A 72,089-nucleotide genomic window follows, 5' to 3' on the forward strand; every position below is an offset into this window, starting at 1 on the left:
TGGAAGATGAGCTCCCAAACCAATAATGAAAGCCATGAGATACTATCGTATTTACTACTACCTTATCAACACGAGCCTGAATCTGACCCAGAAAACACAAATGGCTAAGCTAATCTATCAACTTTACCAGCGCAATGTGAGCAGAACGTAACAGATGGTAAGGTAAGGATACTAAAACATAAACATGTTTGCATTTGTGAACGTAGAAACAACAAACAAGCACTAATCTGCACTTCTCAAATCTTGCGTTTGGATCAGGAAATTCATTAAAACACAGGCGCGTCTCTGCACCAAACTCGTCTTTGAATCGTCAGTGAGGAAATGTATTAAATATGAAAACATTGGCTACTTACAGGATGTCAGTGTAGTTGCAAAGTTACAATTGCTCCACTTTTAGACGAAGCCTTTGTGTACATCCAGCGGTTGTACTCCGCGATGTTTAGAAAGTAATCCTCCTTAAAATGTGCAGCACACAATCGAACATTTGGGCTGTACTGTTCTGAAACTGTGTTGTAAATAAAATCTAACCACTGGTTTCTTAATATTTACTCTGTTGGAATGCCAACCAAAGTAGTTTTGCAACGAAACACAGCGTATGCTCGACATGGCGTAAACAACAATACTACAACGTGATTTAAAGTTACACCCTCTCTCTTTGCGTATATATGAGGGCGGTGTTATGAAAATGTTCAAACCAGTATGACATCTAACTGCATGGGCGTGTTAAACGAGCCGTTTTAGGTGGGCGTGGATGAGGCTTCACGTTTAAAAAGAATATCTCTTTGGATTTGAAACTAAAATTTTTGCAACTTTACAAATCTTTTATGTGCAAAGTTACAATTGCTCCACTTTTAGACGAAGCCTTTGTGTACATCCAGCGGTTGTACTCCGCGATGTTTAGAAAGTAATCCTCCTTAAAATGTGCAGCACACAATCGAACATTTGGGCTGTACTGTTCTGAAACTGTGTTGTAAATAAAATCTAACCACTGGTTTCTTAATATTTACTCTGTTGGAATGCCAACCAAAGTAGTTTTGCAACGAAACACAGCGTATGCTCGACATGGCGTAAACAACAATACTACAACGTGATTTAAAGTTACACCCTCTCTCTTTGCGTATATATGAGGGCGGTGTTATGAAAATGTTCAAACCAGTATGACATCTAACTGCATGGGCGTGTTAAACGAGCCGTTTTAGGTGGGCGTGGATGAGGCTTCACGTTTAAAAAGAATATCTCTTTGGATTTGAAACTAAAATTTTTGCAACTTTACAAATCTTTTATGTGCACAGACATCATTTAACACTCTAAAATCAAAGGAAAACATGCAATCTGACAATTTGAACCCTTTAAGAGAGCTGGAGAGGTCTCTTAACCTAGTTAAGAGTAACAAGAGGGCAGCAGAGAGGCGGAGGATCATGCACTTTACAACAAAGAATGTGTTAGAATTACTTTAATTTAAATGTTTTTCTATAGCACTTTTTACAAATTTCTTGTTGCATTGTTGCAGAGCAGAAAATGTACAATAAATACATGTTAGTAGTATAAAGACAGTAAATAGGAATTATATAACATGAAATATAAAGAGTATAGAGTTTTTTATACAATGAATATTATTTTACACAATATAATATACAGTATAAGATGTATATTAGTGAACTTATTCAAGTGATTGCACAGTACCAAGATTTTTTATGGGACTATCAAGACAGCATACTTAAATGGTATATAAATTTGCAAAATTTACATTGTAAAAAGTTAAAGTTGGATAAAATTATTCATATTACCTAAAAATGTCATGTTTTTTCAACTTAAATTTTCTCAGTTTAAGTGAAATAATTAAAGTTAAAAATGTTTAAATATAGGTGTTACTAATTGAAGTAAGTTATTTTAAGTAGAGCCGCTTTTGGTTTTACAGATTATGACAGGTAAATAAAATACCATAAAATGTAAATAAAATCTACAATAGCATTATCAACTTCAAAAATTGCTAAGTATCTACAAGGTTGCAGTGACATCATTACATGTAAAGTGATATTAATAGAGTATAAAGCCCTGACCCAAAACATGATGTTAGCAATGTGCAAGCCAAATGTGAAAGTGACAAAGATGGCAAAAATTACAATGGTGTTTAAGTGGAGAAATCCAACTTAACTTGATCATCTTGTTCAGGCTTGATCATCAAAGTATTTTTATCTAAGCGTTTGCAAACTTTAGTATTTTCTTATCAACAGCTTGTCAGTGAAATCAAAATGATGTGATTAATCATCTTTATTTTTTAAATAGCATTACATTTGTCTATTTCATTAACATGTTAAAAACTTAATCAAGATGGTGCAAAATCGTGTAAAATAAATGTATGTATTTATTTGTAATATTATTAAACATTTCTTGAAGCAAATTTAAATGAATATATTTAAATACAAATATAATTGTAATGTCTTCATGGTTCATAAATGTATGGTGTCACATGCTGCTGTGACTGTATAACATTGCCGGCTTTCTATTGGCTGATTCAGAGGTTAAGGGCGGCCATTTTAGGTTGAAATCATTGTAGTCCTCAGTTTGCAGCACTTAAGACAGCACTTAAGAATGAGTCTTACACTTTACTGAAAGTTGCTTTCAGCTTCTTTATTCTCCTATTCTCAGACTGGTAGGGCTGTCAACTTTAGTCGTTTAGTCAACTAATTGGTCGATGCCGTCTCGGTCGACTGACATTTTCATTGGTCGACCAGTTGCATAATTTATTTATTTTCCCCAATAAATAAATTTTCATGAATTTACTCCTTGATATGTATTCCTTTATAAGCAATTAAATATGACTGTATTCTAAATATAATTAGCCCATGTTTTATCCCCAACTTTAAATGCTTTAATTAAGGCTATTTTGTAACAGTGCCACAGTTTAGCGCACCACGTAGAACACTCTGGAACTGCACCTGTGGCTGGCTGCACTGCTACTTCGCTCAGAAAGGAATATAGGTAGTTCTGCTGTATTCATTCAGTTCAAACACTACCTGTTTTGGCTTTAGTCAGCAAAATGTGAAAGAAATCTAAATCTTTTGTCTGGCTGCATTTTACAAAAAAAGTTCACGGAGTTTGAGTTCGCCTGCTCACAAGGTTTGCGTAAAGTAAATGGTAAAGTCTATTTTTTTGTAAATTCTTTCATTCGAATAGTAAATAAAATACAGCAATAAAATAATTAAAATGAAAGTCTCTCCTGATTGTGTTCCAAATTAATAACATTTACGTATTTTAGGCTATAAGTAAATTGCAGATTAAGTTTTGTTTTTGTAAATCCTCAGACATTATTTTTTACCACTTAATTAAGTTTTGCTTTATAGAAAGCATTTCTTTCAAGTGAATTTCGTTTTGTATAAATTGTTTCTTTATTTTAATAAATGTTTCTTCAACCAACTGCATGTATTTAATAAATAAAAAGCAAATATGGCATACAATATAATAACCGCGGATGGAGGCGCCGGAACGGTGCGTTCACTTGCATTGCATTGTTAACTAGAACGCACCTCATTATAAATTAATAAAACTCAGCGTATGCCTATATGCCTCATACATTAGCATTAAATATCTTTGCTGTATTCGTTCTAGAAGATGACAAGAGCTTTCTCACACAAAGTGAGTTAGACCCGCCTTGGCCGGTGCGTCTTTTTACGCATTCTTAAGGTGCCTATTGTATCCATTAGTTTTATCGGGTTGCAGTCTATTTGGCAACATTCCGCATACAACGGGCTTAGATTTGGAAATATATTACATCTACATTTCAGTGGTAACAGATACGGTGACCATCTTCTTTCTTTATTGTAGCACTACCTCAAACTAAAGCGGAGTCTCTTCGCAGCTGTCATTTTCTTAAATCACCTCGTACCCAAACCATTTCGAAACTAAGGAGCCATTTGTCCTCCGATTCGACGTTTCCTGGACTTATTTATTTGTACAGTTGACGCGTTTGAAAATAGCCTAAATAATGTAACAAAACGAAAATAAACCTATAGGCCATCCTACTATACAGCCTATTATTATTAGGATTGTTTTAGACTATTTTTGTGTGTGTTTGTGTGTGTGTTTGTTTTAAAACGCCTAGATCGGCTGGACAAAAGTTAACCTATAGCTTCAAATTAAATAAGAATATACAGCCTGTATAAACGAGAGCTTTTAGGAGTTTTCATTATTTGGCAGTTTTAGCAGTTATATTTTTTGTAGCGTGCGGGTGTGGTCAGGTGCGCGATTGTGACTGTCACTATAGACCTAGTACTGAGCTCCTCACTTTGCAGTTAAAAAAAATCACTTAATTTTCAAAGAATTGTGTTACTATTATAGTTTTATGTATTATTATTGATGTTTTTACGTTGTTGTTTTATAAATTCTCTATGACAATTGTTTAATAAATGTTCAATCAAAATGCAAAACATTGTGTCTTTTTTTATTTTTAGTCGACTAATCGATGCACAGGACAGGACTTTGGTCGACTAAGCATTTCTTTGGTTGACTACAGCCCTACAGACTGGTCCTACTACTTACTAAGAATTTTTTGACACTTAAGTCATAGCTTAAAGGTATAGCGGAAGATTTTCGCAAATTTTTGAAAAGAACCGCCCCTCCACTTTTTAAAAAAATGCACATGCGCAATACTCTGCCTCCTCCAGAGAGGTAACGCCTATTAATCGTGTGCACGAGAGAGCGTGAACGAGCCGCCTCGTGCACGCTTTGTTTACAAGTTGCAGTCGGCATCGCACAACGCAGAAAAAAGCATTTGCACTTTTTCCCACTATGTCAGACTCACCACAGGTAAGTGAAAATCTAATAACGACAAGCATCTCTATAGCTAACTTTATTATGCTACAGGCCAATAAACAAGCTATTTTCTAGCATCTAAGTTGTTGTTTTTTATTGCCGGTGCGTTTAGAGTTTTCAAGAAGAGAGTCTTGTGGGATCTGATATTGACTACGAGCCCGTGCCCGGTTCATCCCAACCAAAATGTAGTAGGGGGGGTGCGCCTAGAGCCCGAGGGAGACAAGGTCGGGGCAGGGGCGCAAGAGCAAGCACCAGCCGAGAGCGGGGAGTATGCGGCCGTGGGAGAGGGAGAGGAAGCGGTCGGGCTAGAGGTCGTGGCCGTCTGCTCGTTGACCTGTCACGGGCGGACTTCCTAAGGGTTGAAGAGCTTCATAAACAGAGGATGGCAATTGAGGAGGTATGTGTACATACATAACCGCTAAATCGTCATTTTTGTTTCACTATACATGTATTTCTTACTTACAAACTCTTTTAGGACAAGCACTACTATTGTGACACGTTATCTTTCCTATTGTAATGCTCCCTAATACATTGCAAGGCAGACAGTGTGCAACAGTGAAAACATTGAAAAGTGTACTGCCTTATTCCTTTTATTAGAAAAAGTTTGCACAAATGAATTCAGTTTGCCTGTTACACTATGGAGTTAAAAGTTGTATGTGTCAAAGGGCTACTAAGAGAATATTGTCTAAGTGTGATTTTGTTTTTACAGGATCGGATAAAGAGACTGACATTAGATGAGTGCCAACAACTTCTACAAAGATGCCTCACTCGTGAACCTAGTCTCATGTTTGACCTCATGAGTCTCACCCCTGATCCCCCTCCACCAGGACCTCCTCATCCACAGGCACCCAGCTGGTGTGTCTGTAGAAACTGCAGAAATATGCCAACATTGCTGGAACAGAAATGCTGTCAACAACAACCACAAAACTGCACATCACTATTGCCACACATGGAGCTATACATCTTGCAGGAAGGTGTGCTAAGACTGGCCAGGCGAATCTGGAATGACCTAAGGGCAGAGGTGGACATCCAGCAAATGGGAGAAAGTCACAGACAGTTTCGTTATGGTGCATATAGGAACTTTGTTGTCTGGCAATATGGTGTTCTGGGACCAGGACATAGAATTGTTATAGCTTCATGCTGTGTGTGGAAAATTAGAGATCGTTTCCCGGATCCTAATGGCAATTATGTAGGCTTTATTCCGGCCAGAGTGTAAATCTTTTTTGTACTTACAATAAATCTTCCAAACATATATTGTGTTTTCATTGACTTAAAATTATTTTCCCCTGCTTCTATAAAATATTTAATTTTTATTTGTTACTGGCTGTAGAAAGTTGACAAACGACAATAGTTTATGTAGGCTTGTATGTGATAACAGTTTATAATTTACATTTACATATATAAATAAAATGTACCCATTAAACCATAATTACTAATTCCGTTTTTGAAAGTTTTGTATTTTATTTTCTGTAATATACAAATTATATACTGTTCTTTTATACATGGCATACATTTACCAGAACATTTTTTATATGGCACATTCCGTACAGGGGAAATTAAAAAAGCATAGATGTCACCCTTTATATATCCATCTAAACTTCCAAAATCACTTTCTCTTCAAGCACCAAATCTACTGACAGGTCATGTGTGAGATGGTTGACCTGTAAAAAGACAAAAAAACATAGGTTTACATATTATCAGGATATTTTTAGGTATAAAAAGATAAACATTTTTTACATTTATTATATCCTATGTAACAGCAGTGTACACTGTAGAGCTGTGGTTCTCAAACTTTTTCATTATGCGCTCCCCACTTGTGTACAGTGCATTCCTTTGAGAACCACTGCGTAGATGATTTAATTCAACAAAATGAGGCATTTGACTTGAATATAACTCACCTAGTCCTCGGCGGGCTTTCTTTTCCTTCAATTCTTGTACTGTGGGTGCAGGCCCTCCAGACAAAAGCCCCAGCCTTCGTGGATCATCAAGTGCAAGAGGCTGCTTTCCTGTCATCCCTCTAGGAGCCAATAGTCTTGAACGGAGAATGGCGCTCTGTAGATCTGGGATGTACTTGTAGGTTTTTGGATTCTTGATGGTGTACAGCCGCCACATCTTAGATCTTTTGTTAAAAATTCTGCCATACCTTTGAGAAGTAAACAAAAATATTTCAATATTGCCATTGTGTGCATAGAATAAATTATGAAGTGTAGGTAAACAGCTATAACAAACTTACTGATGTGAGCCATCTGCATTTGTTCGAGCTCCTCGGCTTAGGTGGTAGTTATAATCCAGCCCTGCCAACAGGGTCCGAGCATAGTACACTGGTGGTTTGAAGCAGAAGCGCTTTGAGGCATACATTAGAATATGATTGTGGAAGGACTCCAGGTCGGCGGTCGATCTATAAAACAAAAATAAAGCATGTGAAATAAGCATTTACCAACATTTGATAAAGCAGCATTGTGGTGGTTTGGAATGTAATTCCACTTCTAAAATGTCTACACTCTTAGAACGGATGTGTTAAAAGCAACACATTATTGTTGATTCTGGGACAACACACTAAATGCGTTGTCCCAGAATCCACCCATCTCTGTGTTATTATGGAAACAACACATTTTAACACAACTTGTGTTATATTTTAACACAAAATCAACACAAAATGACACATAACATGTTAAAATGACAAATAATTTATTAAAAGCTCAACGCACAAAGATGTGTAAATCCTTTCTAAGAGTGTACCTGAAAGAGAGATACTTTGGTATGTTTTTCAACCAGCGTGCATCATAAACGATCGTTTGGAGTCTTCTGTGTGCTGCAGAGCCCTTTGGAATCCATTCTTTATTTCTGTCTTCCTCCAAAGGCCCATGTCGACAGGCCCCAAAGTACCACTCATGTACGCCAGTCACATGATGCAGAACTCCCGTCCAGAGATTCTGTAATCAAATTGTTATGCATAGTAAATAATGTGTACTACTAACACCCTTTAGACATTAGTATACTCTAATTGATTACAAGTATATACAGTAAGTAAATACTTACGTTGAAAGCTTCAAACGTTTCTGCTTCTTTACAGCTGTACCAAAAGTGGTTGCAAATATCTCTGTTCCAATTCAGAAGCAGGGCACAGTCCTTCTCATGTCCGGCCTAAAAAAATGTGTTAGAAAAAAAAATGATTGGTTTCTTACCAGAGGACAAACACGTATCAATAACAGTATACATACAGCCAGAATCTTTTTACTGAGGTTCTTTGCACCATGCCAGATATCCAGGGTGTGTTTCACACCACAGTCTTTGTATTGGCCACTGTCTGTAAAACATCAAAGTAGTATTATTATTCATAGAACATCAAACTTGTCTTTATGTAACTAATATTGCAAGAAGCCACTTACTAAAAAGTGCTGATATTTGTATATTGGCATCAGTGCAAAATTCCGTCACATTCCCCAACTTTGGACACAGTGTGTCCATGGTCTCCATGAATGTTGCCTTCTCCATAGCCACAGAGTTCCCTCCGACCTGTCGTTTGTCCATGTTGACAATCGACACAATTTTTTTTGTGTCATTCTCCATTGTGGTGTACGTGCAGAATTCAGCACAGAACCCCGGACTGTCCATCCTAGCATCCCCTTATAATGACAAATATAAACGGATTAAATGTTTTGAAAATGAATAACGGAATGTCGACAGAAAATTATAATAATATTTCAGTTGTAGTGGTGTAATAAACTAACCAAGGAGCACAACAGAGTCCTTTGAACTCAACTGGCTGATGACATTGCTACTCTCCCTCTTCCACATATCTTCAATATTCAGCAGACAAAATTTGTTTTGGATTTTGTAGAATGTATTCCGGTCTATCATCCCCAAGTTCATAAACTTGAAGAGCAGAGCTATTTTCCGGAAGTTGTTTCCAGACAAGAGGATGTTTACACCCAACATAAAATCCCCAGCGAGCATTCCATACTTGAAATACCGCTGTGAACTCCACTTCCAAACAGTGTGACCATTTGGACATATCTGTAAAAGTGCAAATGTTGAGAAACACTGAAGAAAATGCCACTATTGAAATGATTGTTTGTGAGCTGCAAATTTAAAAATGTAATACTCACCCATTCTGCAATGACAGCTGAGCACCTTGATTTTACAGAAACCTCAAATGGCTTAACTGCATTACAGGGTGCCTTTGTGATGGAATCCTTCACTGTGCATTTTTCAATTGGAAGAATAAGGAAGTCCAGCAGCTGCTTTAAAATGTCCAGATAAACTATAGATGTGGGCCGACCGATGACGTCTTCCTCTGTGAGTACCATAGGTGCGTCTGGTGGTGTGGCAACTTCCTGCCTTTCATCTTCATTAATTTCCGGGTCATCGTGCACAGTCTCATCAAGGCCAATCACTGGATAATTCTCTAATGACATTCCATTTGGGAGGGCAACAGCAGATCTGAAATTGTAAAGAAAAAGATATTTCACACATCACCCGGAAAACAAAAGCTTCCGCCAGCCACTTATGTGGTAACATTAGTCTGTCAGCTTTCCAGGTATTGTAATGGCTCAGCATGGGATGCCCTAGAACAGGTTTCCCCAAATCTTACCCTGGAGGGCCTAGGCACTGCAGTGTTTAGCTCCAACCCTGATCAAACACACCTGGCAAACTAGAAAATCACAGGTGGGTAAGATTGATTAGTGTTGGAGCTAAACTCTGTAGTGCTCCGACCCTTCAGGGTAAGATTTGGGGAACACTGCCCTAAAACAATACAGAGGTATTACAATTCAATACGATGTTGGACACAGAGACATTTAATTTTCATGTGTTGGAGACACTGCCTGGAATGTCAGAAAAACCTTTCCAAAACCAATACCTACAAAGTGTTTTTACATACAGGTAAAAAAGCCCTAGCAGTTGCGTAGTTTTTGCATCTGTACTGCGTTCGGGGACTAACTGCAGGAAGAAGGTATTTTGGAAAAGCAACAGTAAATTTTCCCCCACTGAAAATCATAAAACATATAAAACAAAACTTGCAAGCATCAAAATATTTTCAATAACAAAAGGATACAATTATTATTATATACATACCTAATGCATATTTGAGGATCCAGGTCTTCTGCTTCATCCATGTCAACGAAGGTTTCATGGGTTTCACCTGAGAGTTCCATCTCCTCAGTGTCATCATCTTCTGAGGATGACTCTGATTGTGTCTCTGTATCTGGAGTCCAAGTTTCATCATCCCAGTCAATCCTTTTGAATAAAGTAATATTAGTGGCACTTTTAGTACCATCTCAAATAAAGCCCCTAAAACAGTAATACTTACATTGAATTTTGTAGATTGTTGAAGGCATCTTCATTAATATTTACACTAGTTGAGGCCCTAGAAAAAAAATAATCAGTAAATGACCAAATATAATTAAAAAAGTACAGTTCAAAATAACAGGTATCTGCACAGAATTCTAAAATTATAATTACCGTGCTTCCTCTTGTGGAACAGTGCTTTCTTCCCCACTGGCACTACTGCTGGCCATTTTCTCGACTCCCTTCACAGAGAAATCCGCTTCTCTATAAATTACACACATAAAAAAACATTTCAAAAGACGTAAACAACACTGGTCCAGAAACACTTACTGTTTCAGTTTGGGACTGTTTTTTATTCATTTCACATATATCGTTATCTTCAATATGTTTGTTTAACTTTTTGATTCAGTTCTATATGTTCTGTTGGATGTATTTCATCCCAATATTTATCTAGTGTTAAAAAACTGAATCAGGAAGTTCTTCTGGACCAGTGCGGTTTACGGTTTTTTGAAATGGTCTATATAAGATATAATTTGATGCTTATCTTTGTTGGTACAGCCACAAATAAAAGACATAGTTTTTACTGTAAAGTAATTAGCTTCATGATAAATATGACAATAACTTACCGATCAGACACTGACTCCATAATTGTGGACACATCTGGAGGCTGGGGTCTGACCCATTGAGTGTGTGTCAGCGGAGTGGATGTAATTTTATCATAGCTGTAACAAACATTGAATTATACACATGTGAGTTGTTTGTTCTAACAAAGTACAAGCATAAACATATTTTATATTATAGCGCACAGATATGTTGATTGTTTTGAAGGGCATCCAAATTTGGCTAGTCACGGTTGCACAATTAGGCTATGTTGCAAATTATAAACGAACTCAAAAACTTTCATGCAAGACAAAATGTCAAATGCCCTTCCGAGTTTTATCTACTTATTATACAGATCGATGCCCTTCCGAGTTTTATTTACTTACTATACAGATCGATTGAGTGAGGAGACCATGATATGCAATGGAGAAGTAGCGTGTTGCATTTGTGTAATAAATACTATACTATGGTGAACAATATGAAGTATCAAAAATGAACACACAAGGTTTTAGTACATTTTAGCGTGACAACTTTTAAATAATTGGTCATTAGGCTAGACCGATTGTCCGCGCGGTGCGTGACTTGTGCAAAGGCTAGCATCGATAATCATAGCTTACATCAACTTTTACTAGTACTAGCAGTGGTTTTAAAAGGATTTCTCCAATAGCATGCCAAACTTTACCTGTCCAGTAGAACCTTCGCGACTGAGGCATCAGTGGGAAGTCCAATCTGTGTACACGCCAGCGTGTAAAACTTTCTCCCAAAAACACTCTGGTCTTGTTTCTTTCTTCTGATGTCTTTCTCTTCTTGTCATACAATTCCATGACAGTTTTCTTTCTCTTGCCACCATCAGACATTTTCAAAAACAGTGAGAACCGCGACTCCGCGAGCTTCAATTGCTGAGCACACATACACTTGAAAGTGCGCATGCGCACAAATCGGAAGCTGGGGATGAGGGACGAGCACGTACGACGGCGTTACGTAAGCATATTATCAGAATGATTGACAGCTAGGAGGACCAATGTTATAGGTGATCCACCCGGAAATCTAAAATCTTCCGCTATACCTTTAAGGCTATTCTTAAGAGCATTTCCGAGATGTTTTATGCATACGGGCCCTGGTCACAAATTGTGTATCCAAGATTCATGTCAATTACATTTAATTTCAATAAAGAGACTACAATATTTCCATATCTGTACTACAACACTATTACAATCAAGCTAAATTGACACACATTTGTGCATTATCATTGAACCTGTAGCATGTAAAGTAACAAATTCACATGTATGTAAAAGTCTATTACAAACGAAATTGTTTTAAAGTTTAAAAAAAATCTTGTACCTGTTTTTCATTAAAAACAGAGATCCATAGGTTGCCATGGCGTTTCATTCTTTGGGATCTTAAAGCACCTGATCTGAGTTCCTGATTCAGTTTTTAAAAGAAAAAAAAATAGAGTTATTTTATAGCTAAATATTCCAATTTCTGTCGGAGCCGATGGTGTAGTGGGCAGCGCTCCGACATATGTGCAAACGCACTTCCGGTGACCCGAGTTCGAATCCCGGCTCGAGGTCCTTTGCCGATCCCATACCCCTCTCTCCACCCTCTACTTTCCTGTCGTCTCTCAAACTACTGTGTATCAATAAAGGCAAAAATGGCCCCAAAAAAAAAAAAAAAAAAAATTATTCCTATTTCTTATATATGAACAATTGTAAATAAAGTCTTGATGTTAATTATTGACTTTTTATAACTTTTTTTTCATAACAATTACCAATTGTTCTTCACCCTCCACCACTGTGTCAATGAGAAGTCCCTCTTCCAAAGCTTTGACTGTCCTGTTAAATAGACAAATGCATAAATAACTGTTGTTCAAGATGGTTTTGCTTGTTTTATGTTTATGATACTTGCTTACCTTTCATAAGAATGTTTTTTTTTTCTGATCACATCCACAGCTGAAGGGTGTGTTGTCTGAAACTGCTGCAGGGTCTATGCCACCACAGTCTGTGTGTAACCATTTGTCGCACACATCACACTGAACCCACTTCATGCGTTTGATGTGTGGTTGCAGGGTTCTAAAAACATAAACATTTTTGTAAAGTCTCATCATGCATGTATACGTACATTTGCATGTAATGGCATTTAACTTACGTTGTTACTGTATTTTGAAAAAGTCCTGTGCCATGCAAGTGTTGGTGTCTGTCTCACTGTCATATTGGTCACCCACTGGAATTGGAAAGTCCTGTTCAATAGTACATGAAAACTTTAACAAAAAATTAATTTTCCAGATTATCTTACTTTGGTGGTCACATCCTTCAACATGCTTGTTGCATGATAAACACGCAGGTGCACCAGCTGACGTCTCTGAATAGATTCAGATGACATGCTCTTGTTTTTGGCCTCCATTTCCCCTGCCTTATAAAGTAACAGGAAACATGTATTTTTTTAGCAAAAATAATTTAAATTAAATAAGAAAACAACACATTTTACTGAAATTCATTTTATGTATGTATGAAATGAAAAACTTAACTTACAGTGCAAGCAAATACACAGCAGTTAAAACCGTCACATAACTTTCACTGCTGGGGATAGCAAACAGTCAGGCCTTCTAGTGACCCATGTTCTCGAAAGGCCTCTCTAGAAAGATTGTTGGTAAAAAGAGAGATTACACACATAATTATTCATATCTTTGACAGGATGTATATGTAATGTTAGCTGAAAAAAAATCTAAATGTAATGTTTTGTTAATAGGTTTATATTACAATGATGCTGACATATTAGTTACCTCAGAATCTCTGGGATATTGAAAAGCTGAAAAGTTATTCAACCAAAAAGTTACAGTCAACATATTAAAACAATGTGACAGCCCTACTCATTTTCATGATTGAAATCAGTGTAACCTTACCCAAAGGATAAAGTGGTTTCCTTCGTCTGGTGAGACTCCCCCAATGATTTTTGGGAGCAGGATTTTTTCAGCATTCTCAATTGAAATGATATATACATGATCCAGTACAGATCATTTCATTCACTGGCTGGCTGAGCTGGCTGTGAATGCATCCAGTACAGATCATTTGATTTTACAGTTTGTTTCCAATTGCTAACACACAATTTTGCAAACTAGTCTTGTTTTATCAAAATACTAAACAACATTCACAAAACCACACACCCAAATAGCAAAATATCACATATATCCTGCAATATGAAGCACTACAACCTAAACTACATAAAGAATTATCAAACTTTGGCACAAATTGGAACACACTTCATTCATTGTCTAACCAACTACACAGTTGGGCATAATGAAAAGTGCACTTTTCTTAAGTATGCGTTGCCATAATACTTAAGTATTAGATTGTTCACATGCACAGAAATATTTGCAGATACACACACATGCTGTTGAAACTTTTTTTTTATTCAATTCAGAACGCCTCGTCCACATCACAGGCAATATCTTCCCTTGTCAGATATCGAGAGAAGAACTGCCTTGAGTGCCTTATCCATCCCTGAATCGCACCCACATCAATCTCATCACATGCCTCTTCCATAGCCTGCAAAAGAGACATGCGCACAAAGGGCTGCCAGTCTTATATCTTCCATATTACTCTTCTATGGGGTTCAGAAATGGCGAGTATGGTGGGAGGTATTGCACGATAAATGTTTGGTGGTCAGCAAACCAGTTTTGGACTGGGTCTGCACGATGAGCTTACGTTGTGCCATACTACAACATACCGGTTTCTTTGGTCTGCTTCATTCATACACTCTGGTGGTATGAGAGTGTTGTAGAGTCTTTCCAGGAATGTGAGAATATGGGCTGTGTTGTATGGTCCAAGGTTGGCATGACGGTGGAGGACACCATGCATATTGGAGATGGCAGCACACATTGTGATGTTCCCACCACGTTGGCCCGGAACATCTATAATGGCTCTGTGGCCAATGACGTTTCTCCTCCGTCTTCTGGTCTTTGCTAGGTTGAAACCAGCCTCCACTATAAAGATGAACTCGTGTGGTATTGTTCCTCCACAGTAGAGTACGTTGTACTGGAAACTTTTACAGTTAGTGTATGACATCAGCCGTTGAAATAAACAGGTGTCACACAACTGATACACTATGACATGGGGTGAACTACATGTGCACTACATGCAATTCTGGTGACTTACCTGTACTCCAGTCTAAATGTCCGGATGACAGAGGTGACAGTAAAACGGCTCAAGTTGAGCTGCACTCTCTGTCCAGCCTCTCGCATTGTCAGCCCATGGTTGATGACATGATAAACTAAGGTTGCTCTGATTTCATATAAAAGTTGTAGTCGCCTTTGCCCATGAACTCCTATACCAGCTCTACCCCTACCTCTCACTCTTCCTCCCCCTCTTACTCTTACTCTCTCTGCAACGTCTTCCATTGTTGTTGTAAATGAAGGTGCTCACCTGTGGTCTTTTCTAGTGCTTACATGATGATTAAAGTGTTAACAATTAACCATTCAGGTGTTTGGGAAGGTGGCACATATATTGGACATTTAACTCGTGTAGTGATTTTATGTCAGATTGTTGTGTCTTATGCACTGAACCGTGCTCTGATTTGATTTAAAAGTGTGTAAAGCAGAAAATGCGTTTAGACATTTGAAGACTTGAGAAGAGGTGTTGCTCTCTGTGTGTCAGTTTAAAGGTGCTCTAAGCGAATTCACACGTTTTAGGCAATAAAACATTTTTTGTCCCAATACAGTAAACATCTCACTATCTGCTAGCTAGCTGCTAGCTCTGAACACACTGTAAAAAAACGCAGTCTCTGCAGACACCCCAGGCTTCGCAAACTGCAATAAAAACAAAGTGGTCAAACTACGAGTCATATGTTTATGACTCGTAGTTAGCTATGCTCCGTTTTGTTTGACAACACTTCGAAAGTCAACAGGAAGGGATGTCACACAGATTCGCTTAGAGCGCCTTTAAATAGTGCTGTTCATGTCATTTTAGTGTGTTTAGCAATTGGGAAATAACTGTAAGCACCTTAAACGTGATTAATGTTTATAAAATGATGATTGATTTTGGGAAGACATCCATAAGCACACATGAAGAATAAAAAATAATATAATTCCCTTTGTGGAGAGCAGGAGGGTGGCAGAAAACAGTGGCTGGCTGTGAATGCATCCAGTACAGATCATTTGATTTTAGGCACCTTAAATGTGATAAAATGTAATGTATGTAATGTGTATTTTTGGAAGACATCCATAAGCACAAAATCAGAGTAAAAAATAATATAATGTGAAGAGCAGTCAAAAGTTTGCCGAAAACAGTGGCTGACTGAGCTGGCTGTGAATGCATCCAGTACAGATCATTTGTTTTTTACTGACTGGCTGAGTTGGCTGTGAATGCATCCAGTACAGATAATTTGATTTTAAGCACCTTAAACATGATAAATGTTTTAGTGCTGGGAAAAGAATAATCGCGATTAATCGCATTTAAAATACAAGTGATTTTTTGCATAAAATGAGTGTGTGCTGTGTGTAATTATTGGGTTAAATTATTGGTAAAAAAATCACTATTTTTAAAATTTACCCCAAGGCCATTCTTATATAACTTTTCATAGAACGAATTTGCTATCTTTTGAATCTCAGCACAATCAGTCAGTAAAACTCCAGTCTCAGAACGTAAGACATGCATTATCCTGCTCTGCCCATTTTTCCTCTCCAAATTAAAAAAAGAATTTAGACGGAGCATCCATTTGATTCAGATTCTGAAACCTTGACCTGATCAGAGCCCCTTGCATTTTGCGACCCAGTTACTCAGCTAACTGATTTTTCTTTTTGCACAAAGAATCCAAACTACAATGATTGCCGATTTATTCCGCCAATTCCTGAAGCTTTAAAATCTTGATTACCACAATATTCATATTTGAAATTGTCTTTTTTGTAACATTTTGAGTATATTGTATGCAAAATTGTTTTATTTGGACTTTTACAAAATCCCACCACTACCGGAGAGAGTTAAAAAATCTTTTGCATTTCTAAAATCAGACCAAAATACTTTAAACATTTCCTCAAAAAGTTTTGTCACTAATTAGACTAGTATTGAACTGCCAATAGGCACTTTTTGGTTTAAAAGGATTAACCACCACATTGCATTGTACCATGGGATAACCATCCCAGAATCATCCAATCAGCATCAATCTTAACATCACTATGTGTTTCTTGCAGCATTGTGATATCAACTTTCCTTTGTTTCAGTAAGTCAAAAACTGTAGATCTTTTCCTCATATCTTTAGCTCCATTAACATTAATGGTAGCGATGTTGACCTCACACATAAAGGATATGAGGAGAAATATCATAAAATTGTAGACAACCATCACATAAAGCATATCTCTTTTAGACCTCTTAATCTCCATCTTCAGCAATATCAGAAGTGTCTTCCACACTATCTTCTTTAGTCAGTATACTTTGTTTGTAAACAGCCCCTCCGACATAAACATCATCGCCTTGTCCACAAATGGTTTATAATCAGGGAAAAACTGTTCAACACATACCCATCTCTTATTTTTAATAGCTCTCATACAGAGTCTGAAATAGTCTACTTAAGTGTTCTGAAAATCAGTTTGAGAAAAACTTGCGCTCGAGTCAGAGGACTCGTGGCACTTTCTATACAGTCTTCATCCACATCTGCTTTTTTTGCTCTAATAACTTGAGAGTCACCGGGTTTTTTCCTTTTTGTTGGGATTTTAAAACTCGTCTTTTCCGTCTCCATTTCTAGTCCATCATCAATTGATACCCTCGCCTGTGAAGCTGAAAACTCACTTGTTCTCTCTAGCACTTACCTCTGTGTCAGACAAAATATCCACAGCTCCAGTTGTACTCTCCGCGCTTTCATTCGACGGCTCCTCAATTGCTCTCTTCTTTGTCGTGTCCATCTTGATCACCACTGGGTTTAGCATTTCGTCCTGAGCCACCTCACATCAGCCGCCACCGAACTGTTCTTGTCTTTACTTAGACACACACAAACTAGATGTCCCACTTCTCCACAATTAAAGCACTTCATTTTTTCTTGTTGTTGTAGCGTTGATTACATAGTCGAAAAGTCATGTGATAAAACGAACCGGAAATGATGCAAAACAGTGCGCACGCCAGTAACCACACAGATGAAGAACACAACACGCAAAACTTTGTTTGAATATGGACGTCAAACAGAAGTTAGTGCTGCAAAACGTTTGCGCGATGATTTGCGATGAAAAAAACCCGCAAAACAAGAGTATGGGTGAAAGAGTGGATCAGCATACGCGGACAGGAGGGATTGTCTGTGTTACAGAAAGAGTTGGAGGTGAGTACAGCTTGTTTATATAGGAAAAGTAGCTGCATGCTTACGTTTGGCTATGCCCGTCGCATTTAAAATATCAAAGTGTTGTGTACTGTGCTAAAAAGCTTTGTTTCTTGATTTATTTATCATTGTAATAGAATAATGATAGGACAGGCTTCAGCAGAGGAGTTTGATTTTTTGCTGGGTAGAGTCCAACATCTAATAACAAAGCAGAACACCAAGATGAGACGGGCAATACCTGTCACGGTGTGTAAACACCGAAAAAAGGAAAACTGAAGGAGAACCCAAACGCAAGAGATGTATCAAAATAAACAATAGATTTATTAACAGAACAGAAAAAACCCACTTGGGGGTAAAACAGAGAATGAAACTAAAGACTGTGATGGAACACAAACATAAACACGGGAATAACAGCAACAGGTCTCAGAACACACAAAATACATGAACACTGAACTTTCAACAACGAACGCGCACACGACAGAGAACGAGAGGGCATAATAAAGACACCACATCAATGGGGAACAGGTGAACATAATTAATTACGTAAGACAAGAGTACATAAGGGAGTAGGGTAAAAGTGACAAGACACTGGGAACACGTGTCACACATACATGATGTGAAAAACACGTGTCCTCACACAAACCACAATGCTGCCATGACCTTGCCCTCAGAACACAGACCTGAACCTATACTAAGGTCTGGCAAGATCACGACAGCGACAAGACACTGGGAACATGTGGAAGCCACACATACAATATGACTCCACATGTCCCCACACAGAACATAATACTGTCATGGTCCTGTCAGATGCACTCAGACCTTAATCTAGCACAGAAGTCTGACAAGACCATGACAATACCACCTAGAGAGCGTTTGTCTTTGACCCTGCGGTTTGTTGGACTTTAATCGTCCTGCATGTTCTTAATGAGGAGATCAGACACGTAACTCAAATCAAATTATTTTTAATAAGTATCTCAAATGAAATATTACAGAGCTCTGGGTCAAAAACTGTCCCTGTCTTTACACAACACCAATGCAGAAACAAATCCCCCGAGAAGCGGTTGATCTGATCTGCCTCTCCCTCTGACCCAAAATATATATATGTGCAATTGGGTGGGGGCCTGTTCGATGGAAAGTTTTACTTCTTTCTTAAAGGTTCACCAGACCCGTTTGATGGAAAGTTGTACTTCTGTTTTAGAAGTTCATCCTGTTATAACTATGACCGTTATTTCACCCTGTCGCTCCGACATCCTGTTTTTCTCCCCAGGTGTCTCTGCAAAGCAAAAGTTAAAAAACACACATACATACAAACATACCGAAAAAACTCCAAGCCTGCTAAATTTGCACATGACATTTAAAAGTCAACTATCAAAACCCATATACAATGGAATCATATCTCTAAGTCTGCTAGACTATTCTCACTTTAGTACTATATGCCAAAGGTTAATACTCAAAGCTATTCTTAAAATCTTTATGATTAAAGGCAATGCAATCATTAATAATGCAATAATAAAATCATGATTATTCAAAGCACGGTTAATATTCATATTTCAAGGATATGCGGATGTGGGAATGTTCTAATTTTCCTTCATTCCCCCTTTTGATCTCCTTTACAGGAGATCAACCTCTGACTCCTCCTCCTTTGGTTCTTCTTCGTTTAGCCCTACTGCTCCCAGCAGTGGCATCTGATACGGTGGAGGATCCTTCCCCTCCACCGTCTTCACGATCCACCTGTTACACAAAGATCTGATACATGGAATACAACAACACCCACAGGTTACAAGTATCGCCGCGGCCACTGCGATGGACATTAACAATGAAGTGATCAGCGCACTGTATTGCCCAAACCATTTTGTCATCCAGCTATTGAATGGGTTATCGATTCCGGAGTTTTCCGCCAATTCTTTCTGCAGCGATTTTAACCCGTTTAGCGCCCTAGTGATGGAGCCGTCGGGCGCGGTGTTATTAGGGATCCACGTGCAGCATCCGGAACCTATAATGGAACAAACACCTCCGCGTTCCGCTAGGAGCATGTCAAGCGCGATCCTATTTTGCAGCGTCATCAATGAAGTGTTACCCAACTGGTGCTTTATCCCTTCTACCGCGTCAATTGTAAAGTTCACGAATCTTTGTTGGTTATAGTATAGGTAATTAATCCAATCTACATTTTTGTTCAACGTTGACCACCAGAAAATGATGGACTCGAAACCCGCCGCGATTTGGTCTCGGGCCTTAAACTCGTCCGGCACGCCTCTTGGTACCCCTACCCCATCTATCCATACTCTATTGTCGAATGCTCCTCCAGGCGCATCTCTCTTACGTCTGTGTTTATTTTCCTGTTCCATGGTTTTTACAATTGTGAACGGCATTATTAATCTTACCAACGTACATTCTCCCTTCCAGGATCCTCTCAACTTACTCCGCAACTTCCTGTCTCCACATAACCACCATATGTCTGCCCTGTATCTACTTTGATTAGCCAATTCCCCTGCCCAGATTGTGTCTGTAATCAATATTGTATCTTTGCACCATCCCTTCTCAAACGATCCTCTATTCACCCCTAGGTTTTCCTCATTCCTAAAACACGTATAGTTCCCCTTATGTACCTGTACCCCAGGTGGTATTGCCCTGTCCGTTGGCGGGAATTTTCTCTCATACTCTTCACACCCTGCTATCTCTTTATTGAATGAACTTACCATGCATGTCCAGTTTCTATCTTGTATTGGTACGGTTGCTAACCTAGGTCTTGCTCCAGCACAAACAAAGCACTCCGTCACACCTACCTGTCTGGCCGTATACCTCGCCCAATCCAACCACTTATTCTCTTCCTGATAACCTGTCTCCATCGACCATTGCTCTTCCTCATTTATTGACTCATCTGTGGCTATGAATGCTACCACCGCCTCTTTATCATCCTTGAGTTTCTCTACTTTTTCCGCCAGGCTCTCCCCCACTCTTACTTTCTTTGCTTTTATCTCCAGTACCCCTTTTGGGTCTTTCCCTGTGAGGTCTACTCCTATTGTTATCCACATCGGTAACCATTTTTTCGACGGGGGTATCCCAATTACTATCGGATTTATTCCTGCCCCGTTTACTCCTACACCTCTTCTAAATGTCATGCTCCTTATAAATTTGTACCGTTCAATTGATTTAGTTGCTTTACTGAAAAACGGAGATTGCGGCACCCAACCTGGTTGAGTATACCAATGTACGTCAAATTTCCACGAGTGACAGAAAGGCCCACTTGGCTTTTCGTTTGAGGGCCACAGACAACCGTACACATCATGTTTTCGCCATGCTGCCTCATCGTTTCCACACTCGATTACTTAACATAAATCGAAATAGACTGTTTGTTTAGTTTCCGGATCTATTTCTATGGACAACATTCCGCTGGTTATCCCTATAAAGGTGGTTACCAGTAATATTCCTATCTTCTTCATTTTTGCTCTCCAATGTTTTTTATGTATTTATTATTTTTATTTATTAAACCGCCGCTACCGCAAGTACGCCAATAAATTTTTACGTAATCCTTTTTGGCCTCACAATATTCTACGACGATCGATTAATTGTCCTTCTACTGAAAATTGTCAACTAATGGGACAGAACTGTGAAAACATCCAACAACAATAAAGAATCATACAACAGATGTAAAAATATGTATGAGAGCTGTAAAATATAGTTAAACTGGATGTAGAATAACTTCGAAACACACACGTTAAAATCAAACTGTAAAACACAACTCTATATCAAAAGAACTAAAGAATTACTGTAAGATATCTTCAAAATGCCCTCGTAAAATAATCTATAACATGTAAAACAATTGTCTTATAAAATACTCCTGAAGGCATTTATGAAAATTGCAAAATGTCATCAAATATCTTCAACGATGCTCACAAAAGGATATATTTTAAATGTAAGTCCTTTGAAAATCATAAAATATTGTAAAATGTAAAACCCTTGAAAATCACAATATGTAGAAAAATATGAAATCTTTGAAATTCTCAAAAATCGTAACATGTAAAATACTTGAAACTCATAAGAATGGTCAAATGTAATACCTTTAAAAATCATAGAAAAATGTAAAATATTTGAAAAATCTCAAAATAGAAAAATGTAAAAATTTTAAAAAGCATAAAAAAAATTGTAAACTATAATATACTTGAAAGTTGTAAAATATCTAAATGTGAAATCTTAAAATCTAAAAATAGAAAAAATGTAAAATATGTGAAAAATCTCAACGTATAAAAATTTACGATATCTGAAAATCATAAAATGGTATCAAAAATTACGATATCTGAAAATCATAAAATGGTAAAATGTAAAATATTTAAAACTTTCAAAATATAGAAATGTAAAATAAGTAAAAATATCAAAATATCAAAATTTAAAATATTTGAAAAATCATAAACTGGTGAAATGAAAATCATAAACTGGTAAAATGTAAAATATTTAAAACTTTCAAAATGTCCAAATGTAAAATATTTGAAAATCACAATCTCCTCTTTTTCCACTTATTATTCCCTTACATACACAGTAATGATTATGTCTGTGTTTTGGAACTCTTCTTTGATTACATCCCTTACTTTTTCCCACTCTAGTCTGTCCAAACCACACCCAATCCTGGGTATAGCCAACTTTTTTACTCTTTGTTCTTCACAGTGTTTTTTGAGTTCCTTTATTGCCTGTCTCAATGTGTCGTATGTTGGCAAATCTTTGGCTTTCTCTTTTGTTATCAGGTGAAAGATTGTTCTTTGCCCTTCCTGTGTTACCGCACACTGTCCCACCACTTTCTGTTGTCTAACTACTTTGTCTATTCCATATCTTTTTCTGAATTCCAATGCTATTCCTTTCCCAAATGCACAATCTTTGCTAATGCAGTGAGCTAATGCTTCATGTTCTGGACTGTTGAATAAGTCCCCCTTTAGTTCTTTGAGTGTTAGTTTTGTGTTCTTTTGGGAAATGTCAACCTGCTGTTGTGAAATGTCAACCTGTTGTTGTTCCCCTGTGTTGGATTCCCCCTTTTGGTCCTGCAGTTCCTGCAGGTCCAATCTTACCGTATCCAACGATCTTTCTGGTTGGTTGGTAGGGGAACAACAAGACCAATGGAACCAAGTGTCACCTTTACCAGCTACTCTGACACTATGTGTTGTGCGCTCAGTCACTCTGTATGGCCCAGTCCAACGAGGTTCGTTCCACTTCCGCTTAAACACCCTGAGAAGCACCCACTCTGCCGATGGAGTGATTTCTGCGTCTGGATGGGCCGGGGAGATGGTTTTCTGTTTGGAAAAGCTTGATACAAGAACATTCAGCTTGGTAAAGTACGTTCTGTGATCAAATTTCATCAATCGGTTCAGGGTGCACTGGGTTGAACGGACCAGGAAATGAGCGCCCTGTCAAAAGTTCGAACGGTGTGAATGACGTCATGCGGTTAATGGACGACCGTACGGACAAAAGTGCCAAGGGCAACGCCGTGACCCAGTTCACTTTCATTAGTGTACAGATTTTTGCAATTTTTGTTTTTAGCGTGAGATTCATGCGTTCGACCTTACCCTGTGACTGAGGATGATATACGGTACCGAAACGGAAACGCAATCCCAGTGCACTCTCAACCTTCTGCAAATCCGCATTCTTAAAATGTGTACCGTTGTCTGAGCGAATGATTCTCGGAAAACCGTGACGCGGAATGTATTGGTTAATCAAACACTTAATCACCGAAATCGAATCTTCCTTCCCCGTTGGCCACGCCTCTGGCCAGCCTGAAAACGCATCCACGAAAACCAAAAGATAACGTTTACCTTCCACTCTCTCCCCCATGTCTGTGTAATCGATAACCACTTCCTCACCAGGTCCCCGTGGCGGGAAGACACCTGCGGCACATTTCACTCCAGCACGTACATTGTGTATGGAGCACACCCTGCAGTTAGCGATAAATTCTTTAACTGTAGCAGCCAGGAATGGGTGCCACCACTGGTTAAGATTGGAAATGGTTTGTTTGATTCCAACATGTGAGGGGGTGTGTGCTTGAGTGATAAGGGGTTTTATCATACTAGGTGGAATTACTGGTTTACCGTCCGGTCCTACCCAGCCGTTGTTCAAACGTACCGCCCCCTTTTGAAGCCACATAGACTTTTCCTCAGGTGATGCTTTGTGTTGCTCTACTGCTATGTCTGGGTCAGGTAAAATGTTATTGGTACCTTCCTGTTCTGCATCTTGTAACACCATTTGTGTGACGTACCCTGCACCTTGCTTTGCCGCCATGTCGGCTATCCGGTTACCCTGTGCCGCATCTGAGTTACTGTTATCATGACCTTTACATTTTATGATTGCCACCTGCTTGGGTTTCAAAATAGCTGCTGCTAATGCTATGATGTCTTCCTGATGTTTAATAGGTTTGTTGTTAGCTGCCATAAAACCACATCTTTTCCACTTAGGTAATTCTGTTACAACTGCACCCACTGCATAGGCAGAGTCACTAAAAAGGTTGATTATTTTTCCTTCTCCCCACTCTAGCGCCTTCGTCATTGCCACAATTTCTGCTCTCTGAGCTGACTGATGTCCCTGTAAAGGTTCTGCTATCAATATTTCAATCTCTTCCTCTTCCAGTGCTGCAATACCTAGTCCTGACCTCAGTGTTCCACTCGAATCTCTGAAACAACATCCATCTGAAAACACCATAACTCCCTCTGGAATGATTTGTGTCAACAAATCTGGTCTAATTTTCTCTTCCCTTTCCACGGTCATACAACAGTCATGGGGTTCTCCTTCTGTCCAATATGAGGCCATTGTTTATGCCCTCATGTGTGAAAACCAGATTTGGTTGTGCGAGACAGTTTTCCAACCGTCTTTGTCTCAGAGTGGAAAGTGTAAATGATGCTGAATTAACATAAGCTACCACTGAATGTGCGGTGAGAACTGTTAAACAATGTCCCTGTACTATGTGCCCAACTTTGTCCACAATTTTTGCCAGTCCTGCTGCATATCTGGTACATGGGTGTTCTCTTACCTCAATGTTATCCAGTGAGATGCTGATGTACATAAGAACTATCCGATTACCCTGATCTTTCTGGAACAACACTCCGTTTACTGTAGTCTTACCCTGTGAAACATCTAGGAAAAATTGCTTGTCATAATCTGGTTTTGCCAAATCTGCTGCCATGGATAAACTGCTCTTCACATCTATGAACGCTTTTTCTGTCTCTGTGTCCCATGCTAACTTTGCTCTCAGTTCCCTTGGCCCTGCCTTCCTAACCATTTCCCTTAGTGGGCGTGTCAACTCTGCATATCCTGGAATATAATTCCTGCTAAAACCTGCCAAGCCAAGAAATGATAACATATCTTTTACTGTAATTGGTTTGGCATGTTGCAAAATTGAGGTTCGATGTTGGCTGGACAATCCTGATCCCTGTGCTGACAATACTCTTCCTAGAAAAGTAACTTCCCTTCTACATACCTGTAATTTGCTTTTGTTCACTTTGAAGCCTTGTTCATACAGTCGTTTGAGCACTTCATGTGTGGCCTGGATACAGTGCTCTGCTGTTTCTGCGGCCAGTAACAAATCATCTACATACTGAATGAGAGTCGTGCCCTCCGGCAAGTTCACTCCCTGTAACATATCTTTCAGTGCCTGGTTAAATATCCCAGGGGATAAAATGAATCCCTGCGGAATCCGGGAATATCTTATTTGTTGCCCCCTGTAGGTGAAGGAGAAAATATCTCTTAAGTGCTCTGCAAGGGGTAAACAGAAGAAAGCATTAGCGAGATCAATGCAAGTATACCATGATTGATTTTGAGTGATTTCATTCAGAGAAGTGTATGGGTTTGGAACAGGTAAAGTTGGAGTTTTAATGATTTGATTGATTGTTCTCAAATCATGTGCCATTCTGAATTTTCCTGTGTTTTGTTTTTCCACAGGCAGAATGGGTGTGTTCCAATTGGAATCAGCATACTCTAAAACCCCTGCGGTTAACAAACCTTCAATGGTATCTTTGATACCTTCCTCTGCCTTTGGTTTGTGCTTATACTGAGGCCTCCAAATTGGATCATCACATGTCAGCTCGAACGAAATTTCTGGGTAATTTTTACAAAACCCTACATCTGTGGGACTCTGAGTCCATAACTGGTCGGGCAAACTTTTCAACATTGTTTCAGCATCTTCATGATCACTTTTCTCCCTACCATGCCATCTTGTGAGCCATTCGTGTTCCAACACTACAGTGTCTTTTGTTTCCTGTGTGATCAAATAATACCCTGAGCTAGATGAATATTTTACACCAGGAAGTTGGGTTTCCCTCCAATCTGTTAAATGCATTCCCTTCTTTACCATTGGTCCTAGATCTTTAGCTTGGTGTTGGGGGTGTACTAACAATGATATATGGGGTGATGCCTCTTCCCTCATTTTGTACCATTGTTCCTGTTCGGGGGTAAGTTCTACAATACCTGCCACTCCCTCTTTGCCTATCAATATTCCTGCCCCAAAAATTTCCCACTGTTCTCCTGCAATGTTATCAAATTGTTCTTGGTACCAGTACTCTTGTGTTCTATCATAAAACAGAGTGACATGCAGTGGATCTATCAGCTGGGTGTATGGCGCTAATGATAATATCCAAGGTTCCCATTGAGAGTACAGATCGTTCAGGGTGTCCCCTGTGTCCCCCAGAAGCACCCTCCCCCAGTAAATGTCAGCTCCCTGTGGAGAGGTGTTTGCAGAAAGTAACCATTGTCCATGCGTTCTCATTGTGGTCATGATGGAACAGTTCATGGTGATACCATTTTTTACTATAATCCCCTCCGGGCTGCATAGGATTTCAGCTCCAAGTTTCACTAGCAAGTCTCTTCCCAACAAATTTGTCGGTGAGGAATATGACAGCAGAAAAGAGTGAGTCAATGATTGTTTTTTCATGCACTGCACTGTGAGTTCTTTGGAGAATGGCAGTCTAGTTATAGCCCCGGAAAACCCCCTTACTTCAGTGGTTTCGTCTGAAATAAGATTTTTTGGAAGTTCAAAGTTCAGTGTGGAGTATGTTGCCCCAGTATCCACCAGGAATTCAACAGGACGTGTGTTTACCTCCAAAGTCAGCAAGGGTTCCGCCCTGACCCTGCTGAGGTCGTTCCGTGGGCTGTCTCAGTACCACTCCCTTTCCCCTCCAGTGGACAAAGGGTACTGCGAGTGTGGTCGTGGTGCTTTTTCCACATTAGGGGCCATGTGTGGGTTATGGCCTCTGCCCCGAGACGGTCTCTGTTGGGCTCCGAGTTCAGGTTGCCGACAATCACGGACGAAGTGTCCCGGACGACCACAACGGAAACACCCTTCCTGATACTGCACTCTTCCCCTCCCCCTATTGTAATCCCCACCCCTACCTCTATTGGAGTAATACATTGGTCTTTGGGTGGTTCTCTCCCATTTAACATTTGATGGGTCAACTTCCTGTTCTTTGTTATATCTTGGAGGGGCTTTCATCTCCTGAACTACCATTTGTATACCCTTCTTTTTCCCTTTTTCTTCATTTAATTTAGATCTTGCTTCCTGCAACTGTAATTTTAGCAACTGTTTTTTCAATTCCTCTACTTCCCCTACCTTTTCTTTTTCTTTTTCGTTCGCCCTAGACATGTGATGAAGGAAATGTCGTTCCCAAACCTCACATAAAGCACCTGGTAAGTCGGGGTTGGCTTTTATTTCATCCTGTACAGATTTAGGAGTCCCTTCCAATACAGCAGCTCTGAACATCTGTTCCTGTATTCTATCTGAATGTGGATGAGCCCCTGTTTGCTCTTCCCACTCTCCTTTGCATCGACTCAGATATGCTGCTGCTGTTTCTTCCCCTTTTGGAGAAAATTTTATATTGTAAAGGGTGCCTGCTGGCGCTGGGTACAGCTTTCGCAGTGCCTTTCCCCAATCTGATGCAACTCGACAGTATGGATAGTCATCATATAATCCTACCGTTTCTGCCTCTCGCTCAATTTCCGTAATCTGTCCTACGGTCAGTACCTGTCCCAATAATGCTCTAAGGTCTCCGATCGCCAACGTATGCCCTTGTGTCAAAGTTATTACCTTCCCTGTCCATTTACCCCCACCACTCGTGATATGAGGTAGCTTTGCAAGGATAGCTCCCATGTCTGTGAATGACCATGGTTTGTATTCTACCTTTCCACTTGTCTCCACTAGGGGGCAGATATTAGGTACCCTACAAATGAGATGTAGTTCCCTACATTCCTGTTCATCTTCTTTCTGTTCTTTCTTTGGTGTCTGTATACTGTAGTTATATCTGCTCTCCTCTTTCATCCTCTTACCCACCTTCATTTCTCCTCTGATTTCAACTGGATATGTTCCCTGTTCTTCAACCTCTATCTGACTCCCAGTCTCGTCCACTGTTATGAATCTGCTACTCAATGTTTCTCCTGGGGTGCTTTGTGCTCCGGGTTGAAATGTCCTTTCCTGTACTACGCTATTCCATTGTTCCCACAGTTCTTTCTCCAGAGCTGCCATCTTCTGTTCTGCCTGTGCCGCTTGCTCTCTATGTGTTCTCATCAATTCAGCTGTTTCTCTTGCTATTTCTCTCTCCTCTGTCTCGTTTTCTGTTATTAAATTTAATTTCCCTGATTTTATTTTCCAGCGATTTCCCTCCCGCTGCTCCATGTCCAACACACCCTTTTGTACTTCAAATACTGGCAACTGTGTATGGGGCGGGGCATATGGAGGTGGAGCAGTGGGTGGCAGTGCTGGATATATGGATGCTATTTCCCTCCCCTCCTGAATTTTGTTTGCTTCCTTCTCTTTAAGGTCACTCTTTTTTATTTCTACTTTCTTTTCTGTCTCTTGTCTCTCTCTATCCAACTGTACCAAAGCCACACAACTAACTGCCATACTATGCCACAAATGAAACTCTTCACATAGTCTCTTCACTTCCTTGTCATGCTTCTTTCTAGCTAGAAACCCCACTTCCTTTTTGTCCTCTCTCTGAAACTTCCTGTGCGCTTCACTTTCTTGAACAATTACTTGCTCTTTCAAACTTGTCTTCGTCCTATCTTCGTAACCCTTAAGTTGTTTCCATTCTTCATACATTTCTTGCAATTTCTGAGTCTTTTTGAGCCTTTCTCTTTCTTCTAACCCACTCAAAAGCTGTTCTACGGCTGCCTCCCATTGCTCTTTAAGAGTCTTCATGTTATTTTCCACTAAAATATGTCTTACCCTGAATATCTCGTTTATTCTTCCTCTCAATGTTATTTGCTGTCAGTCCTTCTGTAAATACACAAAAATTCTCACAAAATTATTTTCTGTGTTTTCTTAGTCAAACGAACAACAATCACCTCTTCTTATTAAAATTAAAGTTCACTTTAATACTATTGCCAGACAATAAAATTCAGTATTGTTACTTCTTCTTGAAATGAAAATGTAATAGTATTCAACTCTTGCTTGATGACGGTTAAAAAGGATTCAAGATGTTGTCAAAACTTAAATCAAATTCAATCTGGCAATATGTAACTTCTGTCAGAATTCAAACTACATTCATTCTATAAAACTTGTCAAATTAGAAATTTAAAATCTCAAAAATGAAATGATATTTAGGACGTATTAAAAAACAACATCTATCAAAGTTAAAAATGTAACAATGTGTCATACTGGTTAAAGTTAAAAAATAAAATTTATCAAAATTAAAATGTAAGAATATGCAATGCTGGTTAAAGTAAAAAACAAAATTTATCAAAAATAAAAATTCAATATTGTGTAATACTTGTTAAAATTAGAAACTACAAATAAGCTTTGCCAAAATAAAAAATGTAAGGGCCTTCAATACTTGTCAAAATTGAAATTAAAGTTCACATCAATAACATCTATTTCTTATCACACGTTCAAATGTCAATTTCCATAAAACAACCAGCACTTCTCAAATCTCTTGCTGATCTCACTAATTTTCTAAAGTTTTCCTGAAAGTTACAATATTCTTATTACGGCTCGAAACAATGCATCCAATACGCGTCTCAATCAATTCACAGGCACCATATGCTTTTATGATAACCACGGCTTAGTTTCAGACAAAGTCGGCTGAGTTCTATTAAACCCTGTTCCACTACTGCAATCGAAATTATTAAATATCAGTAATCGTTTGAATATCTCTACTTCTACACTTTTCGTCTATTATCTCTCTCGGACTGGGTGTATTTCTCTTCCGTACGCCCTTTTCGGCTTTGACAATCTATAACATATAACTTCTTTCAGTTGTATTTTTCTTCAAAATGAAAGTAAAACTACCAGCCCGTCACGGAAAGGAACCAGAATGAGAGCACAGCTTCTAAAGTGAAACTAAATTACGCTCCGAGCTGAGAAGTTCACAGTTTTCTCTTCCTTACTCTTAAATCTTGTTAGAAATGAAACAATCTCTTCTTGTAATCAATTCACCGAGAACAAATATCCATTTCAATATATTTTGAAATCAAGTATAAAGAAACTACTCTTTCTTCCCGAGTCACACCCCGGAATGAAATAAGAAAATGGACATCCACACTAAAATACAATAAACATAAAATATACTGCAGAAACGTCTACTCCTTTAAACATGAAATAACACTAGACAACTCCGGAGAATCACACATTCACATCAATAAAACAAAATAAAAACTGGATCCGTCTACGCTTGTACCGTGTAAATGAAATAATACTAAACAAAATCCCCCAAATACACACAATAGTAAAATACAATATACACAGGATATAAAATATGCTTTTCTACAAATTGAGTTAAAATTTGCTGACAGTAAATTGCAACCACAATAAATTTTTTAAAGACGGAATCCGACGGCTTTTAAAACTAGAAATTTTATTCCAACTTCACTTACAGTAAAACGATTAGTAATTGAACACATAAAAACTGAATTACGATTTTACTTATAATAAATCTAGACAATACTCAGATTTTAGGATGCTAAATTAAAATTTACTGATCATAAATCTGACTCAAAATAAAATGTCTTCGTAAAAATAGAAAATTAAATCAAAATTTAAGATATACAATTAAGTAAAAATCAATGATAATAAAATTGAATAAGAAAAATAGAAAATTTAATTAAAACCTAAGATATAAGATTAAGTAAAAACTTGTTAATAGGAAAAATAGAAAATTGAATAAAAATGTACTAATCGTGGAATTGAATAATAGCAAAAATATTTCGTAAAAAGATAACACTGAATTGCAATTCACTGGCAGCAAAAATCAATAAAAATATTTATCCAAAGAAGAAGTTGAATTAAAATATACTCACAGTAAAGCTGATAATATACCGGTAGCAAACAGCGCAAATAAACAGCACATTTAAAAATAAGCAGCCATTTCGTACAATCTTCAGTAAGTTTCAAATTCCTATTCTTTAGCACAACTTAACAATATTGCTTACAATAAAACTTTTTCAAATACCAATATTCTCTTCGTATTTTCGACTATTTCGTGGCTTTCTTACCACTTTCGCTTTCTCTTTATGCGGTCCAACCGCTGCGTTGCCCGTGGTCCCTGACCACTTTCTCGGGTATGAAACCCACTTCAATCTCTATGTATCGCGGTCCAACCGCTCTGTGTTCCCAGAACACTAAATCCTATTCTACTGTATTCTATTCCCGCGGTCCAACCGCAACGTGTTCCCAGAACACTAAGTCCTATTCTACTGTATTCTATTCCCGCGGTCCAACCGCAACGTGTTCCCAGAACACTAAGTCCTATTCTACGCGGTCCAACCGCAACGTATTTTATTCCCGCGGTCCAACCGCAACGTGTTCCCAGAACACTAAGTCCTATTCTACTGTATTCTATTCCCGCGGTCCAACCGCTCTGTGTTCCCAGAACACTATCAAATTTGTCCTACGTTAACAACGTGGTACGTGTCCACGTTCGGGTCCCGGACCCTAATTTTGGAATAACCCACAAAACACTCGTCAGTGCCGGGTTTCCAATTCTGCGTTCCAAACGCCTCCTGGTCCCGGACCAGTTATAACAATATTTCCTTTCTTTCGTTTCACAATTTTTATTTTATTTTATTTTAACCGAATAATTGTTATTTCCCTTTTTATTTTATTGACATATTTAATAGTTCATTTGAGATATATGAAATTTAGATAAAAATGACAATAATCATTGTATCATATCATTAATCATTCTTCACGACATTTAAATAAAGCAGAATTTTGATATAACAGGTATCTGCTTACCTTTCCTATTTTGCGCAAGTGGAATGTCGAGAAGAAAAATCAATGATGTCCAGTCCTCCTCATCACGTCGGGGTCACAAATTGTTGGACTTTAATCGTCCTGCATGTTCTTAATGAGGAGATCAGACACGTTACTCAAATCAAATTATTTTTAATAAGTATCTCAAATGAAATATTACAGAGCTCTGGGTCAAAAACTGTCCCTGTCTTTACACAACACCAATGCAGAAACAAATCCCCCGAGAAGCGGTTGATCTGATCTGCCTCTCCCTCTGACCCAAAATATATATATGTGCAATTGGGTGGGGGCCTGTTCGATGGAAAGTTTTACTTCTTTCTTAAAGGTTCACCAGACCCGTTTGATGGAAAGTTGTACTTCTGTTTTAGAAGTTCATCCTGTTATAACTATGACCGTTATTTCACCCTGTCGCTCCGACATCCTGTTTTTCTCCCCAGGTGTCTCTGCAAAGCAAAAGTTAAAAAACACACATACATACATACATACCGAAAAAACTCCAAGCCTGCTAAATTTGCACATGACATTTAAAAGTCAACTATCAAAACCCATATACAATGGAATCATATCTCTAAGTCTGCTAGACTATTCTCACTTTAGTACTATATGCCAAAGGTTAATACTCAAAGCTATTCTTAAAATCTTTATGATTAAAGGCAATGCAATCATTAATAATGCAATAATAAAATCATGATTATTCAAAGCACGGTTAATATTCATATTTCAAGGATATGCGGATGTGGGAATGTTCTAATTTTCCTTCAGGTTCTTGGCAACAGGTTTGTGTAATTTTCATTCTAAACAAATATGAACTAAATATAATAATAATATTTTTGTCTGTCTGGGTATGTTTTTGAACTTTTTGGTGTCATGCAGGTAAAACGTTCAAGTCCCTCAGGTTCCAGTACAGAATGGGAACCAGCACCATCTCACAAATAGTCTTTGAAACCTGTACTGCTCTGTACCAGGTTATTATTGAAGGTAGGGAGTTATTACAAATTGTAAAGATATACATTGTACAACTTCATTAAACAAAATCACACATAACATTAACATTGTGGACATTAACAATATACAGTTGACTTTCCTTGAAGAAAGTCTTATGATTACAAACTATTCTAATCACTTTAAATTTATTTTTTATGTGTACATGTACTTGTTGTACGTTAAATTACTTAAAGGTGACATAGAATGATTGAACGGGGTATTTATCCTTGTTCTGTGATGTGACATGTAGACAAAAAAAAATTTGTTTGGGTCTGTAATGCCTTAGAAGCTTCCTAAAAACCTCTCTCAGATAGCTCTATTAGGTGGGGAATTTTAAACAAGTGGTTTTGCATCTATTTGGCTCCCCCTACTGGCTTAACCTTCAATCTCATTACTGATTGGCTGACTTTGCTGCCACTCAAAAAATGTAGCCAATTATTTTAAAGTGGAGGGGCAGTTAGATGCCTGTGATGTCATAAGCATCAGTTTTTCAGATTGGGTTGTTTTCTGGCTGACATTTCTGAAAGAGGAATTTCTATGAGACTGAGATGTTTAGCATGTCAAGCACTTTTTGTATGTTTGTGAATGTGGATAGACTACCATTATTCAACAAAGACAAGGTAAAAATGGTTTTTCATTCTCTGTCCCCTTTAATTTCATCTGAGCTAACACTTTACGTATCTAAATGTATAGATTTTATATCAAATTAATTATTTTAACTATCACAGGTTTCGAAGTAATTTTATATTTATAGCTATTATTGTAATATTTCTTAATATAAATATTGTTTAGGCCCTGGTTAATCTTTATATCCATATTTATATGGATTAAGTGAGAAGGTTGTTGACTCACAAAAGCATGTCCATCCAATTTTGTTCTACATATGACTATGCAAATTAAGGCTTGATGAACTTGATAAGCTTGATAAGTCTTCTTGGATATGACATTCAATCACTGACATTTGTGACCAGTCACGGAAAGTAGTGACACACGTCGGATCTGGGCCATTTTGATTTATTCACGGATTTTGAAAGTGCAGTTTCTAAGCTTTCCAACAATGTGTAACATTGTGTAACATTAACACAGTCAAGATTTGGAGAAGTTTGAATATAGGAACTCAGAAATACTCAAACCGAGAAAATCAAGACGAAAGGAACTCTTCTTTCCAACTGGGGGAGACAATAGGGCTCATTTACATCTCATTTAGCTAAGCCATACCCCCTGTAAAGCCGTTTTGAGATACAGATGTTCTAGCATCATATGTAGTATTTTATGAAAGAAGTCCTGATGACAACATGCAAAAATAAACATGACTCTTTTTACCTTTGTGGGGATCACAAGTCGAATCCAGTCTGTTTCAGATGTGTAAATTATCCACACTGCTGAAAAAACAGCATCAAACCAGCATGGGAATTATGCTGGTCTATGCTGGTTTAGCTGGTGGTCACCAGCATACCAGCACCAAAACACAACATATGCTGGTCTTGCTGGTATGCTGTTTTTTCAGCAGGGCAATGACCATTTTTGTCCACAAATGCTTATAATCCGTGAAATATAGATATATAGTCTATTGTTTTTATCAGATTTCGCATGAACGTCTGGTAATACAATATAATATACAATATGAGGACTATTTACATCGTAACATGTAAGGGTATATACAATCCGTTAAACACAAGAACCCGCCTTCAAAGTTTGTATTTAAAACAGGGAGGTAGTATAATAGACAATCCAAAAACAGCGCCGTCAAAAACGTGAAGTCCTTTAGGGATGTAACCAATCGCTCACTCGTTCCTCCATCAGCCAATGACTTCATGGAAAATATTGATAGACAAAACATGTAGCCAATTATATAAAGAATTCATCGATCTCTGTGTAACTTATGTAGGTTTGGACTCATGCTGCGCTGCAAGAACTGACAGAGAGATGACGTCAAAGTACCGCGAGAGCGAGTGGAAATTAAACTACTCCGTAAGATTTCTTGAAGAGCTCTCATGGTACTCTGAAGTCATCCAAATGTGACGCCGCATAAATTCAGTGACGCGGCTGACTGTTATTTGTTCCACCCCAGCTTCTTTTATTTTTCTTATGTTTCGTGGGCCCGAGCTTCTGTTACAGTCTGGGGAGACGCACGTTATAAGTTTGAAAAAAAAACCTTAGTAAACATGTCTGAGGAACAGGGCAGCCACGTCACTACAGCCACGTGACTTCACGCTTGAGCTGAAAGAGAAGACAATGCTGAATAAAGTCGTAATTCTTGCAATTTTTGGACCAAACTGTATTTTCGATGCTTCAACACATTCTTACTGACCCACTGATTTCACATGGACTACTTTTGATGATGTTTTTATTACCTTTCTGGACATGGAAATCGTACATAAATTTTCAATGGAGGAGACAAAGCTCTCTGACCAAATCTAACGTTAAAACATCTTAAACTGTGTTCCGAAGATGAACGGAGGTCTTCCGAGTTTAGAACGACATAAGGGTAAGTCATTAATTACATTATTTTCAGTTTTGGGCGAACTATCCTTATTTATTAGTCACGCTGTTCCCTTTGGGGGCGGAGGCGAAAACACAAGCTTATCCAGTATGTAAATATACACACAGATAATGACGCCCCCCGCTGCACGCTAGAATCTCCGGAAAAACAAACCTATTTCAACCGCAAAATGTACGCTTTTAAATGTACAAAACTGCTATCTCAAACATGGAGATGCTTCCTCGTGATCTCAACTAACAGATTCTGCAATAAAACGAAAATCACACATTTTGAAAAAAACCTTTGTTTCACGTTTTCTCGAAACTTGTGCTGCCGACTTGTGTCACTGGTTTCTGTGACGGGTCACATTTGGTGTGTTCGATTATTTTAGACACCATCAGCGGAAGGAGAGTGGCGTACAATAGTCATGGAGTTCGAAAGGAAATGGCAGTTTCCACATTGCCTTGGGGCACTTGACGGAAAGCATATTTACATACAGCCTCCAAGAAAAAGTGGCAGTCTTTACCACAATTACAAGTGCAGGTTCGCTGTGCTTATGATGGCTGAAGTAGATGCAAACTACAAGTTTATCAATGCAAGTGTGGGTACCCAAGGCTGGGTTTCAGATGCCGGACTGTTTGCTCACTCTGACCTGCGCAAAGCAATGGACGAGGGCAGACTAAACTTTCCCCAACCTGAGCCCTTGCCTAATTCTGACACAATGATTCCCTACATGTTTGTGGGAGATGATGCATATCCCTTAAGGCATAACCTAATGAAGCCATATCCATTCAGGCAGATGGAGCACAGTCAGAGGGTCTTAACTACCAGGGCACGACGGGTGTAAAAATGTTTAAAAAATAGTGTTAAAAATACATAAAATCCATAACTATTTAGAGGTTTATTACAATGGGTAGTCATAGGCATGTTTAGGTTGTGACTCCAAAAGCGATTTATGAAAACCATGGCCTGAGCCATAATAAGACTGTTGAGAAATAGGCTGGGCCGATGGTATACCTGAATTGACCTGTTGATATATGGCTGGGGTAGGTTGTCCAGGTGACGACAATGATCTGTTTCTATCAGTCTCCTGTGGGTTGTATATGAGGACCATTATGCTCCTTTTGAGTCGTGATCTGGGTCTTGAATGTCCCTCAATTCTAAAGCCACCTGGTTCCCAAAAGAACTTAATGTGTCCATAGTTGGTTGTGAGTCCACTTGTGCAACCATCTGCTTTAACAAATCCGGCATTTGGAGCTCTATAGCACCTTCTGACACCCTCTTTCGCTTATGGAGATTGGTGTACTTGAGGCAGTTAAATCTGTTTCCTCAGCCGATGGAGAGGCTTCTTGATTGCGGGGTGGACGCTGTACATGGGGAGCCATCCACTGAAGGTGTATCAGGCCTTATGTCTGAGAGGTCCATATCGTCTGCACCACTCTGCTCATTGAATGATGCACCAAGCTGAAACAGAGAACATGGTGATATGATAAAGAAAGAACTACTTCGACAACATGCACCTACATTAACGCAGTTCAGCAGTGTAACAATTAAGTCAAGAGAGCAGAATAAATTATTACTCTAGCATGTGTGACAGCGTATGTGTGTATATATTTGTGTTTTTCAGTGTTTTATTTTTTGAGTCAGTGACTGAGCGAGTGTGAATGTTTGTATGTATGAATTTGTGTATACAAGTTTTAATATATGTGTGTTTTAATATATGATAGTGTTACATCACGTTAAGTGCATGCTATTACAAGTTGTATGTTTAACTTACTGTTGTTTTGGATGGCCGGTGGACAATATGTTTTAATGAAATCCATCACTCTCAGAAGCCACTTTTGGCTGTGGAGTCCAGGGCTTGTTTCCACTCCCATTTGATTTGGGTTTCATCAAATGACAGTACTGATCCTGTCCTGATCATCAAAAGTAAAGTCTAGAAAGAAAATGCATTGTTTTCAGTTATTATGCACCCCTACAAATTCGTTTATTTTTTTATTTGTCTGTTTCAAACTAAATATGAGAATTTAATTCTTCCCTGGTATAAAGTATCTCTCGACTGGTACAAAAGGCAGATTGTAATGTATCTGAATATCCTCTACTACACAATGTATAACAATAAACAGAATTACAGTAAAAATTATTATACACTTTATACTGTTTTACCGACATATCCCAAAGATAGGAATACAACACCTGTTTTAACATTCACGTAGAAAAAAAAAGGGTTCTATGGGGCAAAGGAGGCAGGCATGGGAGCTGGATAGGGCAAACCAGGGCTGACCGGATAGGGAAGAGAGCTTAGGGATGACATGGAGACAGTGGTAGGGGACCAGGGCCATGATGGTACATGGGTGGAAACAGCTGACGGAACCTGCGAGACAGGAGGCAGAGATGTGGCAGGAATAGACCAGACAGGGACCAAGACAGAGGGTGCTGCAGCCAGCTGTGTAGATGAGAGGGGGGTGCTGCAGCCGGCTGTGAGGGGAAAAAAGAAGTGAGGAGTGTTTAGATTTGTCTCCAAGCTGATGAGAAACCGAACCGCCCCACCTTTGTTATATGCTTTGTGTACGTAGTCCCTCTGTGCCATGACCGCAGCAACCGGCAGCATGTGTCACATTGACACCACATTGACACAAAAACACATTGACAGAAACACATGCGATGGGCTGCTGAATTCCAATTGATTGATTTAACACTCTGGGGACGACTGCTGTGCGAGCGCCACAAACTCTTTATATTTTTTATCACTCCGCAGAGAGACTTAAATTACTCTGCTGATTTTTGACATACAGATTTATACATCATTTAAAACATTAAAGTGTCTATTTTTTTCTATCCACTCCCAATAAAAACAGAATGTTGTGCTTTTCGCAAAATTAAGAAAATAAACATGATGCGCGTTTTTGTTCTCTCTCCCTCAGTGAAGTCCTTTCAGAAACGCATCAGAAAAATTAACTGTAACTTAACGAATACTTGTCATAGAAACAAAAGATAAATGTCTACATAATGCTTGGAATGTCAACTTTTAAATGATGTAAGTTAGATCGAAAACATATATTTTCATTCGGTGTAAACTGTATGAGAAGGAGGAGAGGTACCATCTTTCTCCTGTTACCTGTTTATCTGTAATGAGATGAGATCGCCACACCGCCGCGCCATTGAAGTGAACAAGCAGAAACATCCATATGTATGACTCGTGCCTCCTGCAGTCAATGGATACGCAATCCACAATCCAGTCTCTCCACTCCTTGTTGTTTTATCCGAGTGCACTAAACATGACATCTAAATCCTTATTTACTTGCGTATGTGTGTCAGTATCTCCAGACGCCAGTGTTTTCTTTGTTCTTCCGCCAAACATTTCACGCAATGGGAATGCACATACACAAACACACGAGTCAGGAAACTCGACGCGCTTTTTGGTATTCTCATCAAATACGCGATTGCAAACAGTACAATCCTTATTTAGTTGCGTCTAAGCACATATCTCCGCACAGCAAGTTTATTAAACACAGGATCACTCGCGTGTGCACACATTCACTGCTTTCATGATCAACACGTGAGGTAATGGCGGCAGCTGTAAACAAACATTGATAAGTTTATCACGCTTGTTCCTTGTTGTGTTTCTACTATAATGATTGCAAAAACACAAATAGAGTCCAGACAACAATAGGCAGTTGTTCTTTTGAGCTTTTTACTGCACAAAGGTAAACCTCTCGCTGGCCAACCAAACACTAACCCTGTGTTCATTTTACGAAGGCCAAACAGTAGCTTTAACATGATTAGGCTACTATGGTTTTTACAAGGTAACTTATACTTGTGAAATTAGTAGAAAATATTTCAATAGAATATTTCATTTTTGTTCCTCAGCTGTCAATCACTGATTATTCAGGAGCTTTCCCGCCTCCACCCATAGAGCCTTTCCCAAGCAAAAGTGTCTTAGAAATTGTAAATCAATATATTGTTTTATGGGAATAAGTAGGCCAAATGATTTTCACATCATTTTGAAGAAAAAACTCTAGACTACACGATCCTGTTTTAAAAAGTCTTTGGAAAACATGTTTAGAATGAGTTTTGTGGACTTATAGCAGTGACTTAAAAATTTTGCTTAAACATTTATCTCTTAAAAATACAAACATGTACATACATGTTGATTATATAATATTGTAGCCCAGTTTGTGATGAACACAGTGTTATGAGACTTTTGCCATTTAATATGTTTTTAAGGAACCGACAAAAAAAAATGTCAGTGCATGTCAAAACTTCCCCAGGGCCCTAAAAACCCCTTAGACCCCAGAGGGTTAAACAAATCCTTAAAATAACATAAAACAACTCACAAAACAAAAACAAGATCGTGTAAAACATGACACACCTGTGCCGCCATCTTGAATTTATATATATGTGTGTGTGTGTATATATATATATTCAATTTCTTTACAAAAATCCTATGATTTTAACTTTGATACAAAATCGTATTTTTGAAGAAAAACACTGCAATGAACAAGGCGCCTGCCTCGTCCTCCGATCACCACCAGAGGGATCCATATACCGAGTATTAGTTCATTTCAGACTGCATTTCCCATAATCCCACATACCGGGACTGATTGCATTTGCCACGTTTCCCATTATTCATTGCCTATATAAACTGAACTTGACTTCAGTGTGAAGTCTCGATTTGCCTATAGCTATCAGTCTGAACGTTATTCTGTCTGTCTGTGATTACCCGGTTTGTTACTTTGATCTGTTTATTCTGTTACCATGATTGTTTGTTGCCTGCCCTGGCCCTTCTGCATGTATTATTGATGACGAGATTTGCCTTACCTGCATTGCTGTGTTTGCTGTATTGACCTTTGCCTGTTTGACCACAAGAGTTTTAATGAAAACTCGGCACTTCAAAGCTTACGAGGTATTTCAATCACAACCAACCCAACACCGGTCGACCCGCCATCGGCGGCTACGTCAGCAGTTTCATCAGCCGCAAATACTCGACTAGCTTTCCCGGACAAGTTCAATGGAGATCCTGAACCATGTAAAGGAATCTTGATGCAATGCTCTCCCTTCATAACCCAACAACCCTCTCTGTACCCCAACGACGCTAGCAGGGTTGCTTTCGTTTGCACACTTCTCATCAGAAAGGCTTTAGAGTGGGCTACTGCAGTATGGAAGGAGAACGGTACTGCATTTCACTCTTTCAACCATTTCCTTACCCAGTTTCGTAGCATGTTTGAACATATTGCTGGTGGAGAGAGCGCAGAGGAATGACTTCTTCACATTACCCAAGGCAACTGCAAGGCAGCTGATTACACGTTGGCGTTTCGCACACTTGTTGCTCAGGCAGGTTGGGAAGAGAAGCTGCTCAAGCTCATCTACAGAAAGGGTCTGAATCGTGAGTTACAGACTGAACTTGCCTGTCGCGACGAGGGGAGAGGATTATCTGAGTTTCTGGAACTTTTTTTGTACAAATTAATATTTGATTTACTTTTTTTAAAAAGTAATGCAAGTTACTTTTTAGTTTCATTAATTTGATTAAAAAAACATCTACTGAATTAAACTGAACGTAGTCACATTATGCATTCTATGTGTACACGCCTGTGTGGGAACAGTTTGAGTCAGAAACTGAGATGGCAGGACAGAGCTCGACATCTTTGTGATGAAATATGCATTTTCTGAATGCAGAACTTTTCAGTCATAAAAAACACCTGCAAGGCCTGAAAGATCAAGCCTCAGCCAAGAAAAAGTAACGCAAACATCACTAAAAAGTAACATAAGCATTACTTTCCATGAAAGGTAACGCAATTAGTTACTTTTTTTGTGAGTTACTTAATATTGTAATGCATTACTTTTAAAAGTACTTTCCCCAACACTGTTTCTAGGCTACATCATCTCAGCATAAGGAGTAGCAATGGACAACTCCAAAGTGCAAGCAGTTTTGAATTGGCCAAAACCATTAAGGAACTTCAATGATTCTTAGGCTTTGCACATTTCTATTGCCGCTTCATTCAAGGATTCAGCACTTTTGCAGCTCCCCTCACTTCGCTCACCAAGAAGGGTCCTTCCCGTCTCAGTTGGTCAACCAAAGCAAGCAAGGCTTTCCAGCAGTTAAAGGAGAGTTTCACCACTGCTCCTATTCTACATCACCCAGATCCTACCCGTCCATTTACCGTCGAAGTTGATGCCTCCAGGACTGCGATCAGAGCTATTCCCTCTCAACGTCAGGGTTCCTCTAACAAGATGTTTCCATGTGCATAATCCTCTCGGAAACTAACTCCAACTAAACGAAACTACGATGTAGGGGATCGGAAATCGTGAAATCCCTGAAACCCAGATTATTGCTCCCATTCAATGGGACATAATGACCGAGATCGCTCAGGCCATCACTCTAGCTCCTCCTCCTGAAGATTGCCCTCCAGGAAAGCGTCCTCGAAGCGTTATGTCCATGACTGCTCGACCTCCTTCACGCTTCACCCAGTTCTGGTGATCCCGGTAAAGAACTGCACTGTCTGTAACACATCCAAAGCATCACATCAATTCCCTGGCGGTTAGTTACAGCCTCTCCCTATTCCACATCGACCTTGTTCTCAAATACCTATCGACTTCACAGATCTACCCAAATCCAATAACTATACCGTCATCCTTATCGTCATTGACCTCTTCTCAAAAGCCTGCCGTCTGACACCATTACCCAAACTTCCCACTGCTCTCGAAGCAGCTGAGGCTCTCTGCAACAATGTCTTCAGGTTCTACGGATTACCAGAGGACATTGTTTCAGACAGAGGATCACAATTCGCTTCCCGGTTATGGTCACCTTTTTCAAACAACTAAACATCAACATCAGCCTCACTTCCGGATATCACCCACAGGCCAATAGACAGACTGAAAGAATGAACTTACCTGCTTTCTCCTCTCGTACTGCCAGAACAATCAAGCTGATTGGAGTCTGTACCTCATGTGGGCTGAGTATGCTCAGAATTCCCTCACCAAACCAGCCACGGGTCTCACACCTTTTCAGTGTATCCTAGTGTAGAGATTTTGACACAGGCACAAATTAATTTAGTGATTTTAACATGAGCAACCATTGGTTAGTATGCCATACACAGGACACTAGACGTTTCAGCGTATCGATTCTCGTATCGCGGAGGCAGACGATCAATACATTGTCATATCGAGATTTTGGCCCACCCCTATTGCAGAAGTAGATTATTGCCTTTCTCGACATGAGGCTCGAAATGTGGGGTGATCCGCTCAGTCTCTGGATGCACGGGCCAGGGACTCAGAACTTGTGGTTGATCTGGTTCAGTCTCTGTTGTTGAACTCAGAATGAGGAGCTGTAAAATCTCAGAAAGGTTCACAAAATTGGTTGGTTTTTCGATGATCTGTTATTGTCCCTCTCTTAGCGTGAGACAAGAAGTTGGGTGCTCTGTTTCAGTCTCTTAGCACAGGGCCTGAGACTCAGAGCTTTGAGGTGTTGGTTTGTTCTCTGCTAATGTCTCTCTTTTCAGGGGGAGACCCAGAGCGTAGGATTTTGTTGTGTCCTGTTTCCATCTCTAGCATGCAGGCAGAATGAGGAATGTCTGGAAAAAACCTTATAACTTTAGATAAGGAGGAGTTTAACTTTGTCTTTAGAATTTTATTTATGCATTTTCCACTTACCAAACCATTTCCAAAATACCATTGGCATTGTCCTGAGTGTAAAAAGTATAAACATGACAAATGTCAATGTCAGCAAAATGTTACCATATCAAACATGCAAGCATTCGTTCATTTGTTAGTAACTGATTATTTGAACAGTTTCATAACATTAATATTTAATTCAGAATGCAGTGTCTTTAAACAAGTATGAAGTAAATTGGTGATGGTTTTAAGTCCATTTATTTTGTCCTTTGGTTTAGCCAATACAAAATGTTTTTTCTTAAGGAATGTTTATGACCACCCTGCCTTCATGAGATGGCGTGGGGGTGTTGAAAGGATGAGAAGCAGAGATTGTGTGGGCCAATCAAAACATCCTCTCCTTCTCCGCTTTGGCACGGAGGTTGGCCATAAAAGATTTTAGTCAGTTGTCTTATCTGATCGACTGGACACTTTGTTAACCCACCAAAATCCAGGCCAAATGTAGCAATTGGGGAGGGGTCTGGAATGCTTTGTTGTACGTTGTTCACTACACTAGGATACCAACCACCTTTCTTTCCATGGCACTGCCCACAGTGTAGGGCTGCACGATTAATCATATTTTTATCATGATAACGATATGCGTGCCCCACGGTTAATTAATGACAATCGTCACGATTAATGTGCAAAGACCAAGCACAAAACACACAGTCTAGAATCAAGCAAAATGTTTGTTATGGGCGGAGTCAGAGTAAACGGAGTGTTTCTTTGCAAGTGCAGTCTGTGTTAAGGTAGAAATACGTTAGCATCACAAGATTTACAGTCATTCGAACATAATGGCAGAGCAACAAGAAGAAAGTGCAGAAATATGTATGTTTAATTCCCAAAAAGGGTCATATAGTAGGGCTGGGCTGGTTTTGATTTTTTCTTACCGCGGTCGGTAATCAACAAATTCCCGCGGATTTGCGGTTTATTGGCAAGACAACCAGTTAAATAACATGCATGATTTATTTATCTTTAATACAAAACATATGCAAATTACTTAAGGAACATGTAAAGTAAATATTATTTCCTCCCACATTTCTTCAATTTCAACGTTCAACAACTTGAACAATTAATATTATCAGTTTAAAAAAAAATGTTAACGAATTGTGCGTGTCTATACGTGCCTACAGACATTTCGCCACTTTTCTATCCTTAATTTATGAATGGCCTGTAAATGACGCAAATTATTGCTGCCCTGACAGTCTGGTAAAGTAACCATTTGAATGAGAAATCACTTGTACTGCATATGTGTCCGTGCTTGAGTATAGTTTGAAGCTGTACGGAGACGAGTGTGTGTGCGCAAGATGACGCGGTCCGTCTCTGTCTCGCGCACGCCCGGGCAGTCCGCGTTTGTTTCGCGCTCGCCCGGGCAGTCCGCGTCTGTCCTACCATAAACATCTGTCTTTTTTCCACAAACGGAGAAAGAAGACGCAAAAGCAAAACTTTTTGAAATGTGTCCTGCTTTAGAAATGGCCACTGTGGTAGGATAGATGAAAAAGAGACAATCTAACCTCTTTGGATATTAATCCTCGGACTGATCGCGTTCTCTTTATGTTGCGTGACAATTTAATAATGTATGAAACCTGATTCTGTTGTTGATCTGTTGCGGCTGTTTGCAGGTTCATAATAAATAAAATGTTTGTATTGCTTTTACTGAGTCATAGACATTCGTCACCAGTATTTCTACTCAATGACAATTTAATATTAAAAATCATATCAGTTAACGGGTAATGTTCAGTTAACAAGCTGCGGTTGTTAACAAGCTGCATGTATAACATCCCCACATATACACACAAGTGCAAGCCAATGTTTCAAGTGTATTTTTTTATTTATTTTTTTTGCGGTTATGACGGTGAGGAGCTCAGACCCGCGGCATGGGTCACGTGACCGCGGTATGGTGGTAATTCGGTTACCGCCCCAGGCCTATCATATAGGCCTACTCCATTGTTTGGATATTTCAGATTTGAGGAAAGTGATGTTGATCAGGTAAGTCAAGAGTCTTGTGCAAACTGTGCTCCTGTTCTGTCCAAACGTGAAATATAAAGAGTTTCAAAAGCTGAAGACACAAGCCGCAACCATAAAAAATCCATGACCATTCACGACACAGACAACAATAACGGATCACGTATCATGTAAGTTAGCCAAGGATATGTGTCCAATAAGCACCGTGAGCAGCAAGGGTTTAAAAAAATGATTGCCACATAAAAGGCATATCTATTTTTTATTCAAAAATGTTTTTTTTTATTTTAGTTTAATTCTAATTCGGCCAGGCCTCTGGATTTTTTAGGCTTCTCCACCTTTATATATAATAATTTAATTAAAAGAAACGTTGAGACATTGATAAATTGTAAAAGAAAGACGTTTAACCTATCGCACGAGTCCACTACGCACATTTAGAATGCACCCGTTGCAACGGTGTTTAGCGTCTCCGCCAGAAGCGGGACCTTTAGCGCATCAGGGAATATGGAGAACTAAATAAAAACCTTAAATACTGTGCATAATCTATAAAAGACTTCTTTCGGTAGTCATGTAAAAAATGCGGTGTAAAGCCTTGAATTTTAATTGATGCATATCGAATGTGTAAGGTAAAGCAACCTGCATGTTTATTTCGTTTCATGTTTATTTTGTTTTGTTTTGATTCATTATTTTTCTGCACCCCGCCGTCTGCGAGCAACAAAGCAGCCCTGCTCCACTTTTAAAAAAATAGTGTGTTGATAATAAACATTTAAACTAACATTGTTATATGCTGAAAATATATATATTATATAGATGTCATTGTAGGCAAGTGAATTGTTGATTTGAGAGGCTCATTTGATCAAACAAGTCGTCAACATGATGTTAGCTGTCGTCCGCTAACCGCTTGGTCAGTATCAAAAACCTTAATTTAACAAACAAAAAAGGCTCTAAAATAAAGGAATCTGTGTAATGCGGCTTTCACATAGGATGCGGTGTGCGCTTCGCTGCGCTATGAAACCCATTCATTTCAATAGCTTGCGCCGCGCGAGGGCGGTTTTTTGTTGCGCCGAGCAAAGCGCGAGTCAAAGTTCAAAATAGTTTAACTTTTGCGCTGCGCTCTGTGACGATTACCCGCGCGGCCAATAGAAACGGGGCATCCAAACAAGCAAAATGGACGAAAGCTTATACTCGGGATTCTCAGAGCTTTATAATACAAGTTTATGCTCCTACAGAGACATCGGAAGGAAAGCCTTGTCATGGAAACACGTAGCAATTCAAGTTGGCATGTCAGGTGTGTTTTAAGTCAAGCAGCTTGTTGTAGGTATGCTGAAAGTAACGTGAAATGGAGACGAGCAACATCAGTCTCTGTATTCCTCGTCGACTTTTTAACGCAAATATTAACACTGTAGCGATTTATTGAAAACCCCGCCTACTTTGGTCTGGCCATCAGAGCACAAATCGCTTGGCTGCGCCGAACCCAGCGGCGAGCGCAGCGCACACCGCATCCTATGTGAAAGCCGCATCAGGAGTTATTTTTGTTATTTCTGCGGATTTCTTTTGCAAAATCTATGCTGAATTTTGCGGAATTATTTTAAATGTTTTAAAAAGATCTAAGAGAATGGGAGCTATGGATATTACAAAACAATAAAATATTTTATAATATAGGCCTATAAAATGTATATAATATTATATACATGGCTGTAAAGTGTAATAAAAATACTGAAGTAAATAGAAGTTCTTCACTAAAAGAATGATCGTATTTTTAATCGTGATCAAAAGTTTGAGCAAAACAATCGTGATCATCATTTTTCCTGTGATCGTGCAGCCCTACCACAGTGGATGATTGGTTCCTAAGAAGCAAAGAAACGTGGAACGAAGCACATCATTACTTACAAAGGGCCATGAGAAGACAAAAACTACAAGCAGATAAACACAGCAGAACTCACCCATAATAGAAACCTGGGGAATGGGTCTGGCTCTCAAAAATTAAAAATCCACCTCCGTCTTTCCTGCAGAAAACTCACTCCCAGGTATGTGGGTCCAAAATCATTAAACAAATAAATTCAGTATCTTATCGATTGGCATTACCACCTCCTTACCATATTTCTCCCACTTTTCATGTCTCTCTGTTAAAACCCACTGGTGGTCCAAGACTGAGAGGGGTACGGACCTGAGGAACACTCTTGGGTAAGGGCGGGGGACATCCTTGACCCGTCACTCACCCCCGAGTTCCATCACAATCACCCACACAAACCAGACCCTCGACCTTGTGAAAGTCCCGGGCGTCGCACACATCCTCGCGGGGGGGGGGGGCTCTTTGATGAATGATGTGCCTGCCTTGTCCTCTGATCACCACCAGAAGGAGCCATCTCCCAGGTATTAGTTCATTCCGGATTGCATTTCCCATAATCCCACATACCGAGACTGATTGCACTGCCATCTGTTTCCCATCATCCATTGCCTATATAAACTGAACTTGAACTTGACTTCAGTTTGAAGTCTAAATTTGCAACGTCTATCAGTCTGAGCGTTATTCTGTATGTAATTACACGGATTGTTACTTTGATTTGTTTATTCCGTTACTACGATTGTTTGCTGCCTGCCCTGACCCTTCTGCCTGTATTATTGACAACGAGTTTTGCCTCACCTGCATAGCTGTGTTTGCTCTTATTGACCCTTGCCTGTTTGACCACGAGAGTTTTAATAAAAGTCTGCAAATGGATCCTCAGCCTCACGGTGCATCATTACAAATACCCATATTTAAGAGTTTATAAGCAAAGAAAATATAGATAAGATGAAACATTTTAGTCTGTTTTGTTTGTTTATTGTTTCTTTAAAAGCAGAGGGTCTGTTTTTTCATTTGATTTATTTGTATATTTATGTATTTGTAAAAATCACAAAAAAAATCACACAAAATGCTGGCAGGCAACTTTTCAAAAAACAAAAAAAAAAGCTTGCGTCAAATGAAATATTCAAGGTACTTCTAGGTACACCATGCTATTGATTAGGCAGAGCAATAAATTCTACTACTAAAGATAGCTTTATTAGTACTGTCCCAGACCTGTCCCAAATGAAATATGTAGCAGTTAACAGTGAAGATCTGGATGCTGTAATAGAAACCTTGCACAATGTTTGTTCTAGCGTGCTGTAAGCCATTGCTCCCATTAGATCAAAGAGAATCAAGGAAAATGCCAACACCATGGTTGTCACGGTTTGCAAATGTATTGTTTTCTTTCTGTGCTTTGTTATTGTGTGTGAGTTTAGTGTATGTATCATCAGAGTGTGCACACTCATTCAACAATCGGCAATCATCATCGGCAGCAGCTGGGACTCATTATCTCATCCATATATACTCACCGTTTTCTCCTCTCTGTTGTCAGATCATTGTGAAGTCTTGTGTGGGTGTTCCTGTACTCCTGTCGCTGTCTTGTGCTTGTGTGGTTTCTGTTCCCAGTATCCTGTTCGTTTGCCTTGCTCTTCGTCACACCTGGATTTACCACAGTCACTACAGCTCGTCGTCACCAGCCACAACTCACCGTGTTTGACCATTGATGTCCCTGCTCCACTGATCCTTGCCTGCATGAGTGATCTGACCTCACTTTAAATAAAGTGTTTATTTTAATTGCAATTGCTGCTTCATTTTCTCTATCATGACAATGGTATGACCATCATACTGCAGTCCTTAAAAAGGCAGCTAGAAAATTGAGCATAGATGGATGAGCACAAAGTTAGAGGTTTGGTGTGCTGCATAAAAAGAGAGTGTTCAACACTACAGTCAGACTCTGAAAACCGCCAGATCTAATCAGCAAACTTATTCAATTAAAGACAATCATCACAACCCTCGAATCCTCTTTAATTCAGTTGCAAAACTGACTAGAACCAAAGAACATACAGAATCAGATGTTAAACTCCAACACAGTAGTATCGACTTCATAAACTTCTTAGCTAACAAAATTGGGGTTATTATAGTGCATTCACATCAGCCGCAGTAGAGGCGGCAAAAATGCGCTACTTGCTTGTAGTTGGACACTTGAACATTTGAGTTTACTTGCTTCATTCGTGCGTGAAATTGTAGTAATTCGAGACATTCACGCGGAAATTCGGATCATGGAAAGGGCTTCTGCAACTTTGCTGATACTTCACTCGCTTCCTTTAATCACGTCACTACTACAACAAGGGCCTGATTGGTTAACACGGCGCGGAAATCCGCCCAAGTTTCAATTTTTCAACTCGCACATTTCCTGCGGCAACGCTCAATTTGCGTGGAAAGCGTCATCCACGCTGTGCCTTCCGCGACATTTGCACCGTAGGACGCCTGATTAAATCTTTGCATTGACTTAACATGTTAATCATTGGTGCTTGCCACCTCTACCGCGTCTGGTGTAAACCCTGCATTAGGGAAAATATCGAAGCTATGCAAGCAGCCACCATTTTACCCAATAGTACATTGAACACTAGATTACCACATGAACAACTTTAGTCTTTTAAAGCTATAGAGGAGCTCTCAAAATTAATAAAACCACCCAAATCGTCATCGTGTAAATTAGATCCTGTTTCCACAAAATTACATAGAGGTATTCTCTGTAGTGTCAGACTCTGTACTAAATATTAACAACTCATCGCTAGAACTGGGTTATGTTTCAAAAGCTTTCAAACAGCAGTTATTAGACACATTAACAAGAAGCACCTTGACCTGGGAGAGCTTAATAATTTTAGATCAAATTCAAATCTCCCTTTTCCTTCTAAAATATTTTAAAAAGTAGTGGCAAGCCAGTTATGCAAGTTCTTAGTGAATAATAGTCATTTAAAAAGTTCCAATCAGGTGGGGGGTTGAATACAACAAACACCTGAAAATTCTCGGGCCAGCATCATATGTCCAAATTTCAATCAAAATCGTTCTTTTTCATCATGAGCAATCTAAAAACAGGGCTTTAAGTGTAAAATACAGAACTTGTCCTTTAAAGAAAATATAATCATCTGGCAGTGAACTTTGAGCCATATCATTTTACAGGTATTATTTATGCTATTTTAGCAACATTACACTCTAATTAAGGTTTAAAAATGCGATCAGAAAGAACGTGACTTTAAAAAAAAGACTGGCAGGGAATGAGTTATAAACATCCCAATAAATAAATGGTTAAATAAGAATATTACGCTTTTCTCTATGTACACATATCCCTACAATTTTCCCAGGTAAGGGAGAAAGGTCCAAACTGTAGTACCTCATAAATGTATGCGGAGTGGATCACCCTGCAGCACTCACACACATATTGCATATTCCAGATAGAAGGGCCTGAGAAGATGCCATACAATACTCCTAGTACTTCTAGTATCTGTGTACCTCTTGAGTTGCTTGGAGCAATTTGCTTTTTGATTATCTGCATTTTGTTTCACTTTTGGTTTGTCATTTTGTTTGATGTGAACAAGCATCCTCTAGATGTGGAGAAACATTTATAAGGTGATCATAATCATTCAACTCGCACAAAAAAATAAATCACAACAGTGAATTATATCTCATATTTATTTTTTTGTTTTATATTGAATATTTGTTTTTGCTAAACATTGAGGAAAAATAATAGTCATCAATAAAGCAACTACTAATATACAAAATGCCAAATTTAAAAAAGATGTATTACAGTCAAAAATAAATCTGTGCCGCCTAACAACAAAAATAGAACTGCCTTTAATCTTAGAAAGACACTACTATGTACTATGTCTTGAAAAAGAGCTTACTAAAATGTACAATAACTAATTTATCTATGAAATATAAATAATTTCACTTTAAATCACTAAACGCAACAGCAGTTGGTTTGTGAAAGACGTTTGCAGTTCAATTTCTACTAATGGTTTGTGTGTAATTTTGAATAGATGTTTGAAAGTATGCAGCAGTGTTTTTCTTTGGTTGAAATAACATGATGTAAGATTTTGGTATGAAATAGCTGAAGAGAATTCCATATATACTGCTTATTTGGGCAAGTGCGTTCAAAAGGAGGACGTATTTGCTTTTGAAGCTGAGATATATTGTGAAATAAATAATCCAGCTCAGATAGTACATAAGCAGACTGAAAGTTATTGATTTGGCCTCATTGTAACTTTTTGGCAAATCTCTTCCCATGTAAGAAAATGAGATGCACAGGAAACCAAGAAACCAACTTATGAACAAAGCTATGCTGATGGTTACAGTGTTTCTCCTTTCACAAATGAGCATAATTTGGTCATTAAAAGTAATTGAGTCCCTGATGGGATCATCAGGTGAGACAGTTGCCCATAATACACAAGAAATTAAATGAATAAAAGAAGAAGACATAATGAAGAGCCACTGGCCATTGTGCTTTACCCACAAGCTGTGTAATTCTGGGAACTCTGCAGCCATTTTGAAGACACAAACAATTTGAAAGGAACGAACGGTCAAACAAGAGAGACAGATAGTGAAGAAAAATGTAAATATAAAATTTCTCAAAACACAATGTACAGATGTGGGTTGTCCAAAGAAAAAGAACACACTTATGCTCGACATTGTTAAACACCCTAACATTAAGAAACACATGTTGCCACCAGCAGATCTCACCACTGGTGTGTTGTAATTGTAGGCAAAAAGACAAAAGATGAAAATAAGCAGAGCAATGAGGCAAACAGTAGAAAATATGACAACAATGGAGGCAATGTCTGTAAACTGTAGATAGACGACAACACGTATCTTACAGGTTGTGCTGCCCTCATCAGACCATTCACTCTCTGCACATGGAAAACAGGTATAAGGGTCTCCTGAAAAAAAAAAACACAAGAAAAGAGTGTGGAAATTTTGTAATTTAGCCAAAATCAGTTCTGTGACCTAAATGTTTTAAGAGTCTTAAGAGAGCCAAATGCATGTTGTACCACTGATGATTTTTTTCTAGTAGGACATCGGCAACAAGAAGTCAGTGATTTGTTTGCAAGTCACTCTGAGACATTTTTTTTAGTCAAGACTTTGATAAAGAAACCGTGTGGACATGATGCACAAAAATGTTAAACATTGGTATGAAAAGTGAACAAAAAGTTTTCACACTCAATAATATAAGCTTTAAAATTTCCACAAGTGTGAGTTCGTATGACAGAATTCCCTCAAGACAATAAATGATGATGGGGAAATTCTTCACAGGTTTAAATACTAATTCAGTTATGCAAAATTTCGTTTGCACAATCTAAGCATGTGCAACAACAATTCTGTTTGGATATCTGAGGGATAAACAATATAAGCCACTGATTTATTTTTAAATAATCCTCATCCAGACTTTACCAAACACCAACTATGGAAATCAAATCAAGCCACATCTATACTATTGTGGATGCTGTGACTAAAAAGTTGTATCACAAAAATACTTACGAGAATAGTCAACATAAGTGTTTTGTGGGCATTTTTTACACCGAAAACAGCAACTATGCAATCCCTCATGTTCCCTCGAATATCCCTCCATACACTCAACAGAGCAGTTTGAGAAAGGAACCTATAACAAGAAAATAGTGGTAAATAATTTATTGACAATTGAATCTAGACAACTAAAATGTTGCTTGCTATGACAAATAACTCACAGAAGTGTTGTTACGCCAGGGCATGAGAGAGTTATTGATGGTTAAAATAGTTTCTGGATATGTGTCATAAGTGCCCACCATCTCAATCCATGAATGATTTGTTTCAGTGTGCCAGAGCGCTACGGCGTAACTGATGGTTGGATTACCATTAACATCAAATTTCACCTGACGTCCATTCAGTGGAAAATCCAACTTCTTCAGTTCTCCTAGAAGCTGTTTTAATGTGCAGTAAAATTACAAATATTCCAAAATTATAGATTATATTATATAAATAGATATTTTTCTTTATCAGGATAATTACAATTCACTCACCATATATGGCTTTACTGCTAGATTTTTGCGGCATTCATTCATATTGCACTGCAGAACTGTATGTAATGCATGAGCTATGGAATAAATGGCAGCGTAGATGGCAAAAGAGAATGTGGGATTTTCATTTATAATTTCCACTGCGGACACAAATGCACCTTCCTTACATTCCTGATTGCATATCTTATTTGGGACTTCAACATCACTATTATTATGTTTATTAGCTGCTTTCATTTTATAAACAAACTGATCAAATCCAGGCAATGACGTGAATCTCTCCGTAATGCCAATAATTGTTCCAACCTTCTCAATTCCCGGCTCTTTTAGAAGCTGCTGATCCATAGCCCACGCTTGACTAGAAATCCAAACTTTGTCTCTGATGTTATTTGCTATGGCAGCTTTCATTATGCTTTCTGCATAAAGTGGCACAGTGAAAACCACAATGACATTAATGTTTAGCATGTTGATATTTTTAAGTGTTTGATTGTAGTTTCCCTGTATTTTAAGAAGCTCCTGATATGCCACACAAATACCAGTATTCTTAGTATACTTGTAAAAAAGGTTTAGGCCATCTTTACTGTAATCGTCTGCACCTCCAATAAAGGCAACCCAATTCCATCCAAACCACTGTATGATGTGAATAATCATCTGTACCAAGTCTTTATTGCTGGGGATTGTTCTGAGAAAAGTTGGATAGTGAAGTTTATCACTTAACACAGAAGTTGTGGCCCCATATTCAACCTTTAAAAGAAAAGAAAGCATTTCACTTTATGTGCAACATTTCTGCTAAAACACTACATTAGTGTTAAGTGTTAGATTTGCTCAACAGTGATTTTGACTCGGAATAAGCTGGAGCGTTATTTTCCAAAGCAAATCTGTATTTACTGTATCAAATCATTTTAATTAGCTCTACATTTACTTAAACAGTACACTGTAGAAAATGTTCACTCAACTTAAATATTTGAGTTGTATTTTTACTTTGACTCAGTTAAATAATATTTACTTTCAAGTACTTTCAACCTCAAATGTTTTTTTTTGTGTGATACTTAAATAATTGACCCAAGTATATATTTCAAATAACCTGGAATTACACAGTTTAGTTGAAAATCATGAACTTACTTTTTCAAGTTGTGTTTACTAAAATTCAAGTTTATTCAACTTAAATAATTGACTCAACTATTTATTTTAAGTAACCTGGACTTACAAAGTTCAGTCCAAATATTGGCTGCTTACTTTTTCATGTTGTCTGCACTAAAATTCAAGGATTAGCAAATTCAGCCAAATAAATAAATAACACTTTTTCAATAAAAGACTTTGTCAACTGTTGCTCTTTAAAAAAATTGTAAAGAACAAAAAACATCAGACATTTTGTTAAATATCAGAATAAATCAGTAGAAATCTCTGTGTGCTTAAAATTATGTTGATTAGGGCTGCATGATAAATCACATGTGATTGTCATGTGCATCTTATCAGTAAAGCCGGTTCCTTGATTAGTATTAAATCACCATCACCTGCTTTCAGATGCAGTGGCATTGACCACACAAAGCCGTAGTTCACTGACAAGCTGGCCAATATAATATTCATAATCCCAGGGGATATGTCCACAATAATTAATGAAAAATGCCCTGATTGTCATTGAACTATGGCTTTGTGTAGTAAATGCCGCTCCATCTGAACGTAGGTGATGGTGATTTACTACTTAATTTTAAGCACAAAGAGATTTCTTAAATATAACTATAACTAAGACAAAGCAAAAAGACAACTCAAAAAGTTGAGTGAACAATTTTTGTTTTACTGTATACTAAATTGATATAACATATGTTTTTAAGTTGAGGCCACAAATACTCTTGTCAGGTCAACTTACAAACTAATCGAGAGTGAAAACTTAAAGTGGCTGTTTACTGGACACGGATTAGCTTAAGCCAGGACTAGGCCTCAGTTTAATTAGGAAATATAACTAGTTTTAACAAACATGCCTTACTAAAAACATTACTTGTGTAAATTTTGAGGCAAAACAAAGGACACTGATGTATTTTGAGATATGTCAGTGTAAGTTGTTTTCAGTTTGGACCGCTCTTACATTTATTTTATTTTAGTCTAGGACTAGACTAATCCCTGTCTGGGAAACCGCCTAAAAATGTAAGTTGAATGAAAAATTAAAAAGCTGTAAGTTGTGTCAACAACTGTCATAATTTTCTCATTCTCATTTGTTTTTTTAATCTGTTTTAATTTATTTTCTGATTAACACAAAAGAAGATATTTTGCTAAATGATGGTAATCACACAGCTGATTGTAACCACTGAGTTCCATAGTAGGAAAAACGAATACATTGGAATTCAATTCAATGGATACAGCAGCTGTGTGCTTACCATCATTTATCAAAATATCTTCTTTATCATTTATCACAACACTTCCGTAAAATTTGTTTCCCTTTCCTAAAATGCAGACCATTTTCTATTTCATTGTATTATAGTTTATTTACTTTATCTATTTTAAAAATATGTAAAACATCCACGTTTCTACAGCCTGTATTGGGTGCTTTTGTTGCACAACATAAGTGTAAGAAACTACAGAGATGATGATGAAGATTGTTATTTAATGAAATTAAATGTAATTTAGTCATATTTACGCTTACACAGGACTTTATTTGAATGTGTGTAACTTTCGTCTACTGGATTGATTCAACTGGTTATGAATGACGTCATTACGTGAGGATGTAAAAGATCTGGTAAACTATATACTGTATATAAAAAAACGAAATAAACTGATTACAGAAAAGAATCAGACTTTAGATTAGCAAATACATTTCACTAAAACGCATCTCTTTAAAAAAAATTGTTTCATTTATACCACGGTTACCACAAACATTGTTTGGTGGTTATTTTAATACATTTAAATAAAATAAACATAATTTACCCATGGTATAAGGTCCATTGTGACAAGTGGTGCAACAGTAAGAGCTCTTGTGCTTCCATATGGTCCTGTTAAAGCAATGACTTTAGTCTGATGGTTGTTGAGTTTTTCTTGAGGATTTATTGATCCGTTCTGTGAGATAAAACTGAAGACTGAAGGGAAATTCTTTGTGTCAGAACAATGATCAAAAACTTCATAACCCAGAGAGACATTGGGCAGCAGTGTGGTGGAATTATTTATTTGCTCAACAGCAAACCTCATTACTTGAAACATCTGATAGCCAGATTTTGTGAAAGTTTGCCTAGAAAACATTAACAAGAGAAATATGAGAGGTTAATTGCACTTTTCTTCATAAACATTATTTACATTATTATCAGTTTAGCATTATTTTAAAGCTGTAATGCATAACTTGGCTTCACTATCCCCATTTCTGTTTGAGATATAAAATCGCAGGTTATTCTATCTAAACTGGTATTAACATTTTTCTCAAAATCCAAACCAACACCTTAACATATAACAATTCACAATGGTAACATATTATATTGGTTTATAAAGTTTCATTATTGTTTATGTGCTTGCTCACTACCTGAATTTTAATCATTTTATTTCTGGTTTATTTTTAACCAAAAATTTTACAGATTGCAGCTTTTAATGAAATACTGAGGTAATGCTGCTTCAATGCAATGAACAATACTGCCTAGTGATGATATCCATAGACTCAGTGTGATAAAAATCACTTGATAAACCCACCGTATGAAGAAGAAATAGAAAGATCTTAGCTCACCATTTACATCCAATGGCCTCCGGGAAGAACATGGGTTTCGCCAATACGACTTCATGTACTGGAAAAAGGCCACCCAATAGGTAATCTCCATCCAAGCTGAACTCAGATGATAAGCAAGAAACCTTTAAAAAGACACAATTTGTAAAACCCAAAAGCAAAGAGTAAATATGACTCGGAAGCATGACTCAAAATAGACGGTTGCTCAAGAAATAGGGACGTGTGGTGGCTCATATACTGTCCTTCAATTTGTTTAAACCACTTTGTTTACTGACACAAATGTCAATTTTCATATCTAAATTCACAAAGCAGACACTAATCAGTTATTAAGTAGAGCATTACACCACACCGCAAACAATAGATAATGCAAAATATGAAAGTATCCTGACTGCTGGTCTCATCCATAACACAAAGACTTTATTGAAATCTCTTATGTTACATCTGCCTAAAAGAAATCATAAATCTTTTAATTATGCATATGATTGTATGTAATAGAAGAGCATTTGACCTTTAGTAGCTCTATGACACTGATTTAGCTTCCAAAACTATTTCTTTACAGGGACAATCTCTAATGCAATGTCTTTTGGTGCAATAGTAATAGCATTTTTGCTTCTGTTTGATTTAGCTAAATGTTTAAGATTATGTAATAAAATAAACAATAATAATTTTCATGATCTGAGAAGCCAGCAAACCAACAAGATAAAACAATATAAACACATAAAGCAACCCACAGATTGAAATGAAATGTGTTTAAATTAAATTAAATGTTCATTTAAAAGGGCTTATACTTGTGTTGTAAACTAGATGATTAATAAAATAATTGAAATGATGATCAATTGAAATATATTATGATAAACACTGTTGTTTTACAAAATCCATTGCTATTATTTTGGCAAACGCAGTGACCTTTAGTCAGGACGATTATTTACATATTTTTCAATTTGCTTAACCCAGTTCCAGTTCACTTACTGGCGAAGACAGAGCACTTAAAAGAGATTTTAGAACGGCATAATAACCACAAACTACTTTTCATAATGCATTATAATGCATTATCAAATTCATATTGTGGTGGCAAATGTAAAGATGATAAAACCTGAGGTCTAAACAATTTACAATAAGATTCCATTTGGTGCCTATTTGAACTACCAATACGTCTAGACCACGGGTCTCCAACCTTTTTGTTAGTAAGGGCTACCACAATGGATAAAACAATATGGAGGGCTACTTGTTGATATAGTCTACTCAAAACGTTTTTGTTTTACTTTTGTTAAACCAAGCCAAGCTAATACAAAAAAAGTAATAAATAAATATTACAATTAAGACTATTAAGAGAATGTGCTTTGGTGGGCACCTCACAGACTCTGTGCAGGCACCATTTTGGAGACCCCTGGTCTAGAGCATTTGTTTATCTTAGTTTAACGAACGGACCACCAAAAGAATCTAAATTTAGGAAAATATGAAAATATATTATTTCGTCAGCTGAACAGAATCTGAGTAATTCAATAATCCTGGCTTTACTTATCTTTGTAATATCATAAAATGTTGGCCCAGATCATCTTCAGCGATTTTTCAAAGACTCTTCTCTGAATTTCTCATAATCCACGGTAATTGCATTATATTACATTAGCAATGACCATATTTACAATCGCAGTTGTCAAATGATGTTGTCTCCCTGCATGTGATACAGTACTGTACACAGAAGAACAATAAAGGTCACTAGGTCACAAAGACAATGCATTACAGTTTTTCTGGACTGCTAAAGCACTAAAGCCGCCTTTCCACTGCACACGACATACGGAAACAACAGTCGGAGTTTGCCCCCTAGTGGCAGTCGTGATGAAGTTTCAGTTGAATTGTAGATGGGAGAGAAGCTCATTTCAGCGCATGAGGCTTCATTCTAGTATGTTTACCATGGTGTAATAAACAGTGCCGGTCCTAGATGCTGGGGGGCCCTAAGCAAAGCTTTGTGAGGGGCCCTCTGTCAGTGCATTCAGACCCTTATAGCATAGCACACATAAATCTCGGAGACGTCTTATTTAAATTGTTTTCTCATCTGCAATACGTCTGTGAGACGTCTCCTAAAAGATGTCATATAGACATATTGAAGATGTCTGCAAGACGTTTTTGATTTAGAATGTATGTAAAGCAGCTCTTTTCCTTTATAAGATGTTTTTACACACCAGATGTATTCCAGATCTCCAGATCTTTACCAGACATCTCACAGACGTACCTGTGCTATCTGGGTAAAACCCAGTCAATGTTGCTGTTAGTTAGTTGTTAACTAACCACATAGTGTATTATCTTATAGCTGTATAATATTCCCATATGCACATTACTTTGAAACCCTGACTGATAAACTTGCTGATTATAACATGAAACATGTATTTGCTGATAAGTTGTTTTGATTTAAAATGTGTTGTGAGAAGCACTAAAAAATTAAACTGATCTAAATGAATGTAATGAATCAAATTAAATTACATATAAATACATACTGTTAATACACAGGGGTTAAATTGGGATTTGTTATGTGGGGGGGGGGGGCTCTGTGGGGAGGGGTACTTCGAGGGGTAACATGTTTAATACTGATGACAGCAAAGCCACTGGTGTGTTTCAATGACATTCTGGACCTCTGATAGGATTTGATAAGTTTCAGCTTTAAAAGAGCATTTCACCCGTAGAAACATTAATCTTTATTGAAAGTGTTATATTTGTAGTCGAAATGTAACATACATTTAGAATTTGGTGCCTATTTTACAGAGAAAAGGGGTGTTTGTAGTCTCATTCCCTCAACAAAGACATTGCACTTCCTTCTTTCAATGATGCAATATGATGATTTTTACATCATTGAAAGAAGGATGTGCAACACTGAAATCTGTATTTCTCCAGTCTCAGCGGCAACTGAGGAAATGATGCATGACCATTCAAAAACATGACTGGAGTTCTAACTATACAAAGCTTAATGCAAATGGGTGAAGTGTCCCTTTAAAGCTGTCACAGAGGTTGACCCCAAATATTTTAAAAATAGTGTCTGATTTTAAATATTGCAAATCTATGAGTTTGACACCCTATATCCATTTGTTGCACATGTCATTATGCACAACTGATCAAACTTTAAAGGAAGTTAAAAGAATCAATCTCCTTGAATAATTCTAGGCATAAGATGCCCAAAAAGACTCAATTAACAAGATAAGGTACAACACACAGTACTGTATCAGCAACATGTCTTAGAAATTAGCCATAGAGATTCCCTATGCTGGTCAGCAGCTACAATCATATAGTTAGGTTTGATTTGTGTAATCAAAATACATTATTTTATTATCTATACAATGAGTTATATCCAGTGTTATCCAGTTAACATACTGTAATTAAACGAGTGACATATACTTTAATCCTTTACAAATTTCAAGTCTTCTATTAAGTTTTCTCGACGTGGGCACCATTCTTACCTCTCTCTCTCTCTCTCTCTCTCTCTCTCTCTCGTCAAATTATCCTGCACGAGAGCGCGTTCTTGAAGTTCAAAGGAAAAAGCGCGTGTTTTCGCGGCAATTGCGTCACCCAATTCGCGTCATTTGAATCGCCCCATGCTAGGACGCGTGTCTTTACATTGACTTAATCTGCTCGCGCAAATCCTTTATCTTGTTCCCTTGCTTCACGTTTTTTCCCCTTTATTCTGCTCCAGACGGATAGCTTTGTCTTTGTTTTAAATCAATGGTGGGCATATAATATGCGCATCGTTACCAAATCACTCTTCTGCGTCATGCACGCGGCCGTTTCTAAATTTGAAGGCTGCAACCTCCGGATCATGTCGCATATGCGCGCTGCATACGTCATCAAGCCTGATTTATTTAAGTTAAATAAGCATTTCATTTGCAAGTCATAAGCATAATATAACAATTAACCATTAACTAAGAATAATAGTCAACATTATAATTGTTAATATTCTAAAATACGTTTTTATGACGCATATGCAGCCTACAAATGTGACCTCTGAAGGCTGCAGCCTTCGGATTGAGAAACTGCCCGCATGTTGTCAGTGATTTAAGAAATCATTAAGTATTTTTAAAAACCCGCACAAATTCGGAAGTTTGCAAATTATTTAAATTATAGCGTCTTGTTTTCATTAAACATAATAATAATTTTTCTTTGATATAATGGTTTTAAATAATTCTGAGATCAAGGGGGCCCTCTAGTGGTGCGGGGCCCTATGCAAATTGCGTACTTTGCGTATAGGAAAGACCGGCACTGGTAATAAATAAATGCATGCAAATTAAAGAAACAATAAACAGCTATACGACAAAGATTGTCAATATTTTTGGAGAGAGCATATGAAGACAAGATTAAAATAATAACGTACACAAATTAAATTAATAATTTATTACTTATCAGTAACCAATCTTTTTTTTTTAAGGATTCAAGTGTTACTAATAAAGTTAAACAAAAAGGATTAATCATTTTCACCTCACACACAGTTTATGATTGTAATACAATGAAATACATCACTTCCGGTCAGCATATCGCATGCAGTTTAGTCGCACAAGTTCAAATGTTTTAACGGATCCAATGCTCAAAACGGATCCGATATTTACGCATCCGCAGATGGTCGTCACCTCACGCAGCCTCTTTGCGACTCTCCATAGGAAATGAATGACTTCCGGCTTATCGGCCGTCGTTTGTCGTGTGCAGTGGAAAGGCGGCTTAAACCCCTTTCTCTGTACTGAAATCCCAGAGGCCAAATCGCAGTTGTTAAATCATTTACACTTTTAATTATTTGCAAAAATCTAAACAAAGTCAGCAAAAGTAAAACACAACTAAATTCCAAATCACTGAGTAAACACAACAACTCAAAATGGTTCTTACTTCTTTCTAATGAAGTTTTTTTTTTTACACTTTTGCACACTCTGAGCTGGTTTATATTGTGTACAGTGATACAGGTGTGTTTACACCAACAATGAATGGAAACAATCTGAGACAGAGGAGGATGATAATGAGGAGCAGGGCCCCAGAAGAAATGCAACTGGAAGGTAATTTCTAATGTATCATCTGAAAACATTGTTTGGTTCTAAGCATAGATCAAATTATTTTAAGGCAATTGTTTGATTTTGTCAACATACACTGTAAAAAATTTAACAGTATGGCAACTGTATCATTCCTAAATTGACAGAAATGTTTGAGTTGGACAGGTTTTAAAATGTTTTTAAAGAAAGAAACAAACAGTACTCTATGTGCAATGTTGACTGAGGAACTACAGTAGAGTGCAATATTTTTACACGTCCTGACAGTCCAGTCTGTTAGGCCATAGATTCTCATCTACATCACAACAAATCTTCTCTTACAATGCAATATGGAAAGAATCGTTTGGAATGTCTTATCCACCCTCGGCAGTGGTCTGCTGTGATGTCATCACATGCTGCAACCATTGCAGCCAGCTAGCTCATATGGGTATAAGAATAGCAATCATAGACCATCCACCTACATGACAAAAAATAAGTCCTCAATTGGGTTAAGGAATGTTGGTAGGAATTCCATCAGCATCTGTTGTGGGTCGCAAAACATTGCCTGATAGCATCTGAATGATGGAAACTCACATTTTCACAAACTATCACATACTTTGTGATAATAAAAACTAAGCTCTCTCATCATCCGGAATGAAAAGTCTATAGAGGTTGTCTAAGAAGCTGAGGAGATGCTGTGTGTTGTATGGCCCTACAAGGTCAATATGAGTTAGCACACCATTCTCTGAAATAGCAGCACATATACTGATTGTTCCTTCCCCATTGGCCAGGAACATCAGTAGTAGCCCTGTGGCCAATGATATTTCGACCACGCCTTCTGCTTCTTGTCAGGTTGAAGTCAGCCTCATCCAGGTATGCACATACAAGTTGCAATGTATTTTTTTATTCATTCATTTAGCTGACTCTATTCCAAAGCGACTTAGAATTGCTATATATGTCAGATGTCGCACACGCCTCTGGAGCAACTAGGGTTTAAGTGTCTTGCTCAGGAATACAATGGTGTGTCACAGTGGATTGTGGAAAAAAATTATACGCTGGATTTACTTAAAAAAGTGAAAGCAAAAATGATGCAGTATATTTTTAAGTAAGTTTTACTTGGAATTTTAAGCAATTTACGCAACTGCTTAAAATTTCATGTAATACTTGCTTTAAAACATTTATGCACTAGATGTTTTCAAAGACATTTTTGTCATCTATAATGGCACTCTGTATCTCCCTTAGTCTAACTAGATTATTTGCTATGACCATGCTGCAAATAGCCTCCTCCTGTTGGTGTAAAAAAGGTCCCTCTGCTACCCCAGTGACTTAGCGTTGCTTCTCAAGTAGGAAAAATAGAACAGTAATTTAAACTGGGGAATATTTGATAATGTGGTGTAGTAAAGCATCCACTGTACATATACAGTGGTGCTCAAAAGTGCCAAAAGTATCAAAATATTACAGTAATCTCAGCATCATAGTCACAATAGGCAAAGGATGCTGAAAAAGTCAATACTATGTAGGATCTGGACGACTCTTAACTTTTTTGTGTGTTTCTTGATTGCTTAAACCCACTCTGACATCACATTTTCATCACACTTGAACTAATGCATTATGATTAATATAAATTGCTGGGTTTAGCGTGTGTTTGAAAGGTTAAGCCCCTGACTCCGTGTGGGTTCTCTGGTCCTGAGAATAGGCATAAACGTAAACAAGCAGTTTCCAGAGAGTTCAGACAGCCGTTACGATGTAAACGATGTCCGTCAATGAACGCGATTGGATTTACTTCTTTAGGTGTCTTGCCAGAATGCTAAACGAAGATAAAAATGTGTTGCAAAGACATCCAAAAGGTAATTATAATGTACTACATAACTGTGTAAACTATATGTGACCAGTCACGGTAAGTAGTGACACAAGTCGGATCTGGACCATTTTGAGTTATTCACAGATTCTGAAAGTGCAGTTTCTAAGCTTTCCAACGATGTGTAACAATCTGATATGATTTGGAGAAGTTGTGGCCATTTGAAATTAGGAACTCAGAAAAACTCAAACCAAGAAAATCGAGACGAAAGGGACTCTTCTTTCCAACTGGGGGAGACAATAGGGCTCATTTACATCTCATTTAGCTAAGCCATACCCCCTGTAAAGCCGTTTTGAGATACAGATGTTCTAGCATCATATGTAGTATTTTATGACAGAAGTCCAAATGACAACATGCAAAAATAAACATGACTTTTTACCTTTGTGTTGATCACAAGTCGAATCCAGTCTGTTTCAGATGTGTGAATTATCCAATGACCATTTTTGTCCACAAATGCGTATATCCATGAAATATATATAGTCTATTGTTTACATCAGATTTCACATGAACGTATGGTAATACAATATAATAAACAATCTGAGGACTATTTACATCGTAACATGTAAGGGTATATGCTATTACACTCCGGTAATTTACGTTCCGTTAAACACATGAACCCGCCTTCAAAGTTTGTATTTAAAATAGGGAGGTAGTATAATAGATAATCCAAACAGCGCTGAAAACGTGAAGTCCTTTAGGGATGTAACCAATTGCTCGTTCCTCCATCAGCCAATGACTTCATGGAAAATATTGATAGACAAAACATGTAGCCAATTATATAACGAATTTTCTCTGTAACTTATGTGTGTTTGGACTCATGCTAAGCTGCAAGAACTGACATAGAGATGACGTCAAAGTACAGCGAGAGCGAGTCAAAATTAAACTACTCCGTAAGATTTCTTGAAGAGCTCTCGCGGTACTTTGACGCCATCCGACTGCAGCGCCGCATAAAGTCAGTGACGCGGCTGACGTAGCTTCGTTTACAGTCTGGGGAGATGCACGCTATAAGTTTGAAAAAAAACCTTGGCAAACAGGGCAGCCGCGTCACTACAGTCACGCTCAAGCCGGAAGAGAAGACAATGCTGAATAAAGTCGTAATTCTTGCTATTTTTGGACCAAACTGTATTTTCGATGCTTCAACACATTCAAGTGATCCACTGATGTCACATGGACTACTTTGATGATGTTTTATTACCTTTCTGGACATGGAAACCGTACATAGATTTTCAATGGTTGGGACAAAAGCTCTTGGACTAAATCTAACGTTAAAACATCTTAAACTGTGTAACAAAGATGAACGGAGGTCTTCCGAGTTTAGAACGACATAAGGGTAAGTCATTAATTACATTATTTTCATTTTAGGGCGAACTATCCTTATTTAGTAGTCACGCTGTTCCCTTTGGGGGCGGAGTCAAAAACACACGCCGCTTAGTATGTAATTATACACAGATAATGACGCCCCCTGCTGCATGCTAGAATCTCTGGAAAAACAAGCCGATTTCAACCACAAAATGTACGCTTTTAAATATACAAAAACTACTATCTCAAACATGGAGAGGCTTCTTCGTGATCTCAACTAACAGATTGTGCAATAAAACGAAAAATCACAAATTTTGAAAAAAAAAACTTTGTTTCTCATTATCTCGAAACTTGTGCTGCCGACTTGTGTCACTAGTTTCCGTGACGGGTCACATATGAAAACACCAAATGTAGCACATAGAAAGTATTTATTGAAATTAGGGATCAACCGATATGGATTTTTTTTTGTGCCGATGCCGATACAGATTTTTTTCCATCAGCCTTAGCCGATGACTGATACAGGCTGCCAATTTCCTTTGGCCGATATTTGGAGCCAATACTGATTTTGCTCATTCAGTTTTCATCATAAAAAATGACACAATGATAAAACCAAATGTTACTACTCTTAATTTAAAAAAGGAACATTTATTGAACTATATTTAACAAATAGTAAAAACAGGTGAGGTAGAACAAGTAAGAAAATTCAGTGCTGCTAAAAATACTTAGCATAAATAAAATAATTACACTATTGCACACAGTAGCAGCAACCAAGCAGCATAACAAGGGGAACACTGTACTTTTTCCTTGAAAGTAACCAACTATTTACAACCTATTTTAAGTGTCACAGGTCGGAGCGGACCATAGATGCCGTGAGTCCCGCCCCTCCCTAGTTTCCACCTGAAGGAGGTCCCAAAAGCACCCCAATGACCAAACACACGAGACCGTAAGTAACAGTTAAAACAAACTTTATTAAATTATTTAAAATGAAGAATGGGCAGGGGAAAGGGGACACTAAAACTATAAGTCTCCGGGCCAGGGAGAGCAGGGTTTCCAGAGTCGCCTGGACTTTCGCGAGGACAGGGGGTAAGTTGTTCCGCCTTTGTGAGACCTTGTCCTTCAGTGACTTACAGTGGGTATTCCTAATCGAGCTCCTCCTTTTTGTCCACAGCCGTTGCAGCCCAATTCCTCCACTCCTGGCTCCTGGACGGAAAGGACGCACAGAGGTAAGTATGAAGGTAAGTATGGAAGAGAACGGGTACCTGGGGTTGTTCAGTCCAACAGATACGTATCCTGCGGTCGTATACGGGGACGTCAAGTGAATCGGTGGGGTTTCCGAGGGTCGGCCTAGAACGGCCTAGAAAACACACAGGTGAGTATTCGGCTATGAGAAGAGTACAAAGGGTCCAGGGTTCCGTCTCCAGACGTCGATGGAATTCTACAGGTAAGTATAGAAGGTAATACACTGAGTTCACAACTTCAAACAATAACACAGGAAAACCAGGTAAGTACACTGAACTCGTAGCATGAATACTCAGATAAGTGTAAAGGGGCAATGTACTGAACTCGTAGCTTGGATACACAGGTAAGTTTAATGGGGCAATGCACTGGGCTCGTGGCTTGGATACACAGGTAAGCGTAATGGGGCAATGCACTGGGCTCGTAGCTTGGATGTACAGGTAAGTGTAAAGGGACAATGCACTGGCTCGTAGCTTGGATGCACAGGTAAGTATAAAGGGGCAATACACTGGGCTCGTAGCTTGGATGCACAGGTAAGTGTAAAGGGACGATGCACTGGGCTCGTAGCTTGGATGCACAGGTAAGTGTAAAGGGGCAGTACACTGAGCTCGTAGCTTGGATGCACAGGTAAGTGTAAAGTGGGAATGCACTGGACTCGTAGCTTGGACGCACAGGTAAGTGTAAAGGGACAATGCACTGGGCAGTAGTTGATCTAATTTTTACGCCTTAGTACTTCACACAATACTCACAGCAAACTCCTCTCCTTACGGAGTTCACAGCACCAACCGTTGGAAGGGGTGGATTATAGATCGCCGTCTTGGTATGTATAAAGGTAACAGTCACCCAATGACACCAGCTCACTCTCTTTCATCCAGAGCTACCTCTTCGGCCTAAGGGGTGAGTGCTGACAACATTTACACACAACAGTAATGACAAGACTCACCCACAGCAATCCACACACTCACGGTGACTTAAGGCCGCACCACCACAAGAGCTGGGAGTAGACCCGGGATGGCAGACAGAAAGGCTGACGTGAAGGATGGCTAGATAGGTGTCACCCCGCGGCCGTAATCCACACTGCTGTTCTGTTTCCAGTCATGCTAGCAGACATCGCTCAAACAAACATTCCAAGAGCTGTAAAAATGCATACTCACGGGTTCGTCGATCCACGACAATTCCCTTCTCCTTATCCTTCCCAACGCGTTCTTCAATGACGCTGATGATCAATACGGGAGACTGAAGAGCAAGCAGTGCATGTAAACACAAAATTGCAATAAAGACTTCTTACATTTATGGAACTCACTACTCCTTTAATTCCTCTTCGTGTGTGCTACCAAAACCACAATATCCTTTATATGTCTCTCTCTCTCTCTCTCTCCTTCTCAGCCCACTCGCTGCTCCGTCTCACCTCCCGTCTCGACCGGAATAACAACTACCTCTTCCTGTTCCTTCAATGCTCTTTTTATACTCTACCTCTTCCTTGATTCACCCAATCATTGATCGCCACGTTTATTTCCACACCTGCATGCAATGAAGCCCAAATTCGGCTGCCCAGAGTAACCAGGAAGTAGTGGTGCATCACGGATTCTCGTCCGGGCGGAACCATTAGTTGCCACTTTTAGTTCTGCTCTTGAATTACCCCGTGACAAATGCTTACGTCTAAGTTTAAGGGCACTTAACTTAATTTCTTGTACAGCAAATGTCTTTCATAAGAAGAAAAGGAAAATGAAAACCGCAATGCTGTTCAAAAAACAACTTAAAGAGAATTCTGAATAACATGCGCATTGCCTCACTTCTGTACCTCACACACCCTAGGGTCCTATAATAAATGCAAGGGATAGTTAGTTAGCCTCAGCTCGCTTGAAACGCATAAAACTGAACAAATACATGAGGGTTTGTGTTCGTACTTCGGTCAGATAGTAGAGCGCATGCACGTGAGAGAGGTGCAGTGAGAGAGACATGGATGAGAGAGTGCATGTATCTTTGCGCTCCCAGTGTACGGAAATGTTGACAAAACTTACAAAATAACAGTTCTCCGGTCACATAAAAGTCATGTGGGAACTGCTCGGAACTAAGTGCTTAGCGTCGAATGAATAAAACTCCTACAAATACCACTGAATCACGGAACAACATCAGCATCGTATTTAATCCTATGACCAGTGTTCGTAACAGCTGCCGTATGCATACGGTTAGCCTAAAAGCTATTTGAAGCTCCCTAAATATAATGGCAAGCAGTTTTATAGGCATTCGCGTTTTCCATTTGGGCCACCAAAATTTCTTAGGTATGGTTGCACGCACATATAGAGCAACGTGTTTACACTTTCAAAGTATATGGCAATATTTCAGTCAAACAGTTAAAAGATGCTTTGAAGTTTAAAACTTACCAGAGCAGGCTTGCAGCGTTCAGCTCTGCTAGTGGGGGGAGGGGCAATGCATGGGCTGCAGGCAGCGTCTCCAGCAACACAGGGCTGCCTTTGGACGCCTGTCTGTAATTAATACTGGGGGAAAACTACCGGCGAACGCAAGCCGCGTATCGGCCAATGCCGATAACACCTAAAACCTGCTAAAATCGCCCCGATGTATCAGCCGGCCGATATATCGGTCGATCTCTAATTGAAATGATGATAAAACTATTTCATTTGTTATTTTATTTGTTAACATTATTTCACTATGGTAAACTTTATTATGAAAGACTGCTTACCTATAAGTGCTATGTTATTACTTATTAGGTTTTAACGAGAATGCAACAGGTTCCAGGGCCTCTTACCTGTGTGATTCATCATCCAGGTTTTGCACAAATAGTCTGAATCCCTACACACAGAACATTTATTGTACCGACTATGAACCTTTGAGGCACAGGACACTAGAGTAAGTGTTTATAAGTTTTATTAAATTTTTAAACCAATAACACTAAAGTAGCATTATAGTAACAAAGTACCTAAAAGAACAAAAGATGTAACTTAAAGAAAATATAGTACTCAAAGTTTTTTTATTTATTACAAATATATAATTAAATGTTAAACAATATACAAATAAACATACTTTAGTAACCATATTGTGCTCTTCTTTCAAAAATTGTTCAATTCACTTCTTACGGCTATCTATACAGATAAATGGTATCAAAGCTTTGTCAGCTGGTGCTATCTAAGTCGACACTATATGGTTATCATCCCGTCGTGTGTTGTTCTCCAGATACGCTTGGAGCTTCCTGATCAGACTGGTCAGTATGTTGGCTTCCGACGACCCCTGCACTGAAGCACGTGAGATGGCATGCAATCACGTCCTCCTTTGAAGGTCTCTCAAACTGTGATGCCAGGTCCATTGGAATCTGGATTTCCTTCAGCTTATCTTCAAATACCTCATCAAACACAAGCCTGATCACATCATCCACATAACTGTACAAAAATTGCAGTCAATAAATCTTTTGTTTTGATCATTTATTTCCCTGCTTCATACATTAAGTTTTTACTTATGATTATACCATGGTCTGTTTAAATACTCGATTCTGATTGGCTGGAAGGTGTGCATTAAAACCGTTTAATGCACAGGTAGTTCCACTCAGTTTGATTACAGTTAGAAATTAATCCGCTACTATAAACATTGGTAGCCTTAGTAACACAGTTACACTTGCAGAGAAAGCGAGAGAGAGAGAGAGCGAGCGAGAGAGACGTGAGTGCGTCACATCTCTCTTTAAAGTGCGTCTGTCTCTCTCTCTCTCTCTTTCTGTTGCTTCTCTTTCAGTTCTCTGTCTATCTCTTTTAAAACATCGCTTCGAAATTTCCAACTGTTTAATTTTTGTTTTCATTTAATGTCATTCATTTAAATAAAAGCAATACAATGGCACTACATTGTAATGGATGGCTGCAAGGTACAACCTGTTAAAATATAAACAAGCAATACATTTATTGTCAAAGTAAAAACTACTTTATTTAACACATTTACTAAAATACTTAAATACCTGCACAGCATTCCAATAAATAGGAAAATAATTTTTTTGCTGCAAATCTGAGAATCAGGTAATGGAAAAATAGTGAAACGACGCTACTGCCTGGGTTCCTATGATTATGTAAAGGACAAAAACTTTGTCATCATCAGTTATACATTAAGGACTGGTAGTGGTATCACTAGCTAAATACATCATATGTGTTACATACCTTTGCTACTCATATGCCAGTCTGACTGCTTGTACTGTGTGCCCACTGTTGCATGTTTGGCATTGTACATCACGTCTACTGCTGCCTACAGTGTAGAATGGTGTGTCCTGCTGCGAATCTAGGATATAGACAAATAAAACAAACATGTATTCAGTCAAAAAGACATATTATAACAATAGGGTACAATGACTACTAATTGTTAGACTATTCATTAAAATGTTCATGTATTACATTACATGCCCCAACATTAGCAACACACATGACGTGTTTACTTTGTTTCAAAATCTAAGAAAGCTTCAAGTAAATACAACAGTAAAATACATATAAACAAATCATCTGTACTGAGAGTTTCTTGACTTTGATCATGAGAACAAACTTTACCGGTAACAGTTTAGCTGGTAACTTAGCAAGTTTGTAAACACGTCTAAATCAACATCTAAAGACTATTGAAAAACAATAAAAACAACCGAAAGTCTAAATAATTCAACATAAATGTGGGTAAATATGGCACGTGGTTTATGAAATGCAATATAACAACACAAAAACATTAGCTTGTAAGCTCGCTCTACACGCACATAACGTTAAGCTCCGGTAACGTAAAAGGTAAATAATAAACATGGATACTTACAGCCTGTGATCCAGAAGTGCACTGTAATCCAACTTTCAGGAGGAGACGTCGCGCAAATCCAGCTTCAATTTCGTTACGGTTCATGAAGCAGTCATTGTGAAAATGCCGTGAACATATAAACAACTTCTGACTGGATTGTGCCGGAACCATATTACACATAAATTCTAACCACTGTTTCCTGATGTCCTCTGTGGAAGGCCATAAAGTGCTATTTTGCCCTCGCATCTTAAGAGATAGCGTCTACTTGACATACAGTATTTAATTGCTTAAACGATTAAAGAAGAGTTTACAAGCACACTCAAAACAGGGACTCCCAACCTCCCCCATTTCCCTTCCCTTCGGTGCTCTCCACCTCCATTTTTGAGGGCGTACCCAAGCAAAGCAAAGAGGGCTGAACTATGATACTGTTGTTCTTGTCTACGTCAACAATCCCAGGAAGTAAACTGTTGCCTACGTTAGAGACGATAACTTGCGTCATCGTTTTCTTTGAGTATGTACTTTTTGAATATCGTTAGCATGTACTAATACACACCTACACACAAAAGGATGTTTAAAAACGTGTTTCTCATAATAGGTGCTCTTTTTTATATACAGATATGCTTTATACATCATTTTAAAACGTTAAAGTGTCTAGTTTTTTTGTGTCCACTCCCAATAAAAACAAAATGTTGTGCTTGTCTCAAAATTAAGAAAATAAACATGATGCGCGTTCAGTTCTCTCTCTCCCTTAATGATTACTTGTCATACAAACTAAATATAAATATCTACATAATGCTTGGAATGTCTACTTTTAAATTATGTAAGTTTAATCGAAAACAAATATTGTTAACTGTATAAGAAGAGGGAGACGTACCGTCTTTCTCCTGTTACTGCATTATCTATAATGAGCCACGCCCCGCTCCATTGAAGAGAAGAGCGGAGATCATCCATATTCATTCAACCCCACAGTTAATGGACACTCCATCTGATCTCTGCCCAGATAGCAAAATACACTCAGGCCAGTTTCGGTTAGATTCCGACCTACCGGAGACTTACCCGTCGGCCCGCTTTCGTCTGATGCACTCGTGCCGGATGGC

The 72,089-nt window shown here is 38.4% G+C and overlaps 1 protein-coding gene and 1 long non-coding RNA gene across 2 annotated transcripts; both read right to left on the minus strand.

Moving 5' to 3' along the window:
• Positions 1 to 23,168: 23,168 nt before the first annotated feature.
• Positions 23,169 to 32,233, minus strand: LOC141283015 (uncharacterized). The gene is made up of 3 exons (XR_012337973.1): positions 31,249 to 32,233; positions 29,180 to 29,230; positions 23,169 to 23,283 (listed from the first exon to the last, which is right to left on the minus strand). It is a non-coding gene; the product is annotated as an uncharacterized lncRNA (long non-coding RNA).
• An 18,872-nt stretch (positions 32,234 to 51,105) lies between these two features.
• LOC135753330 (taste receptor type 1 member 1-like) lies at positions 51,106 to 57,032 on the minus strand. Its single transcript, XM_065271382.1, has 6 exons — positions 56,851 to 57,032; positions 56,070 to 56,367; positions 53,157 to 53,894; positions 52,845 to 53,057; positions 52,639 to 52,759; positions 51,106 to 52,040 (listed from the first exon to the last, which is right to left on the minus strand). Exons 1-6 carry the CDS (start codon positions 57,030 to 57,032, stop codon positions 51,106 to 51,108), a joined length of 2,487 nt encoding a protein of 828 aa, XP_065127454.1.
• Positions 57,033 to 72,089: the final 15,057 nt, after the last annotated feature.

Source organism: Paramisgurnus dabryanus, chromosome 11, assembly GCF_030506205.2.
Source record: "Paramisgurnus dabryanus chromosome 11, PD_genome_1.1, whole genome shotgun sequence".
NCBI classification, from domain to species: domain Eukaryota; kingdom Metazoa; phylum Chordata; class Actinopteri; order Cypriniformes; family Cobitidae; genus Paramisgurnus; species Paramisgurnus dabryanus.

Bases quoted from the DNA above. Each gene is read 5' to 3' on its own strand.
- LOC135753330 (XM_065271382.1), bottom strand. From the start codon at position 57,032: ATGCTTCCGAGTCATATTTACTCTTTGCTTTTGGGTTTTACAAATTGT. The intron at 53,895-56,069 runs GTAAATTATGTT...TTTCTTTTAAAG, and splicing joins CAATGGACCTTATACCATGG to GTTGAATATGGGGCCACAAC. The intron at 53,058-53,156 runs GTGAGTGAATTG...ACATTAAAACAG, and splicing joins TAGCAGTAAAGCCATATATG to CTTCTAGGAGAACTGAAGAA.